Source organism: Salmo salar, chromosome ssa02, assembly GCF_905237065.1.
Source record: "Salmo salar chromosome ssa02, Ssal_v3.1, whole genome shotgun sequence".
Lineage (NCBI taxonomy): Eukaryota > Metazoa > Chordata > Actinopteri > Salmoniformes > Salmonidae > Salmo > Salmo salar.
This window is the reverse complement of record NC_059443.1, coordinates 90483499-90555587: the sequence shown is the minus strand read 5'-3', so window position 1 is coordinate 90555587 and position 72089 is coordinate 90483499. Positions and strand designations below refer to the sequence as shown.

General features: G+C 39.9%; 1 protein-coding gene across 1 annotated transcript; it reads right to left on the bottom strand.

Moving 5' to 3' along the window:
• Positions 1-27328: 27328 nt before the first annotated feature.
• On the bottom strand, positions 27329-56644 carry LOC106561435 (zinc finger protein 271-like; the record flags this gene model as incomplete). The annotated part of the gene is made up of 2 exons (XM_045712022.1): positions 27329-27885; positions 55660-56644. Coding segments are annotated over 2 exons (1542 nt in total), but the record flags the coding sequence as incomplete, so codon positions are not given.
• Between the last annotated feature and the right edge of the window lie 15445 nt (positions 56645-72089).

Sequence of the window (72089 nt, the reverse complement as noted above, 5' to 3'; positions counted from 1 at the left end):
AGATGTTTCTACAACAGTGAATATTAACCAATGAGGTGGGTCTTTCCACATTCTACCAACACAACAGATGTTAATACTATAGTGAATTTTAACCAATGAGGTGGGTCTTTACACATTCTACCAACATAACAGATGTTTCTACTACAGTGAATATTAACCAATGAGGTGGGTCTTTACACATTCTACCAACACAACAGACGTTTCTACTACAGTGAAAATTAACCAATGAGGTGGGTCTTTACACATTCTACCAACCCAACAGATGTTTCTACTACAGTGAATATTAACCAATGAGGTGGGTCTTTCCACATTCTACCAACACAACAGATGTTTCTACTACAGTGAATATTAACCAATGAGGTGGGTCTTTACACATTCTAACAACCCAACAGATGTTAATACTACAGTGAATATTTTCACCAATGAGGTGGGTCTTTCCACATTCTACCAACCCAACAGAGGTTTCTACTACAGTGAATATTAACCAATGAGGTGGGTCTTTCCACAATCTACCAACCCAACAGATGTTAATACTACAGTGAATATTAACCAATGAGGTGGGTCTTTCCACATTCTACAAACCCAAAAGATGTTTCTACAACAGTGAATGTTAACCAATGAGGTGGGTCTTTCCACATTCTACCAACACAACAGATGTTTCTACTACAGTGAATATTAACCAATGAGGTGGGTCTTTACACATTCTACCAACCCAACAGATGTTAATACTACAGTGAATATTTTCACCAATGAGGTGGGTCTTTCCACATTCTACCAACCCAACAGAGGTTTCTACTACAGTGAATATTAACCAATGAGGTGGGTCTTTCCACAATCTACCAACCCAACAGATGTTAATACTACAGTGAATATTAACCAATGAGGTGGGTCTTTCCACATTCTACCAACCCAAAAGATGTTTCTACAACAGTGAATGTTAACCAATGAGGTGGGTCTTTCCACATTCTACCAACACAACAGATGTTAATACTATAGTGAATTTTAACCAATGAGGTGGGTCTTTACACATTCTACCAACACAACAGATGTTTCAACTACAGTGAATATTAACCAATGAGGTGGGTCTTTCCACATTCTACCAACCCAACAGATGTTTCTACTACAGTGAATATTAACCAATGAGGTGGGTCTTTCCACATTCTACCAACCCAACAGATGTTTCTGCTACAGTGAATATTAACCAATGAGGTGGGTCTTTCCACATTCTACCAACACAACAGATGTTTCTACTACAGTGAATGTTAACCAATGAGGTGGGTCTTTCCACATTCTACCAACCCAACAGATGTTTCTACTACAGTGAATAATAACCAATGAGGTGGGTCTTTCCACATTCTACCAACCCAAAAGATGTTTCTACAACAGTGAATATTAACCAATGAGGTGGGTCTTTCCACATTCTACCAACACAACAGATGTTAATACTATAGTGAATTTTAACCAATGAGGTGGGTCTTTACACATTCTACCAACACAACAGATGTTTCAACTACAGTGAATATTAACCAATGAGGTGGGTCTTTCCACATTCTACCAACCCAACAGAGGTTTCTACTACAGTGAATATTAACCAATGAGGTGGGTCTTTCCACATTCTACCAACCCAACAGATGTTTCTACTACAGTGAATATTAACCAATGAGGTGGGTCTTTCCACATTCTACAAACCCAACAGATGTTTCTACTACAGTGAATATTAACCAATGAGGTGGGTCTTTCCACATTCTACCAACCCAACAGATGTTTCTACTACAGTGAATATTAACCAATGAGGTGGGTCTTTCCACATTCTACCAACCCAACAGATGTTTCTACTACAGTGAATATTAACCAATGAGGTGGGTCTTTCCACATTCTACCAACACAACAGATGTTAATACTACAGTGAATATTAACCAATGAGGTGGGTCTTTCCACATTCTACCAACACAACAGATGGTAATACTACAGTGAATATTAACCAATGAGGTGGGTCTTTCCATATTCTACCAACACAACAGATGTTTCTACTACAGTGAATATTAACCAATGAGGTGGGTCTTTACACATCCTACCAACACAACAGATGGTTCTACTACAGTGAATATTAACCAATGAGGTGGGTCTTTCCACATTCTACCAACACAACAGATGTTAATACTACAGTGAATATTAACCAATGAGGTGGGTCTTAACACATTCTACCAACCCAACAGATGTTTCTACTACAGTGAATGTTAACCAATGAGGTGGGTCTTTACACATTCTACCAACACAACAGATGTTTCTACTACAGTGAATATTAACCAATGAGGTGGGTCTTTACACATTCTACCAACACAACAGATGTTAATACTACAGTGAATATTAACCAATGAGGTGGGTCTTTACACATTCTACCAACCCAACAGATGGTAATATTACAGTGAATATTAACCAATGAGGTGGGTCTTTCCACATTCTACCAACACAACAGACGTTTCTACTACAGTGAAAATTAACCAATGAGGTGGGTCTTTACACATTCTACCAACCCAACAGATGTTTCTACTACAGTGAATATTAACCAATGAGGTGGGTCTTTCCACATTCTACCAACCCAACAGATGTTTCTACTACAGTGAATATTAACCAATGAGGTGGGTCTTTACACATTCTACCAACACAACAGATGTTAATACTACAGTGAATATTTTCACCAATGAGGTGGGTCTTTCCACATTCTACCAACCCAACAGAGGTTTCTACTACAGTGAATATTAACCAATGAGGTGGGTCTTTCCACATTCTACCAACCCAACAGATGTTTCTGCTACAGTGAATATTAACCAATGAGGTGGGTCTTTCCACATTCTACAAACCCAACAGATGTTTCTACTACAGTGAATATTAACCAATGAGGTGGGTTTTTACACATCCTACCAACCCAACAGATGGTTCTACTACAGTGAATATTAACCAATGAGGTGGGTCTTTCCACATTCTACCAACACAACAGATGTTAATACTACAGTGAATATTAACCAATGAGGTGGGTCTTAACACATTCTACCAACCCAACAGATGTTTCTACTACAGTGAATGTTAACAAATGAGGTGGGTCTTTACACATTCTACCAACATAACAGATGTTTCTACTACAGTGAATATTAACCAATGAGGTGGGTCTTTACACATTCTACCAACACAACAGATGTTAATACTACAGTGAATATTAACCAATGAGGTGGGTCTTTCCACATTCTACCAACCCAACAGATGTTTCTACTACAGTGAATATTAACCAATGAGGTGGGTCTTTCCACATTCTACCAACACAACAGATGTTAATACTACAGTGAATATTAACCAATGAGGTGGGTCTTTACACATTCTACCAACACAACAGATGTTTCTACTAAAGTGAATATTAACCAATGAGGTGGGTCTTTCCACATTCTACCAACACAACAGATGTTTCTACTACAGTGAATATTAACCAATGAGGTGGGTCTTTCCACATTCTACCAACCCAACAGATGTTTCTACTACAGTGAATATTAACCAATGAGGTGGGTCTTTCCACATTCTACCAACACAACAGATGTTTTTTACTACAGTGAATATTAACCAATGAGGTGGGTCTTTCCACATTCTACCAACCCAACAGATGTTTCTACTACAGTGAATATTAACCAATGAGGTGGGTCTTTCCACATTCTACCAACCCAACAGATGTTTCTACTACAGTGAATATTAACCAATGAGGTGGGTCTTTCCACATTCTACCAACACAACAGATGTTTCTACTACAGTGAATATTAACCAATGAGGTGGGTCTTTACACATTCTACCAACACAACAGATGTTTCTACTACAGTGAATATTAACCAATGAGGTGGGTCTTTACACATCCTACCAACACAACAGATGGTTCTACTACAGTGAATATTAACCAATGAGGTGGGTCTTTCCACATTCTACCAACACAACAGATGTTAATACTACAGTGAATATTAACCAATGAGGTGGGTCTTAACACATTCTACCAACCCAACAGATGTTTCTACTACAGTGAATGTTAACCAATGAGGTGGGTCTTTACACATTCTACCAACATAACAGATGTTTCTACTACAGTGAATATTAACCAATGAGGTGGGTCTTTACACATTCTACCAACACAACAGATGTTAATACTACAGTGAATATTAACCAATGAGGTGGGTCTTTACACATTCTACCAACCCAACAGATGGTAATATTACAGTGAATATTAACCAATGAGGTGGGTCTTTCCACATTCTACCAACACAACAGACGTTTCTACTACAGTGAAAATTAACCAATGAGGTGGGTCTTTACACATTCTACCAACACAACAGATGTTTCTACTACAGTGAATATTAACCAATGAGGTGGGTCTTTCCACATTCTACCAACACAACAGATGTTTCTACTACAGTGAATATTAACCAATGAGGTGGGTCTTTACACATTCTACCAACCCAACAGATGTTAATACTACAGTGAATATTTTCACCAATGAGGTGGGTCTTTCCACATTCTACCAACCCAACAGAGGTTTCTACTACAGTGAATATTAACCAATGAGGTGGGTCTTTCCACATTCTACCAACCCAACAGATGTTTCTGCTACAGTGAATATTAACCAATGAGGTGGGTCTTTCCACATTCTACAAACACAACAGATGTTTCTACTACAGTGAAAATTAACCAATGAGGTGGGTCTTTCCACATTCTACCAACCCAACAGATGTTTCTACTACAGTGAATATTAACCAATGAGGTGGGTCTTTCCACATTCTACCAACACAACAGATGTTTCTACTACAGTGAATATTAACCAATGAGGTGGGTCTTTCCACATTCTACCAACACAACAGATGGTAATACTACAGTGAATATTAACCAATGAGGTGGGTCTTTCCATATCCTACCAACACAACAGATGTTTCTACTATAGTGAATATTAACCAATGAGGTGGGTTTTTACACATCCTACCAACCCAACAGATGTTTCTACTACAGTGAATATTAACCAATGAGGTGGGTCTTTCCACATTCTACCAACACAACAGATGTTAATACTACAGTGAATATTAACCAATGAGGTGGGTCTTAACACATTCTACCAACCCAACAGATGTTTCTACTACAGTGAATGTTAACAAATGAGGTGGGTCTTTACACATTCTACCAACATAACAGATGTTTCTACTACAGTGAATATTAACCAATGAGGTGGGTCTTTACACATTCTACCAACACAACAGATGTTAATACTACAGTGAATATTAACCAATGAGGTGGGTCTTTCCACATTCTACCAACCCAACAGATGTTTCTACTACAGTGAATATTAACCAATGAGGTGGGTCTTTCCACATTCTACCAACACAACAGATGTTAATACTACAGTGAATATTAACCAATGAGGTGGGTCTTTACACAATCTACCAACACAACAGATGTTTCTACTACAGTGAATATTAACCAATGAGGTGGGTCTTTCCACATTCTACCAACACAACAGATGTTTCTACTACAGTGAATATTAACCAATGAGGTGGGTCTTTCCACATTCTACCAACCCAACAGATGTTTCTACTACAGTGAATATTAACCAATGAGGTGGGTCTTTCCACATTCTACCAACACAACAGATGTTTCTACTACAGTGAATATTAACCAATGAGGTGGGTCTTTCCACATTCTACCAACCCAACAGATGTTTCTACTACAGTGAATATTAACCAATGAGGTGGGTCTTTCCACATTCTACCAACCCAACAGATGTTTCTACTACAGTGAATATTAACCAATGAGGTGGGTCTTTCCACATTCTACCAACACAACAGATGTTAATACTACAGTGAATATTAACCAATGAGGTGGGTCTTTACACATTCTACCAACACAAAAGATGTTTCTACAACAGTGAATATTAACCAATGAGGTGGGTCTTTCCACATTCTACCAACACAACAGATGTTAATACTACAGTGAATTTTAAGCAATGAGGTGGGTCTTTACACATTCTACCAACACAACAGATGTTTCAACTACAGTGAATATTAACCAATGAGGTGGGTCTTTCCACATTCTACCAACACAACAGATGTTTCAACTACAGTGAATATTAACCAATGAGGTGGGTCTTTCCACATTCTACCAACCCAACAGATGTTTCTACTACAGTGAATATTAACCAATGAGGTGGGTCTTTCCACATTCTACCAACACAACAGATGGTAATACTACAGTGAATATTAACCAATGAGGTGGGTCTTTCCATATCCTACCAACACAACAGATGTTTCTACTACAGTGAATATTAACCAATGAGGTGGGTCTTTACACATTCTACCAACACAACAGATGTTTCTACTACAGTGAAAATTAACCAATGAGGTGGGTCTTTCCACATTCTACCAACACAACAGATGTTTCTACTACAGTGAATATTAACCAATGAGGTGGGTCTTTCCACATTCTACCAACACAACAGATGTTTATACTACAGTGAATATTAACCAATGAGGTGGGTCTTTCCACATTCTACCAACCCAACAGATGTTTCTACTACAGTGAATATTAACCAATGAGGTGGGTCTTTCCACATTCTACCAACACAACAGATGGTAATACTACAGTGAATATTAACCAATGAGGTGGGTCTTTCCATATCCTACCAACACAACAGATGTTTCTACTATAGTGAATATTAACCAATGAGGTGGGTTTTTACACATTCTACCAACACAACAGATGTTTCTACTACAGTGAATATTAACCAATGAGGTGGGTCTTTCCACATTCTACCAACACAACAGATGTTAATACTACAGTGAATATTAACCAATGAGGTGGGTCTTAACACATTCTACCAACACAACAGATGTTTCTACTACAGTGAATATTAACCAATGAGGTGGGTCTTTACACATTCTACCATCACAACAGATGTTTCTACTACAGTGAATATTAACCAATGAGGTGGGTCTTTACACATTCTACCAACACAACAGATGTTAATACTACAGTGAATATTAACCAATGAGGTGGGTCTTTCCACATTCTACCAACCCAACAGATGTTTCTACTACAGTGAATATTAACCAATGAGGTGGGTCTTTCCACATTCTACCAACACAACAGATGTTAATACTACAGTGAATATTAACCAATGAGGTGGGTCTTTACACAATCTACCAACACAACAGATGTTTCTACTACAGTGAATATTAACCAATGAGGTGGGTCTTTCCACATTCTACCAACACAACAGATGTTTCTACTACAGTGAATATTAACCAATGAGGTGGGTCTTTCCACATTCTACCAACCCAACAGATGTTTCTACTACAGTGAATATTAACCAATGAGGTGGGTCTTTCCACATTCTACCAACACAACAGATGTTTCTACTACAGTGAATATTAACCAATGAGGTGGGTCTTTCCACATTCTACCAACCCAACAGATGTTTCTACTACAGTGAATATTAACCAATGAGGTGGGTCTTTCCACATTCTACCAACCCAACAGATGTTTCTACTACAGTGAATATTAACCAATGAGGTGGGTCTTTCCACATTCTACCAACACAACAGATGTTAATACTACAGTGAATATTAACCAATGAGGTGGGTCTTTCCACATTCTACCAACCCAAAAGATGTTTCTACAACAGTGAATATTAACCAATGAGGTGGGTCTTTCCACATTCTACCAACACAACAGATGTTAATACTACAGTGAATTTTAAGCAATGAGGTGGGTCTTTACACATTCTACCAACCCAACAGATGTTTCTACTACAGTGAATATTAACCAATGAGGTGGGTCTTTCCACATTCTACCAACACAACAGATGTTTCAACTACAGTGAATATTAACCAATGAGGTGGGTCTTTCCACATTCTACCAACCCAACAGATGTTTCTACTACAGTGAATATTAACCAATGAGGTGGGTCTTTCCACATTCTACCAACACAACAGATGGTAATACTACAGTGAATATTAACCAATGAGGTGGGTCTTTCCATATTCTACCAACACAACAGATGTTTCTACTACAGTGAATATTAACCAATGAGGTGGGTCTTTACACATTCTACCAACACAACAGATGTTTCTACTACAGTGAAAAATTAACCAATGAGGTGGGTCTTTCCACATTCTACCAACACAACAGATGTTTCTACTACAGTGAATATTAACCAATGAGGTGGGTCTTTCCACATTCTACCAACCCAACAGATGTTTCTACTACAGTGAATATTAACCAATGAGGTGGGTCTTTCCACATTCTACCAACACAACAGATGTTAATACTACAGTGAATATTAACCAATGAGGTGGGTCTTTACACAATCTACCAACACAACAGATGTTTCTACTACAGTGAATATTAACCAATGAGGTGGGTCTTTCCACATTCTACCAACACAACAGATGTTAATACTACAGTGAATATTAACCAATGAGGTGGGTCTTTACACAATCTACCAACACAACAGATGTTTCTACTACAGTGAATATTAACCAATGAGGTGGGTCTTTCCACATTCTACCAACACAACAGATGTTTCTACTACAGTGAATATTAACCAATGAGGTGGGTCTTTCCACATTCTACCAACCCAACAGATGTTTCTACTACAGTGAATATTAACCAATGAGGTGGGTCTTTCCACATTCTACCAACCCAACAGATGTTTCTACTACAGTGAATATTAACCAATGAGGTGGGTCTTTCCACATTCTACCAACCCAACAGATGTTTCTACTACAGTGAATATTAACCAATGAGGTGGGTCTTTACACATTCTACCAACACAACAGATGTTAATACTACAGTGAATATTAACCAATGAGGTGGGTCTTTACACATTCTACCAACCCAACAGATGGTAATATTACAGTGAATATTAACCAATGAGGTGGGTCTTTCCACATTCTACAAACACAACAGATGTTTCTACTACAGTGAATATTAACCAATGAGGTGGGTCTTTACACATTCTACCAACACAACAGATGTTTCTACTACAGTGAATATTAACCAATGAGGTGGGTCTTTACACATTCTACCAACACAACAGATGTTAATACTACAGTGAATATTAACCAATGAGGTGGGTCTTTCCAAATTCTACCAACCCAACAGATGTTTCTACTACAGTGAATATTAACCAATGAGGTGGGTCTTTCCACATTCTACCAACACAACAGATGTTAATACTACAGTGAAAATTAACCAATGAGGTGGGTCTTTCCACATTCTACCAACACAACAGATGTTTCTACTACAGTGAATATTAACCAATGAGGTGGGTCTTTCCACATTCTACCAACCCAACAGATGTTAATACTACAGTGAATATTAACCAATGAGGTGGGTCTTTCCACATTCTACCAACCCAACAGATGTTTCTACTACAGTGAATATTAACCAATGAGGTGGGTCTTTCCACATTCTACCAACACAACAGATGTTTATACTACAGTGAATATTAACCAATGAGGTGGGTCTTTACACATTCTACCAACACAACAGATGTTAATACTACAGTGAATATTAACCAATGAGGTGGGTCTTTACACATTCTACCAACACAACAGATGTTAATACTACAGTGAATATTAACCAATGAGGTGGGTCTTTCCACATTCTACCAACACAACAGATGTTTCTACTACAGTGAATATTAACCAATGAGGTGGGTCTTTCCACATTCTACCAACACAACAGATGTTAATACTACAGTGAATTTTAAGCAATGAGGTGGGTCTTTACACATTCTACCAACACAACAGATGTTTCTACTACAGTGAATATTAACCAATGAGGTGGGTCTTTCCACATTCTACCAACACAACAGATGTTTCAACTACAGTGAATATTAACCAATGAGGTGGGTCTTTCCACATTCTACCAACCCAACAGATGTTTCTACTACAGTGAATATTAACCAATGAGGTGGGTCTTTCCACATTCTACCAACACAACAGATGTTAATACTACAGTGAATATTAACCAATGAGGTGGGTCTTTCCATATCCTACCAACACAACAGATGTTTCTACTACAGTGAATATTAACCAATGAGGTGGGTCTTTACACATTCTACCAACCCAACAGATGTTTCTACTACAGTGAAAATTAACCAATGAGGTGGGTCTTTCCACATTCTACCAACACAACAGATGTTTCTACTACAGTGAATATTAACCAATGAGGTGGGTCTTTCCACATTCTACCAACACAACAGATGTTTCTACTACAGTGAATATTAACCAATGAGGTGGGTCTTTCCACATTCTACCAACACAACAGATGTTAATACTACAGTGAATATTAACCAATGAGGTGGGTCTTTACACATTCTACCAACACAACAGATGTTTCTACTACAGTGAATATTAACCAATGAGGTGGGTCTTTCCACATTCTACCAACACAACAGATGTTAATACTACAGTGAATATTAACCAATGAGGTGGGTCTTTACACATTCTACCAACACAACAGATGTTTCTACTACAGTGAATATTAACCAATGAGGTGGGTCTTTCCACATTCTACCAACCCAACAGATGTTTCTACTACAGTGAATATTAACCAATGAGGTGGGTCTTTACACATTCTACCAACCCAACAGATGTTTCTACTACAGTGAATATTAACCAATGAGGTGGGTCTTTCCACATTCTACCAACACAACAGATGTTTCTACTACAGTGAATATTAACCAATGAGGTGGGTCTTTCCACATTCTACCAACACAACAGATGTTTCTACTACAGTGAATATTAACCAATGAGGTGGGTCTTTACACATTCTACCAACACAACAGATGTTAATACTACAGTGAATATTAACCAATGAGGTGGGTCTTTACACATTCTACCAACCCAACAGATGGTAATATTACAGTGAATATTAACCAATGAGGTGGGTCTTTCCACATTCTACAAACACAACAGATGTTTCTACTACAGTGAATATTAACCAATGAGGTGGGTCTTTACACATTCTACCATCACAACAGATGTTTCTACTACAGTGAATATTAACCAATGAGGTGGGTCTTTACACATTCTACCAACACAACAGATGTTAATACTACAGTGAATATTAACCAATGAGGTGGGTCTTTCCAAATTCTACCAACACAACAGATGTTTCTACTACAGTGAATATTAACCAATGAGGTGGGTCTTTCCACATTCTACCAACACAACAGATGTTAATACTACAGTGAAAATTAACCAATGAGGTGGGTCTTTACACATTCTACCAACACAACAGATGTTTCTACTACAGTGAATATTAACCAATGAGGTGGGTCTTTCCACATTCTACCAACACAACAGATGTTTATACTACAGTGAATATTAACCAATGAGGTGGGTCTTTCCACATTCTACCAACCCAACAGATGTTTCTACTACAGTGAATATTAACCAATGAGGTGGGTCTTTCCACATTCTACCAACACAACAGATGTTAATACTACAGTGAATTTTAAGCAATGAGGTGGGTCTTTACACATTCTACCAACCCAACAGATGTTCTACTACAGTGAATATTAACCAATGAGGTGGGTCTTTACACATTCTACCAACACAACAGATGTTAATACTACAGTGAATATTAACCAATGAGGTGGGTCTTTCCACATTCTACCAACACAACAGATGTTTCTACTACAGTGAATATTAACCAATGAGGTGGGTCTTTCCACATTCTACCAACACAACAGATGTTAATACTACAGTGAATATTAACCAATGAGGTGGGTCTTTACACATTCTACCAACACAACAGATGTTTCTACTACAGTGAATATTAACCAATGAGGTGGGTCTTTCCACATTCTACCAACACAACAGATGTTTCTACTACAGTGAATATTAACCAATGAGGTGGGTCTTTACACATTCTACCAACCCAACAGATGTTTCTACTACAGTGAATATTAACCAATGAGGTGGGTCTTTCCACATTCTACCAACACAACAGATGTTTCTACTACAGTGAATATTAACCAATGAGGTGGGTCTTTCCACATTCTACCAACACAACAGATGTTTCTACTACAGTGAATATTAACCAATGAGGTGGGTCTTTCCACATTCTACCAACACAACAGATGTTTCTACTACAGTGAATATTAACCAATGAGGTGGGTCTTTACACATTCTACCAACACAACAGATGTTAATACTACAGTGAATATTAACCAATGAGGTGGGTCTTTCCATATTCTACCAACACAACAGATGTTTCTACTACAGTGAATATTAACCAATGAGGTGGGTCTTTACACATTCTACCAACACAACAGATGTTTCTACTACAGTGAATATTAACCAATGAGGTGGGTCTTTCCACATTCTACCAACACAACAGATGTTTCTACTACAGTGAATATTAACCAATGAGGTGGGTCTTTCCACATTCTACCAACACAACAGATGTTTCTACTACAGTGAATATTAACCAATGAGGTGGGTCTTTCCACATTCTACCAACACAACAGATGTTAATACTACAGTGAATATTAACCAATGAGGTGGGTCTTTACACATTCTACCAACACAACAGATGTTTCTACTACAGTGAATATTAACCAATGAGGTGGGTCTTTCCACATTCTACCAACACAACAGATGTTAATACTACAGTGAATATTAACCAATGAGGTGGGTCTTTACACATTCTACCAACCCAACAGATGTTTCTACTACAGTGAATATTAACCAATGAGGTGGGTCTTTCCACATTCTACCAACCCAACAGATGTTTCTACTACAGTGAATATTAACCAATGAGGTGGGTCTTTCCACATTCTACCAACACAACAGATGTTTCTACTACAGTGAATATTAACCAATGAGGTGGGTCTTTCCACATTCTACCAACACAACAGATGTTTCTACTACAGTGAATATTAACCAATGAGGTGGGTCTTTCCACATTCTACCAACACAACAGATGTTTCTACTACAGTGAATATTAACCAATGAGGTGGGTCTTTACACATTCTACCAACACAACAGATGTTAATACTACAGTGAATATTAACCAATGAGGTGGGTCTTTACACATTCTACCAACACAACAGATGTTTACTACTACAGTGAATATTAACCAATGAGGTGGGTCTTTCCACATTCTACCAACACAACAGATGTTTCTACTACAGTGAATATTAACCAATGAGGTGGGTCTTTACACATTCTACCATCACAACAGATGTTTCTACTACAGTGAATATTAACCAATGAGGTGGGTCTTTACACATTCTACCAACACAACAGATGTTAATACTACAGTGAATATTAACCAATGAGGTGGGTCTTTCCACATTCTACCAACACAACAGATGTTTCTACTACAGTGAATATTAACCAATGAGGTGGGTCTTTCCACATTCTACCAACACAACAGATGTTTATACTACAGTGAATATTAACCAATGAGGTGGGTCTTTCCACATTCTACCAACACAACAGATGTTTCTACTACAGTGAATATTAACCAATGAGGTGGGTCTTTCCACATTCTACCAACACAACAGATGTTAATACTACAGTGAATATTAACCAATGAGGTGGGTCTTTCCACATTCTACCAACACAACAGATGTTTCTACTACAGTGAATATTAACCAATGAGGTGGGTCTTTCCACATTCTACCAACACAACAGATGTTAATACTACAGTGAATATTAACCAATGAGGTGGGTCTTTACACATTCTACCAACACAACAGATGTTAATACTACAGTGAATATTAACCAATGAGGTGGGTCTTTACACATTCTACCAACACAACAGATGTTTCTACTACAGTGAATATTAACCAATGAGGTGGGTCTTTCCACATTCTACCAACACAACAGATGTTTCTACTACAGTGAATATTAACCAATGAGGTGGGTCTTTCCACATTCTACCAACACAACAGATGTTTAATACTACAGTGAATATTAACCAATGAGGTGGGTCTTTACACATTCTACCAACACAACAGATGTTTCTACTACAGTGAATATTAACCAATGAGGTGGGTCTTTCCACATTCTACCAACACAACAGATGTTTCTACTACAGTGAATATTAACCAATGAGGTGGGTCTTTCCACATTCTACCAACACAACAGATGTTTCTACTACAGTGAATATTAACCAATGAGGTGGGTCTTTCCACATTCTACCAACACAACAGATGTTTCTACTACAGTGAATATTAACCAATGAGGTGGGTCTTTCCACATTCTACCAACACAACAGATGTTTCTACTACAGTGAATATTAACCAATGAGGTGGGTCTTTCCACATTCTACCAACACAACAGATGTTTCTACTACAGTGAATATTAACCAATGAGGTGGGTCTTTACACATTCTACCAACACAACAGATGTTTCTACTACAGTGAATATTAACCAATGAGGTGGGTCTTTACACATTCTACCAACACAACAGATGTTAATACTACAGTGAATATTAACCAATGAGGTGGGTCTTTCCACATTCTACCAACACAACAGATGTTTCTACTACAGTGAATATTAACCAATGAGGTGGGTCTTTCCACATTCTACCAACACAACAGATGTTTCTACTACAGTGAATATTAACCAATGAGGTGGGTCTTTCCACATTCTACCAACACAACAGATGTTTACTACTACAGTGAATATTAACCAATGAGGTGGGTCTTTACACATTCTACCAACACAACAGATGTTTCTACTACAGTGAATATTAACCAATGAGGTGGGTCTTTCCACATTCTACCAACACAACAGATGTTTCTACTACAGTGAATATTAACCAATGAGGTGGGTCTTTCCACATTCTACCAACACAACAGATGTTTCTACTACAGTGAATATTAACCAATGAGGTGGGTCTTTCCACATTCTACCAACACAACAGATGTTTCTACTACAGTGAATATTAACCAATGAGGTGGGTCTTTCCACATTCTACCAACCCAACAGATGTTTCTACTACAGTGAATATTAACCAATGAGGTGGGTCTTTACACATTCTACCAACACAACAGATGTTTCTACTACAGTGAATATTAACCAATGAGGTGGGTCTTTACACATTCTACCAACCCAACAGATGGTAATATTACAGTGAATATTAACCAATGAGGTGGGTCTTTCCACATTCTACCAACACAACAGATGTTTCTACTACAGTGAATATTAACCAATGAGGTGGGTCTTTACACATTCTACCAACACAACAGATGTTTCTACTACAGTGAATATTAACCAATGAGGTGGGTCTTTACACATTCTACCAACACAACAGATGTTAATACTACAGTGAATATTAACCAATGAGGTGGGTCTTTCCACATTCTACCAACACAACAGATGTTAATACTACAGTGAATATTAACCAATGAGGTGGGTCTTTCCACATTCTACCAACACAACAGATGTTTCTACTACAGTGAATATTAACCAATGAGGTGGGTCTTTACACATTCTACCAACACAACAGATGTTTCTACTACAGTGAATATTAACCAATGAGGTGGGTCTTTACACATTCTACCAACACAACAGATGTTTCTACTACAGTGAATATTAACCAATGAGGTGGGTCTTTCCACATTCTACCAACACAACAGATGTTTCTACTACAGTGAATATTAACCAATGAGGTGGGTCTTTACACATTCTACCAACCCAACAGATGTTTCTACTACAGTGAATATTAACCAATGAGGTGGGTCTTTCCACATTCTACCAACACAACAGATGTTTCTACTACAGTGAATATTAACCAATGAGGTGGGTCTTTCCACATTCTACCAACACAACAGATGTTTCTACTACAGTGAATATTAACCAATGAGGTGGGTCTTTCCACATTCTACCAACACAACAGATGTTAATACTACAGTGAATATTAACCAATGAGGTGGGTCTTTCCACATTCTACCAACACAACAGATGTTTCTACTACAGTGAATATTAACCAATGAGGTGGGTCTTTCCACATTCTACCAACACAACAGATGTTACTACTACAGTGAATATTAACCAATGAGGTGGGTCTTTCCACATTCTACCAACCCAACAGATGTTTCTACTACAGTGAATATTAACCAATGAGGTGGGTCTTTCCACATTCTACCAACCCAACAGATGTTTCTACTACAGTGAATATTAACCAATGAGGTGGGTCTTTACACATTCTACCAACACAACAGATGTTTCTACTACAGTGAATATTAACCAATGAGGTGGGTCTTTACACATTCTACCAACACAACAGATGTTAATACTACAGTGAATATTAACCAATGAGGTGGGTCTTTACACATTCTACCAACACAACAGATGTTTCTACTACAGTGAATATTAACCAATGAGGTGGGTCTTTCCACATTCTACCAACACAACAGATGTTACTACTACAGTGAATATTAACCAATGAGGTGGGTCTTTACACATTCTACCAACACAACAGATGTTTCTACTACAGTGAATATTAACCAATGAGGTGGGTCTTTCCACATTCTACCAACACAACAGATGTTTCTACTACAGTGAATATTAACCAATGAGGTGGGTCTTTCCACATTCTACCAACACAACAGATGTTTCTACTACAGTGAATATTAACCAATGAGGTGGGTCTTTCCACATTCTACCAACACAACAGATGTTTCTACTACAGTGAATATTAACCAATGAGGTGGGTCTTTCCACATTCTACCAACACAACAGATGTTTCTACTACAGTGAATATTAACCAATGAGGTGGGTCTTTCCACATTCTACCAACACAACAGATGTTTCTACTACAGTGAATATTAACCAATGAGGTGGGTCTTTACACATTCTACCAACACAACAGATGTTTCTACTACAGTGAATATTAACCAATGAGGTGGGTCTTTACACATTCTACCAACACAACAGATGTTCTACTACAGTGAATATTAACCAATGAGGTGGGTCTTTCCACATTCTACCAACACAACAGATGTTTCTACTACAGTGAATATTAACCAATGAGGTGGGTCTTTCCACATTCTACCAACACAACAGATGTTTCTACTACAGTGAATATTAACCAATGAGGTGGGTCTTTCCACATTCTACCAACACAACAGATGTTAATACTACAGTGAATATTAACCAATGAGGTGGGTCTTTACACATTCTACCAACACAACAGATGTTTCTACTACAGTGAATATTAACCAATGAGGTGGGTCTTTCCACATTCTACCAACCCAACAGATGTTTCTACTACAGTGAATATTAACCAATGAGGTGGGTCTTTCCACATTCTACCAACACAACAGATGTTTCTACTACAGTGAATATTAACCAATGAGGTGGGTCTTTCCACATTCTACCAACACAACAGATGTTTCTACTACAGTGAATATTAACCAATGAGGTGGGTCTTTCCACATTCTACCAACACAACAGATGTTTCTACTACAGTGAATATTAACCAATGAGGTGGGTCTTTACACATTCTACCAACACAACAGATGTTACTACTACAGTGAATATTAACCAATGAGGTGGGTCTTTACACATTCTACCAACACAACAGATGTTAATACTACAGTGAATATTAACCAATGAGGTGGGTCTTTCCACATTCTACCAACACAACAGATGTTTCTACTACAGTGAATATTAACCAATGAGGTGGGTCTTTACACATTCTACCAACACAACAGATGTTTCTACTACAGTGAATATTAACCAATGAGGTGGGTCTTTCCACATTCTACCAACACAACAGATGTTTACTACTACAGTGAATATTAACCAATGAGGTGGGTCTTTCCACATTCTACCAACACAACAGATGTTAATACTACAGTGAAAATTAACCAATGAGGTGGGTCTTTCCACATTCTACCAACACAACAGATGTTTCTACTACAGTGAATATTAACCAATGAGGTGGGTCTTTCCACATTCTACCAACACAACAGATGTTAATACTACAGTGAATATTAACCAATGAGGTGGGTCTTTCCACATTCTACCAACACAACAGATGTTTCTACTACAGTGAATATTAACCAATGAGGTGGGTCTTTCCACATTCTACCAACACAACAGATGTTTCTACTACAGTGAATATTAACCAATGAGGTGGGTCTTTCCACATTCTACCAACACAACAGATGTTTACTACTACAGTGAATATTAACCAATGAGGTGGGTCTTTACACATTCTACCAACACAACAGATGTTTCTACTACAGTGAATATTAACCAATGAGGTGGGTCTTTCCACATTCTACCAACACAACAGATGTTTATACTACAGTGAATATTAACCAATGAGGTGGGTCTTTCCACATTCTACCAACACAACAGATGTTAATACTACAGTGAATATTAACCAATGAGGTGGGTCTTTCCATATTCTACCAACACAACAGATGTTTCTACTACAGTGAATATTAACCAATGAGGTGGGTCTTTACACATTCTACCAACACAACAGATGTTTCTACTACAGTGAATATTAACCAATGAGGTGGGTCTTTCCACATTCTACCAACACAACAGATGTTAATACTACAGTGAATATTAACCAATGAGGTGGGTCTTTACACATTCTACCAACACAACAGATGTTTCTACTACAGTGAATATTAACCAATGAGGTGGGTCTTTACACATTCTACCAACACAACAGATGTTTCTACTACAGTGAATATTAACCAATGAGGTGGGTCTTTACACATTCTACCAACACAACAGATGTTAATACTACAGTGAATATTAACCAATGAGGTGGGTCTTTCCACATTCTACCAACACAACAGATGTTTCTACTACAGTGAATATTAACCAATGAGGTGGGTCTTTCCACATTCTACCAACACAACAGATGTTAATACTACAGTGAATATTAACCAATGAGGTGGGTCTTTACACATTCTACCAACACAACAGATGTTTCTACTACAGTGAATATTAACCAATGAGGTGGGTCTTTCCACATTCTACCAACACAACAGATGTTTCTACTACAGTGAATATTAACCAATGAGGTGGGTCTTTCCACATTCTACCAACACAACAGATGTTTCTACTACAGTGAATATTAACCAATGAGGTGGGTCTTTCCACATTCTACCAACACAACAGATGTTTCTACTACAGTGAATATTAACCAATGAGGTGGGTCTTTCCACATTCTACCAACACAACAGATGTTAATACTACAGTGAATATTAACCAATGAGGTGGGTCTTTCCACATTCTACCAACACAACAGATGTTTCTACTACAGTGAATATTAACCAATGAGGTGGGTCTTTCCACATTCTACCAACACAACAGATGTTAATACTACAGTGAATATTAACCAATGAGGTGGGTCTTTACACATTCTACCAACACAACAGATGTTTCTACTACAGTGAATATTAACCAATGAGGTGGGTCTTTCCACATTCTACCAACACAACAGATGTTTCTACTACAGTGAATATTAACCAATGAGGTGGGTCTTTCCACATTCTACCAACACAACAGATGTTTCTACTACAGTGAATATTAACCAATGAGGTGGGTCTTTCCACATTCTACCAACACAACAGATGTTTCTACTACAGTGAATATTAACCAATGAGGTGGGTCTTTCCACATTCTACCAACACAACAGATGTTTCTACTACAGTGAATATTAACCAATGAGGTGGGTCTTTACACATTCTACCAACACAACAGATGTTTCTACTACAGTGAATATTAACCAATGAGGTGGGTCTTTCCACATTCTACCAACACAACAGATGTTTCTACTACAGTGAATATTAACCAATGAGGTGGGTCTTTCCACATTCTACCAACACAACAGATGTTTCTACTACAGTGAATATTAACCAATGAGGTGGGTCTTTCCACATTCTACCAACACAACAGATGTTAATACTACAGTGAATATTAACCAATGAGGTGGGTCTTTACACATTCTACCAACACAACAGATGTTTATACTACAGTGAATATTAACCAATGAGGTGGGTCTTTCCACATTCTACCAACACAACAGATGTTTACTACTACAGTGAATATTAACCAATGAGGTGGGTCTTTACACATTCTACCAACCCAACAGATGTTTCTACTACAGTGAATATTAACCAATGAGGTGGGTCTTTCCACATTCTACCAACACAACAGATGTTTCTACTACAGTGAATATTAACCAATGAGGTGGGTCTTTCCACATTCTACCAACACAACAGATGTTTCTACTACAGTGAATATTAACCAATGAGGTGGGTCTTTCCACATTCTACCAACACAACAGATGTTTCTACTACAGTGAATATTAACCAATGAGGTGGGTCTTTCCACATTCTACCAACACAACAGATGTTTCTACTACAGTGAATATTAACCAATGAGGTGGGTCTTTCCACATTCTACCAACACAACAGATGTTCTACTACAGTGAATATTAACCAATGAGGTGGGTCTTTACACATTCTACCAACACAACAGATGTTTCTACTACAGTGAATATTAACCAATGAGGTGGGTCTTTACACATTCTACCAACACAACAGATGTTTCTACTACAGTGAATATTAACCAATGAGGTGGGTCTTTACACATTCTACCAACACAACAGATGTTACTACTACAGTGAATATTAACCAATGAGGTGGGTCTTTCCACATTCTACCAACACAACAGATGTTTCTACTACAGTGAATATTAACCAATGAGGTGGGTCTTTCCACATTCTACCAACACAACAGATGTTTACTACTACAGTGAATATTAACCAATGAGGTGGGTCTTTACACATTCTACCAACACAACAGATGTTTCTACTACAGTGAATATTAACCAATGAGGTGGGTCTTTCCACATTCTACCAACACAACAGATGTTTATACTACAGTGAATATTAACCAATGAGGTGGGTCTTTCCACATTCTACCAACACAACAGATGTTTCTACTACAGTGAATATTAACCAATGAGGTGGGTCTTTCCACATTCTACCAACACAACAGATGTTTATACTACAGTGAATATTAACCAATGAGGTGGGTCTTTCCACATTCTACCAACACAACAGATGTTTCTACTACAGTGAATATTAACCAATGAGGTGGGTCTTTCCACATTCTACCAACACAACAGATGTTTCTACTACAGTGAATATTAACCAATGAGGTGGGTCTTTACACATTCTACCAACACAACAGATGTTACTACTACAGTGAATATTAACCAATGAGGTGGGTCTTTCCACATTCTACCAACACAACAGATGTTTCTACTACAGTGAATATTAACCAATGAGGTGGGTCTTTCCACATTCTACCAACACAACAGATGTTTCTACTACAGTGAATATTAACCAATGAGGTGGGTCTTTCCACATTCTACCAACACAACAGATGTTACTACTACAGTGAATATTAACCAATGAGGTGGGTCTTTCCACATTCTACCAACACAACAGATGTTTCTACTACAGTGAATATTAACCAATGAGGTGGGTCTTTCCACATTCTACCAACACAACAGATGTTTCTACTACAGTGAATATTAACCAATGAGGTGGGTCTTTCCACATTCTACCAACACAACAGATGTTTCTACTACAGTGAATATTAACCAATGAGGTGGGTCTTTCCACATTCTACCAACACAACAGATGTTTCTACTACAGTGAATATTAACCAATGAGGTGGGTCTTTACACATTCTACCAACACAACAGATGTTTCTACTACAGTGAATATTAACCAATGAGGTGGGTCTTTCCACATTCTACCAACACAACAGATGTTACTACTACAGTGAATATTAACCAATGAGGTGGGTCTTTCCACATTCTACCAACACAACAGATGTTCTACTACAGTGAATATTAACCAATGAGGTGGGTCTTTCCACATTCTACCAACACAACAGATGTTTCTACTACAGTGAATATTAACCAATGAGGTGGGTCTTTACACATTCTACCAACACAACAGATGTTTCTACTACAGTGAATATTAACCAATGAGGTGGGTCTTTACACATTCTACCAACACAACAGATGTTACTACTACAGTGAATATTAACCAATGAGGTGGGTCTTTCCACATTCTACCAACACAACAGATGTTTATACTACAGTGAATATTAACCAATGAGGTGGGTCTTTCCACATTCTACCAACACAACAGATGTTCTACTACAGTGAATATTAACCAATGAGGTGGGTCTTTACACATTCTACCAACACAACAGATGTTTCTACTACAGTGAATATTAACCAATGAGGTGGGTCTTTACACATTCTACCAACACAACAGATGTTCTACTACAGTGAATATTAACCAATGAGGTGGGTCTTTCCACATTCTACCAACACAACAGATGTTACTACTACAGTGAATATTAACCAATGAGGTGGGTCTTTACACATTCTACCAACACAACAGATGTTTCTACTACAGTGAATATTAACCAATGAGGTGGGTCTTTCCACATTCTACCAACACAACAGATGTTTCTACTACAGTGAATATTAACCAATGAGGTGGGTCTTTACACATTCTACCAACCCAACAGATGTTAATACTACAGTGAATATTAACCAATGAGGTGGGTCTTTCCACATTCTACCAACACAACAGATGTTTCTACTACAGTGAATATTAACCAATGAGGTGGGTCTTTCCACATTCTACCAACACAACAGATGTTAATACTACAGTGAATATTAACCAATGAGGTGGGTCTTTCCACATTCTACCAACCCAACAGATGTTTCTACTACAGTGAATATTAACCAATGAGGTGGGTCTTTCCACATTCTACCAACACAACAGATGTTTCTACTACAGTGAATATTAACCAATGAGGTGGGTCTTTCCACATTCTACCAACACATTAGATGTTTCTACTACAGTGAATATTAACCAATGAGGTGGGTCTTTCCACATTCTACCAACACAACAGATGTTTCTACTACAGTGAATATTAACCAATGAGGTGGGTCTTTCCACATTCTACCAACACAACAGATGTTTCTACTACAGTGAATATTAACCAATGAGGTGGGTCTTTCCACATTCTACCAACCCAACAGATGTTTCTACTACAGTGAATATTAACCAATGAGGTGGGTCTTTCCACATTCTACCAACACATTAGATGTTTCTACTACAGTGAATATTAACCAATGAGGTGGGTCTTAACTAAAGATGTTTCTACTACAGTGAATATTAACCAATGAGGTGGGTCTTTCCACATTCTACCAACACAACAGATGTTTCTACTATGAAGCAACGCTTTCAGGTTAATAAAAGTTTAATTCCCAAATAGCCTCTACAGGTTTGGTCATTATCAGATATTGGAGCGTTGAAAGATGATGCACAACAACGGTTTCTTCCAGGAAACCATGACTCCAATAACCACCGCGGTCAAAATAACTGTAAAGTACTTCACTATCGAAACAACTACTGCTATAATCAAGCTGTGGGATCTGACCTCATTGATCTGTCAGTAAGCTATGTCTACATGGGTATTGGGATCTGACCTCATTGATCTGTCAGTAAGCTATGTTTTCATGGGTATTGGGATCTGACTTCATTGATCTGTCAGTAAGCTATGTTTGCAAGGGTATTGGGATCTGACCTCATTGATCTGTCAGTAAGCTATGTTTACATGGGTATTGGGATCTGACTTCATTGATCTGTCAGTAAGCTATTTTTACATGGGTATTGGGATCTGACCTCTTTGATCTGTCAGTAAGCTCTGTTTACATGGGTATTGGGATCTGACCTCATTGATCTGTCAGTAAGCTATGTTTACATGGGTTTTGGGATCTGACCTCATTGATCTGTCAGTAAGCTATGTTTACATGGGATCTGACCTCATTGATCTGTCAGTAAGCTATGTCTACATGGGTATTGGGATCTGACCTCATTGATCTGTCAGTAAGCTATGTCTACATGGGTATTGGGATCTGACCTCATTGATCTGTCAGTAAGCTATGTCTACATGGGTATTGGGATCTGACCTCATTGATCTGTCAGTAAGCTATGTCTACATGGGTATTGGGATCTGACCTCATTGATCTGTCAGTAAGCTATGTCTACATGGGTATTGGGATCTAACCTCATTGATCTGTCAGTAAGCTATGTCTACATGGGTATTGGGATCTGACCTCATTGATCTGTCAGTAAGCTATGTCTACATGGGTATTGGGATCTAACCTCATTGATCTGTCAGTAAGCTATGTTTACATGGGTATTGGGATCTCAGCTATAGTATAATCCAGCAAAGCAGTCCTACCAGCTAGCAGTGTAATGAACCTTGTCTGATAGCCAATCAACCGTGTCCTAATTAACTACAATGACCATAATCCATAATGCCTACTTGTCTTGTCTGTTTATTTTACACTTGCTATGTAAATGAGACAGAAGAATGTATGATGGTCAATGCTATCTGGGATCCTTGGGACATCTCTTCCCTAAACCCTAACCTTAACCCCTAACCTTAACCATTTTAAATCTCAACTTCAATGGGCTAGGGACGTCCCAAGGATGTATCTCTACCTGAAAATACATGATCTAAGTGATTGATAGTTGGTATTCAGCAGTCATAAAGCCTTATTTACTTTAATAAACAACTAAAATAGTGATTTTGTCAGACAGCAGCACTACACTTTATTGACTGACTGATCCATTCATCCTTCCATCCCTCCTCAGCCTTCCTCTCCTCTGAAGACCCAGTGAGGGTGGAGCTCAGTCAGAGAGCTGTTGAGGGACTGGTTAGGAAGAACACTTCTACAGACAGAGAGGTGAGAGGTCACACATGGTTTAGATGGTAAATATTTATGTCCCCTTAGCGGTTCATCATATCAGCAAAAGGGAATATGTTCCATCTATGTTCATTTACATTAGTGCAATTTGTCCACTGATATTGGTGTAATTTCTCACCCCTTTTGGCTGTATGAAAGTTAATTTCCCCTCAGACACACACATTTGTTCTTTGATATTATGAAGGTCATTTGTGTCAAATGTACCTTTCCCCACTCATTCACCCCATCTCTTTACATTGCTGATGCATATTTGGTGGCCTGGCTGCATCCAGACGATGTCAAAGGCCCATCCTGGTAGATCTGAACCTAATGCAGCTTGGAGTGATCAGATGACAGAAGTCACATTTAGGTGCCAGGTGTAACTGAGGCCATAGATGCTCCATATCCATTACTTTGAGTGTTTCATATAATATGACTAAATGTGTTTCTTTCTGTGTTACAGGGACAGTCAAGAAATGGAACAACAAGGCCACAGAACATGACATAAGCAGAGCTGTTTGATAATTTTGTTTGTCTTTTAATAGTTGAATCCTTTGACGTATTGTTGATTTAAAAAAAAAAAGGGATACTAAATGTACATATCATACATTTTGACAGTGGAAGATGTACTGAATTTATACTGTTTTTCATACTAAGATATGTGTTGCTTTTGTACATATCTGTTGATTGGTTTCCCAAGAGTCTGTTGATTGGTCAGTCATTGGGATCATTTGTTTTACAGGTTGTTCAAATCAAATCAAGCTTTATTTATACAGCACATTTCAGACATGGATGCAACACAATGGCTCCACAGGAACAAACAAATATTTAGTACACAACAAACCGAATAATAACTGAAAGACTAATGAGCATTCTGATGAAATGCCATTGATTAAAATACTAAGAATTGGATGCAACATCTAACCCAAAACATAAGCTTGTTTTACTCCATAGTTTGTTGCTAAGATCCACAGCAAATATCGCTAAAATAGAAGAGGGGAACAAACAAAGAGTCACTGACAACAACCACAACTAAACAGGTGGGGTTTTAGGAGGGTTCTGAAAGACACTATGGGGGTGTCCACTGAAAGTTGACTAGTAACAACAACTGGGACATAAAAGACACCCACCATGAGACCCACTAAATCTGCCCAAGAAGAGGCAAACAAAAGAAAAACCCACACCAAACTTAAAGACAGGAAGCAAACCAAAAAGGTGGAACAACTAAAGGTGTTGACTCTCCACATGTATCAAGACAACTGGAGCACTGGGCCAGACACTCTTAAATAGAACCTGGACCAGCTCAGGTGAAACACCTTCCCACTAACGAGATGGACAAGCCAGCACAGGTGTAACACATACTGACTAACGAGGTGACACCTAGAATGATTCACCTTCACCAATATAAACATGGGGTCTACTGGCTGTCAACAATTAAAAATAAGAAAAAACCCATATTTCTAAATAATAATATACAATAGGATTATTTTTTTTCTCCTTTTTCTTTCTATAGAATCCTAAAACTCACTAGTTTCTAGAACACTCGTCTTCCTAAAACTCACGACATTCTAGAACTCTCCTCTTTCGCTTCTAGAACTCTCGTCTCTTTGGAACGAGCCCAAACAAAACTCATCTCCAATACGGAAAAACGTGCAGTCAAAATAAATAAAGATCCATAGCAACGCACTAGCTAAACGCAAAACACAAATCTTATATCCATTTGGGGGGAAATCAGGTTGAATCTGCTCTTGAAACTAACACAACAAAACAAAAAACACTTGGAAATTGAGATATATTTTACCTCACTGGTTAGAGGACAACCTGCAGAAGACAGTCAGCTACATTTTGGAGTGATGCATTTAAATTTAGGGGTCCCTAAACAAAGGAACACAACACTTATTTGTCATAACTCATCGATATCATGTTGTAATCAATTGTACCGAGAGGAGGGAGATGAGGTTGCACGTCCTGTTAAAACTAACAGCTCAAAAAAACACACAGAATCTGGGAATAATGTGTACATCACTGGTTAGAGGACAATTTGTAGAAAACAGCCAGATACATTTTGATTCAAGTGCGTCACCAACGTGGTAAGTGTAACACAACTCTTTTTTTGTTAGTCACTTTTTATTAAATCTCATAAATAGTACTCTTCCATTTCAGAGCCTGGATTTTCCCCGTGAGGCTAATATCCATATCATGCTGAAATCAATAGAACAGGGGACAAACGTTTAGGGTTCTACATTGTAACATCATTAAAATACTCCTACTACAATGTTAAAACATACTACATTGTGACATTATATCATTGATATCATGAAATAACTCCTTCATGTATTTTCTGATGTTTGATCAGATGTCTTTTATCGGAGAATCTCTTGTCACACTGATCACAGCTATGATTTCTCTCCTGTGTGTATTCTCTGGTGTAGAGTCAGAGAGCCAGATGTAGTAAAACTCTTCCCACATTGACCACAACTATAAGGTTTCTCTCCTGTGTGTGTTCTCAGGTGTAGAGTCAGAGAGCCAGATGTAGTAAAACTCTTCCCACATTGATCACAGCTATAAGGTTTCTCTCCTGTGTGTGTTCTCTGGTGTAATATCAGGTTGTCTGGCCGAGTAAAACTCTTCCCACATTGATTACAGCTATAAGGTTTCTCTCCTGTGTGTACTCGCTGGTGTCTAGTCAGATGGCAAGATGAAATATAAGTCTTCCCACATTGATCACAACTATAAGGTTTCTCTCCAGTGTGTGTTCTCTGGTGTACAGTCAGGTCACGAGATGTAATAAAACTTTTCACACATTGATTACAACTAAAAGATTTCTCTCCTGTGTGTATCCTCTGGTGTGATAACAGGTTGCTTGACTGAGTAAAACTCTTCCCACATTCAGTACAGCTGTATGGTTTCTCTCCTGTATGTGTTCTCTGGTGTATAATCAGATAGCTAAATGTAGTAAAACTCTTCCCACATTGATCACAGCTGTAAGGTTTCTCTCCAGTGTGAATTCTCAGGTGTACTTTTAGTGCTTTTAATCTTAAGTAACTCTTCCCACAATCAAAACAGTGGTGAGATTTCTCTCCTGTGTGTGTTCGCTGGTGTATTTTAAGATCTGATGAAGATTTGCAATGTTTTCCACAGTCAGAGCAACAGATAGATTTCTTCCCTGTGGGTCTCTGCTGGTGTTTCTTGAGGTGATAGGATCTGGACAGACTCTTCTCTGACTCGTTAGCATCATGATGTTGAGGCTCCCCAGAGGATCCATGATAGTCACGTCTCTCTCCTGTGTGAACAAGTCAGACAGATAGTTAAAGGCTCACAACAGCAGAAATCCACTGAAAAGGGTGATGCCAACAGCATAGCCATGATACTGTACAACAATTGACGTATGTAATGAATGTTAAAATTACTTGACAATTGTCTTAAGACAGTCAAGTGAGCAACAATAGTCATATTTAGTCTTGTTTTCACATTAGTAGTAACTAGAAATAAGTAAAAGGTGTTGAACTCCTAAGCAGTGTGCCAGGCCACTTTTGTTCTCAAATATAGGCACCTTTCTGCGTTTGCTAAAATTGCGACAAGGGCGATGCGCACACAATTTGATTGCAGAAACACCTCCCTGCTAATGCAGAAACCGCTAGTTATGGATGTAGTATGTCTGCCTGGAGCAAAAATGGTGAGCAAGTGGCCTAAGCTGTGCCATTAGAGATCTGGGTTCGAGTCCAAGCTCTGTTGCAGCCGGCCGCGACCGGGAGGCCCATGGGGCGACGCACAATTGGCCCACCGTCGTCCGGGTTAGGGGAGGGTTTGGCCGGCAGGGATATCCTTGTCTCATCGCGCACTAGCGACTCATGTGGCGGGCCGGGCGCAGTGCACACTGACCAGGTCGCCAGGTGTACGGTGTTTCCTCCGACACATTGGTGCTGCTGGCTTCCGGGTTGGATGGACATTGTGTCAAGAAGCAGCGCGGCTAGGTTGGGTTGTGTTTCAGAGGACGCATGGCTCTCGACCTTCGCCTCTCCAGAGTCCGTATGGGAGTTGCAGCGATGAGACAAGACTGTAAGTACCAATTGGGGAGAAAAAAATATATATATTTAAAAAATGGTGAGCAAAGATTAGTTTTCACAATGTATTCTGAATATTACAGCACTAGATCAGGAGTGCTACTCAAGGAAACTCACATTAAGCTCTGTGTCTATTCACTACTTCACCACCGTGGGGGAAACTCAGGGGAGTTCTCATAGGCTGACAGCAAATAAAGCCTCCATTTACAGGTTGATTATGATTATCATCATTTGACACTACTTTGGATTATAATTGTAAGGCTCGTTTGAATGTCCTGATTTAATATAATGTTTGTGTTATTGTCGAAAATGTACTACTTTATATTTAAAAACGACTTCAACCAGTAAAATGATCATTGGCTAGTTTTCCATCAGCCTGACATCAGCCTGACAATGAGATTTTGTCCACTAAGTGTATGCCAAAATGGTCTATAATCTCACCTAACAATAACATAGACCTACTGTAGGACCCATAACTTCACCTAACAACAACATAGACCTAGGACTATAAATCATTTAATATTTTAGGTGAAACAAGGAGACTAAAATGTCTTTGTCATGACAATTCATAACCTGATCACCAGATAATTTTGTGAATAATCCCACTAGGCTATTCTGTAATGTGTTGTCATTCTAAATGTCCTGAATAAAGGAAAATAGCTCTGTGTGTTGTACAATAGCCTATCCACCAAGGAACAGTTCTCTACACATTATGAGCTAAGTATCTCTGTGTCCAAACAGACTAACGAGACCCTACTGTAAATCAAGTAGACAATAACACATTATAAATATCGATTTGTTTGGGATGTTGGATCCAACGTGGAGCACGGCATAACTGTCTTTACCGGTGTAATGAATGAAGAACTACATTTGACTGGCATGCAGAAAATTATTTCCTGGATCAGCTGATGATAGTTGAACATGTGACTGTAACTAAACAGCTACAGTATTTAGTATTATGTGTAATTATTGAAGAACCGCGTTAATGACAGTATCCATTTGGGTGTTGTCAATAAAGTTAAGGTGACTCTCGGTTAGAACCATTGGATTTAGCAAACTCTGAAATGATTTAGGATTTCTGTGCCCATGAAAACTGTTTTTCCAGCGTAATATAAGGAGACAGTAAATGTTACGTAGGTAGAGAGCATTTCAGAGATCTGAATACAAAAAACTGTCCCACAGCAAGATCCAGTATTTAAGTTGAAGTTCATCATATGACAACCTTAACGTTATGACTATAACTACTGTTCCCTGAAGGAGGGAAACTAGGTACAACATACTATTAAATCCACACGTTATGACTATAACTACTGTTCCCTGAAGGAGGGAAACTAGGTACAACATACTATTAAATCCACACCTCGCTGGAAGCCCCGCCTTCCACAGGTGATGAGCGTGAGACTCGGATATATTCCTTAAATGATTTAATCCTTAAATTTAATACCTCACTTCACCGACCCAGGAAGTGGCGGAGCCAAACAGGTGTTGTAACTCGTTCATAACTGGCACGCAGATCGGTAGAAATGGTAAGATAAATTGGCGCTTCAAACGGAAATGGAAAAAGTTTGCTGATTTTACCGGAAACTTCAGGAGCATAACGTCAGAATTAACGAAGGCCAGCAGCAGGTGGGGAATAGGTTATTTTCTTCTGGTTATATTGACCTCTGGCTTCCTCAAGTCATTTGTGTGTGTTAATTATTTAATCGAACGCTTGAAGCATCAGTTCAAGTTCTGCACATACAGTTGATTTTATTAAACACATGGGGTGTGTCCATATGGAAAAATACACGTCATAACATTTCAAACAATCAATTGGTAGAAAGAAAATACTATTTTTTTTTTTAAATCTGCCCTAGAACATACAACATACATGCATTCAGACCCCTTCCCTTTTTACACATTTGGTTATTATAAAAATGTTTTTTTATTTTTTATTATCAATTTTCAGACAATACCTCATAAAGACATCACAATACCCCATAAAAGTGAGAAAAAAAGTTTAGAAATGCTTGTGTATGTATATATATATATATATATATATATATATATATATATATATATATATATAGGTCATGCCAGTAGGCTACAGTAGGTTGTATCTCTCTAGGTCATGCCAGTAAGCTACAGTAGGTTGTATCTCTCTAGGTCATGCCAGTAGGTTACAGTAGGTTGTATCTCTCTAGGTCATGCCAGTAGGTTACAGTAGGTTGTATCTCTCTAGGTCATGCCAGTAGGTTACAGTAGGTTGTATCTCTCTAGGTCATGCCAGTAGGCTACAGTAGGTTGTATCTCTCTAGGTCATGCCAGTAGACTACAGTAGGTTGTATCTCTCTAGGTCATGCCAGTAGGTTACAGTAGGTTGTAACTCTCTAGGTCATGCCAGTAGGTTACAGTAGGTTGTATCTCTCTAGGTCATGCCAGTAGGCTACAGTAGGTTGTATCTCTCTAGGTCATGCCAGTAAGCTACAGTAGTTTGTATCTCTCTAGGTCATGCCAGTAAGCTACAGTAGGTTGTATCTCTCTAGGTCATGCCAGTAGGTTACAGTAGGTTGTAACTCTCTAGGTCATGCCAGTAGGCTACAGTAGGTTTTATCTCTCTAGGTCATGCCAGTAAGCTACAGTAGGTTGTATCTCTCTAGGTCATGCCAGTAGGTTACAGTAGGTTGTATCTCTCTAGGTCATGCCAGTAGGTTACAGTAGGTTGTATCTCTCTAGGTCATGCCAGTAGGTTACAGTAGGTTGTATCTCTCTAGGTCATGCCAGTAGGTTACAGTAGGTTGTATCTCTCTAGGTCATGCCAGTAGGCTACAGTAGGTTGTATCTCTCTAGGTCATGCCAGTAGACTACAGTAGGTTGTATCTCTCTAGGTCATGCCAGTAGGTTACAGTAGGTTGTAACTCTCTAGGTCATGCCAGTAGGTTACAGTAGGTTGTATCTCTCTAGGTCATGCCAGTAGGCTACAGTAGGTTGTATCTCTCTAGGTCATGCCAGTAAGCTACAGTAGTTTGTATCTCTCTAGGTCATGCCAGTAAGCTACAGTAGGTTGTATCTCTCTAGGTCATGCCAGTAGGTTACAGTAGGTTGTAACTCTCTAGGTCATGCCAGTAGGCTACAGTAGGTTTTATCTCTCTAGGTCATGCCAGTAAGCTACAGTAGGTTGTATCTCTCTAGGTCATGCCAGTAGGTTACAGTAGGTTGTATCTCTCTAGGTCATGCCAGTAGGTTACAGTAGGTTGTAACTCTCTAGGTCATGCCAGTAGGCTACAGTAGGTTGTAACTCTCTAGGTCATGCCAGTAGGCTACAGTAGGTTTTATCTCTCTAGGTCATGCCAGTAGGTTACAGTAGGTTGTAACTATCTAGGTCATGCCAGTAGACTACAGTAGGTTGTATCTCTCTAGGTCATGCCAGTAGGTTACAGTAGGTTGTATCTCTCTAGGTCATGCCAGTAGGTTACAGTAGGTTGTATCTCTCTAGGTCATGCCAGTAGGTTACAGTAGGTTGTATCTCTCTAGGTCATGCCAGTAGGTTACAGTAGGTTGTATCTCTCTAGGTCATGCCAGTAGGTTACAGTAGGTTGTAACTCTCTAGGTCATGCCAGTAGGCTACAGTAGGTTGTATCTCTCTAGGTCATGCCAGTAGGTTACAGTAGGTTGTAACTCTCTAGGTCATGCAAGTAGGTTACAGTAGGTTGTATCTCTCTAGGTCATGCCAGTAGGCTACAGTAGGTTGTATCTCTCTAGGTCATGCCAGTAGGTTACAGTAGGTTGTATCTCTCTAGGTCATGCCAGTAGGTTACAGTAGGTTGTATCTCTCTAGGTCATGCCAGTAGGTTACAGTAGGTTGTATCTCTCTAGGTCATGCCAGTAGGTTACAGTAGGTTGTATCTCTCTAGGTCATGCCAGTAGGTTACAGTAGGTTGTATCTCTCTAGGTCATGCCAGTAGGTTACAGTAGGTTGTAACTCTCTAGGTCATGCCAGTAGGCTACAGTAGGTTGTATCTCTCTAGGTCATGCCAGTAGGTTACAGTAGGTTGTAACTCTCTAGGTCATGCCAGTAGGTTACAGTAGGTTGTATCTCTCTAGGTCATGCCAGTAGGCTACAGTAGGTTGTATCTCTCTAGGTCATGCCAGTAGGTTACAGTAGGTTGTATCTCTGGGTCATGCCAGTAGGTTACAGTAGGTTGTAACTCTCTAGATCATGCCAGTAGGTTACAGTAGGTTGTACCTCTCTAGGTCATGCCAGTAGGTTACAGTAGGTTGTATCTCTCTTGGTCATGCCAGTAGGTTACAGTAGGTTGTAACTCTCTAGGTCATGCCAGTAGGTTACAAATCTCTAGGTCATGCCAGTAGGTTACAGTAGGTTGTAACTCTCTAGGTCATGCCAGTAGGTTACAGTAGGTTGTATCTCTCTAGGTCATGCCAATAGGTTACAGTAGGTTGTATCTCTCTAGGTCATGCCAGTAGGTTACGTAGGTTGTATCTCTCTAGGTCATGCCAGTAGGTTACAGTAGGTTGTATCTCTCTAGGTCATGCCAGTAGGTTACAGTAGGTTGTAACTCTCTAGGTCATGCCAGTAGGTTACAGTAGGTTGTAACTCTCTAGGTCATGCCAGTAGGTTACAGTAGGTTGTATCTCTCTAGGTCATGCCAGTAGGCTACAGTAGGTTGTATCTCTCTAGGTCATGCCAGTAGGTTACAGTAGGTTGTATCTCTGGGTCATGCCAGTAGGTTACAGTAGGTTGTAACTCTCTAGATCATGCCAGTAGGTTACAGTAGGTTGTACCTCTCTAGGTCATGCCAGTAGGTTACAGTAGGTTGTATCTCTCTTGGTCATGCCAGTAGGTTACAGTAGGTTGTAACTCTCTAGGTCATGCCAGTAGGTTACAACTCTCTAGGTCATGCCAGTAGGTTACAGTAGGTTGTAACTCTCTAGGTCATGCCAGTAGGTTACAGTAGGTTTTATCTCTCTAGGTCATGCCAGTAGGTTACAGTAGGTTGTATCTCTCTAGGTCATGCCAGTAGGTTACAGTAGGTTGTATCTCTCTAGGTCATGCCAGTAGGTTACAGTAGGTTGTATCTCTCTAGGTCATGCCAGTAGGTTACAGTAGGTTGTAACTCTCTAGGTCATGCCAGTAGGTTACAGTAGGTTGTAACTCTCTAGGTCATGCCAGTAGGTTACAGTTGGTTGTATCCAAGTGGAAACAATTATCAACCCAATGTGGAAAGTGTTGAATTTGGTCAACAACAAAATGAATGGCTTATTTGCTACGTGAGGTTTACTTGATCTAACAGAAGTTTCGTAATGATTAAGTTGTTATGTGGACACGTGACATACCGACAACTTTGATAAAAACACTATTGGAGTTGTCTCCAGATCGCTATGCATATTCATGCTAGTAGCTTAGCATCTCTCTCCATTGAATACAGGCGGTTGACGACAACAACCCTCATAGAATATAAACAATAGATTACAAAAATAAGATGTATCCACCAATCCAAAGACAGGATAGGCGGGAGATAGACAACCCACAGTGCAGCTTTGTGGACAACGACTCCCCTTGTTAGGGCAGAGAGACATCTTGTCAGTATATCCATAATCTTTGGTGTAGCCAACCCAACTCTCACATGGCTCTATTGGGGGGAACGGTGTGTAGTAAAACATCACTACATTAAAATCACTACATGCCGTGGCCCCCCAGTCTGCGGTCAGCAGATAGACCCTTCTCAAATATATATGTTAAGTCACTTTTTGTAAACGGAACGGAGAAAACACGTCGTCTGATTCTAGACATATCAGTCATCATCCCAGGGCCCTCCGTTGAAGAGGTATTGACGAGCCAACTCCGAATATCCAAAGTTAAAAACTAATTGAAGGCGGTACTTACTGGTGTTACTCAGATCTCCTGTCTCCTCCTCTTCATCTTTCAATGTGACAGTAATCTCTCCTTCCTTCTTCACTCCAAAAACTGCATCCTCCTCTTTCTCTTCCTCCTCTTCTTTTACTGTAACATCTTCCTCCTCTTTCACTCTGAACGCGTCTTCCTCTTCTGTCACTGAAACGTCTTTCTCTTCTTCTTTCACTGTAACAGCCTCACCCTCTACTTCTTGTTTTACTGTAACATCCTCCTCTTCCTTCTCCTCTTTCACGACAATGTTCAGCCCCAGAGCTTCTTTCTCCGTCCAGCAGACCTCCTTTTCTTTAACAGGAAGGGAGTAGTTTAGGGAGCTCATGTTCGGGGATGTTAGCTAGCTAGCTATCATTAGCGACCAGGCTAATGCTAACTTAACCAGCCAGCTACTATAGCTGACTAATAAAAAATAACGTAATATTAAATTAAATAGGTTAACAAGTAGATACGACAGAAGTGTGCCTAAAACACAGTAGCTAATATAGACCGAAAGCGTCTAAATAGCTTGAATCTTTCGGCTATGTTGGCTAGCAAGCTACCGAGGTGGTTGACGAGCTGTTTATGAAGAACCGTCCACTAGATTATACGTCACGCTGCAGCATCGCCTGAAAGACGCACATCGCCGTCTGCTGACTGGAGGGAAACGCAGTTGAGGATCAGATTTTATTTTCAGACAAAGATTATTTTACATGGATTTAATTAAATGATACTGTTATATTGAGACATACAAAGACCTGAATGTGTTGGTTGATTAGTGCGAATTTGTTTTTTTACTACAGAACATTTAAGGCAGTTTCATTAAGTCAAACTAAATCTAAATAAGTAGCCAGCTGCTGTAGGTCTATACTGCTCCTACATGGTGTAACAATACATCATGTAGATGTATATAATGAACAGACTAGGTCTATACTGCTCCTACATGGTGTAACAATACATCATGTAGATGTGTATAATGAACAGACTAGGTCTATACTGCTCCTACATGGTGTAACAATACATCATGTAGATGTATATAATGAACAGACTAGGTCTATACTGCTCCTACATGGTGTAACAATACATCATGTAGATGTGTATAATGAACAGACTAGGTCTATACTGCTCCTACATGGTGTAACAATACATCATGTAGATGTATATAATGAACAGACTAGGTCTATACTGCTCCTACATGGTGTAACAATACATCATGTAGATGTATATAATGAACAGACTAGGTCTATACTGCTCCTACATGGTGTAACAATACATCATGTAGATGTATACCGCCGTTAAAAAGTTTGGGGTCACTTACAAATGTCCTTGTTTTTGAAAGAAAAGCACATTTTTGTAGACAGTGTGCTGGCTTTCTTGTTCTTTAACAAAGCTTTTGTAAACAGTGTTTTTGCAATGCAGCAATTCAACCATGAAGGCCTGATTCCCTCAGTCTCTGAACAGTTGATGTTGAGATGTGTCTGTTACTTGAACTCTGTGAAGCATTTATTTGGACTGCAATCTGAGGTGCAGTTAACTCTAATGAACATATCTTCTGCAGCAGAGGTAACTCTGGGTCTTCCTTTCCGGTGGCAATCCTCATGAGAGCAACCCATACCTTGTCACAACACAACTGATTGGCTCAAACGCATTAAAACCTCTATGGGCAAGGTGGGACACTGTACCCGCACCCTACCATACCCCTGTCTGTACGTTATCCCTTGAATCTATCCTACCACCCCCAGAAATCTGCTCCTTTTATTCTCTGTTCCCAACGCACTAGACGACCAGTTCTGATAGCCTTTAGCCAAACCCTCATCCTACTCCTCTGTTCCTCGAGTGATGTAGAGGTTAACCCAGGCCCTGTGTCCCCACGCGCTCTCATTTGTTGACTTCTGTAACTGTAAAAGCCTTGGTTTCATGCATGTTAACATCAGAGCCTCCTCCCTCAGTTTGTTTTACTCACTGCTTTAGCACACTCCGCCAACCTTGATGTCTTTGCCGTGTCTGAATCCTGGCTTTGGTAGGCCACCAAAAATTCTGAAATTTCCATCCCCAACTACAACATTTTCCGTCAAGATAGAACTGCCAAAGGGGGAAGAGTCGCAATCTACTGCAGAGATGGCCTGCAAAGTTCTATCATACTTTCCAGGTCTAAGCCCAAACAGTTCGAGCTTCTAATTTAAAAAAAAGTATCTCTCCAGAAATAAGTCTCTCACTATTGCCGCCTGTTACAGACCCCCCCTCCCCACCCTCAGCTCCCAGCTGAGCCCTGGACCCGATATATGAATTGATTGCCCCCCATCTATCTTCAGAGTTCATTCTGTTAGGTGACCTAAACTGGGATATGCTTAACACCCCGGCCGTCCTACAATCCAAGCTAGATGCCCTCAATCTCACACAAAATATCAAGGAACCCACCAGGTACAACCCTAAATCTGTAAACATGGGCACCCTCACTGATATTATCCTGACCAACTTGCCCTCCAAATACACCTCTGCTGTTTTCATTCAGGATCTCAGCGATCACTGCCCCATTGCCTGCATCCATTATGGGTCCGCGATCAAACTACCACCCCTCATCACTGTCAAACGCTCCCTAAAACACTTCTGCAAGCAGGCCTTTCTAATCGACCTGGCCTGGGTCTCCTGGAAGGATATTGACCTCATCCCGTCAGTAGAGGATGCCTGGTTGTTCTGTAATTATAATTTCCTCACCACCTTAAATAAGCATGCCCCTTTCAAAAAATGTAGAACTAAGAACAGATAAAGCCCTTGGTTCACTCCAGACCTGACTGCCCTCGAACCAGCACAAAAATATCCTGTGGCGTACTGCACTAACAGCTCCCCACCCCCCCAAGCCTCCCCAGCTTCTCCTTCACCCAAATCCAGATAGCTGATGTTCTGAAAGAGTTGCAAAACCTGGACCCGTACAAATCAGCTGGGCTTGACAATCTGGACCCTCTCTTTCTAAAATTATCCGCCGCCATTGTGGCAACCCATTTACCAGTCTGTTCAACCTCTCTTTCATATCATCCAAGATTCCTAAAGATTAGAACGCTTCCGCGGTCATCCCCCTTTTCAAAGGGGGTGACACTCTAGACCCAAACTGTAACAGACCTATATCCATCCTGCCCTGCCTTTTCTAAAGTATTCGAAAGTCAAGTTAACAAACAGGTCACTGACCATTTTTTGAATCCCACCGTACCTTCTCCGCTGTGCAATCTGGTTTCCGAGCTGGTCACGGGTGCACCTCAGCCACGCTCAAGGTACTAAACGTATCATAACCGCCATCAATAAAAGACAGTACTGTGCAGCCGTCTTCATCAACCTGGCCATGGCTTTCGACTCTGTCAATCAACATATTCTTATTGGAAGACTCAATAGCCTTGGTTTCTCAAATGACTGACTCGCCTGGTTCACCAACTACTTCTCAGACAGAGAAACTGATCGCTGCCCGCACCCGCCCGTCCAGCATCACTACTCTGGACGGTTCTGACTTAGAATATGTGGACAACTATAAATACCTAGGTATCTGGTTAGACTGAACTCTCCTTCCAGACTAATATTAAGCATTTCCAATCCAAAATTAAATCTAGAATCGGCTTCCTATTTCGCAACAAAGCCTCCTTCACTCACGCTGCCAAACACCCTCGTAAAACTGACTATCCTACCAATCCTTGACTTCGGCGATGTCATTTTCAAAATAGCCTGCAACACTCTACTCATCAAACTGGATGCAGTCTATCACAGTGCCATCCGTTTTGTCACCAAAGCCCCATATACCACCCACCACTGCGACCTGTATGCTCTCGTCGGCTGGCCCTCGCTACATATTCGTTGCCAAACCCACTGGCTCCAGGTCATCTATAAGTCTTTGCTAGGCCGCCTTCACTCAGCTCACTGGTCACCATAGCAACACCCACACACAGCACGCGCTCCAGGAGGTATATCTCACTGGTCATCCCCAAAGCCAACACCTACATTGGCCGCCTTTCCTTCCAGTTCTCTGCTGCCAATGACTGGAACGAATTGCAAAATCGCTGAAGTTGGAGACTTATATCTCCCTCATTAACTTTAAGCATCAGCTATCTGAGCAGCTTACTAATCGCTGCAGCTGTACACAGCCCATCTGTAAATAGCCCATCCAACTGCCTACCTCATCCCCATGTTTTTATTTACTTTTCTTGCTCACACCAGTATTTCTAACTATGTGTTTCTAACTATGTGTCGCACTGCTTTGCTTTATCTTGGCCAGGTCGCAGTTGTAAATGAGAACTTTTTCTCAACTGGCCACCTGGTTAAATAAAGGTGAATAATAGTCACATGTTCAACTATCATCAGCTGATCCAGGAAATCATTTTCTGAATGCCAGTCAAATGACAAACATCACGACATTTGTGAGGTACAGTAGGTCTATGTTATTGTTAGGTGAAGTTATGGGCCAATTTGGCAAACACTTAGTGTACAACCCCTCATTGTCAGGCTGATGGAAAAGCTAGCCAAAGAGCATTTTACTGTTTGAAGTGTTTTTTAAGTATAAAGCGGTTGATTTGCGATGATGACACAACCATTATATTAAATAGAACATTAAAACAAGCCTTACAATTATAATCCAAAGTAGTGTGAAATGTACTCATAAGCAACCTGTAAATGGAGGTTACTCACCATTCACATTCAGAATACATTGTGAAAAACTCAAATATTTGCTCACCATTTTTGCTCCAGGCAGATATAGTACATCCATAACTAGTGGTTTCCTCATTACCAGATATACTACATCCACAACTAGTGGTTTCCTCATTACCAGATATACTACATCCATAACTAGTGGTTTCCTCATTACCAGATATACTACATCCGTAACTTGTGGTTTCCTCATTACCAGATATACTACATCCGTAACTTGTGGTTTCCTCATTACCAGATATACTACATCCATAACTAGTGGTTTCCTCATTACCAGATATACTACATCCATAACTAGTGGTTTCCTCATTACCAGATATACTACATCCATAACTATCGGTTTCCTTATTAGCAGGGAGGTGTTTCTGCAATCAAATTGCATGTGCATCGCCCTCGTGCCGCAATTTTATTAAACACATAAAGGGGCCTATATTGGAGACCAAATGTCGTCTGGCACACTGCTTAGGATTTCAGCAACTTTAACTTATTTCTAGCCTACAGTCATCGATTTCACTACTAATGTGAAAACAAGACGAAATATGACTATTCTTGCTCATTTTAAGACATTTGTCCAACAATTTTAACATGACATTACAGACGTCAATTGTTGTACAACAACATCATGGCTCCGCTGTTGGCATCACCTTTTACAGTGGATTTCTACTGTTGTGGGCCTTTAACCATCTGTCTGACTTTGTTGTTCACACAGGAGAGAGACGTGACTATCGTGGATCCTCTGGGGAGCCTCAACAACCTCATGATGCTGAAGAGGCAGAGAAGAGTCTCTCCAGATCAGAACACCTCAATAAACACCTGCAGAGATCCACAGGGAAGAGAACTCACTGCTGCTCTGACGGTGGGAAGAGATTCACCTCATCAGGCATTAAAATTCATCAGAAAATCCACACAGGAGAGAAATCTTATAGCTGTGATCAATGTGGGAAGAGTTTTACTACATCTGGCCATCTGACACTACACCAGAGAATACACACAGGAGAGAAACCTTATTGCTGTGATCAATGTGGGAAGCGTTTTTGTCAATCTGGACAGCTGACAGTGCACCAGAGAACACACACAGGAGAGAAATCTTATTGCTGTGGTCAATGTGGGAAGAGTTTTGCTGCATCTGGCTCTCTGACTCTACACCAGAGAATACACACAGGAGAGACCCCTTATAGCTGTGGTCAATGTGGGAAGAGTTTTGGTCGATCTGTCTCTTTGACTCTACACCAGAGAACACACACAGGAGAGAAATCTTATAGCTGTGATCAGTGTGACAAGAGATTCACCGATAAAAGACATCTGATCAAACATCAGAAAATACATGAAGGAGTTATTTCATGATATCAATGATATAATGTCACAATGTAGAATGTTTTAACATTGTAGTAGGAGTATTTTAAGTGTCACAATGTAGAACCCTAAACGTTTGCCCCTGTTCTATTGATTTCAACATGATATATTAGCCTCAGGGGGGTAAATCCAGGCTCTGAAATGGAAGAGTACTATTTATGAGATTTAATAAAAAGTGACTAACAAAAAGAGAGTTGTGTTACACTTACCACGTTGGTGACGCACTTGAATCAAAATGTATCTGGCTGTTTTCTACAAATTGTCCTCTAACCAGTGATGTACACATTATTCCCAGATTCCGTGTGATTTTTGAGCTGTTAGTTTTAACAGGATGTGGAACCTCATCTCCCTCCTCTCGGTACAATTGATTACAACATGATATCGATGAGTTATGACAAATAAGTGTTCCTTTGTTTAGGGACCCCTAAATGTAAATGCATCATTCCAAAATGTAGCTGACTGTCTCCTGCAGGTTGTCCTCTAACCAGTGAGGTAAAATATATCTCCCATTTCCATGTGTTTTTTTAGTTGTGTTAGTTTCAACATCACGTACAAGCTGATTTTCCCCCCTGATCGATATCAGTGATTTATTGCTACTTGTCAAAACAACAGCGTTTCTGGTGCTTGTGCAGTTTATAAGCTGCTTGTTTTTAAAAATACAAGTAATACGATTATTGTGGCAGATGTTTGTGTATATAGCACAATCTATGATTAGATTTGGACATGTTAAAACTGTGTTTTGACATTGGGGCTATCCCACCTAGCAAAATGTCATTGAAAAGATGTTGAAAATAAGACTATGCAATCAAATATGTCATATTTACGTTTCATATAACATTTAGTAATGATAACTATTTATGCAACCAACTGACAATTTTTTTGGTACAATTATATTGACATTGTTCCCCTGCTTTTAGAATATCAGGGTTCATGGTGAGGACAACTTGGTTTCTGATTGTCTCAAAGTGGGCAGTCAAACAGTTTTGTGTTTTGCGTTTAGCCAGTGCGTTGCCATGGATCACAGTTTATTTTGACTGCACGTTTTTCCGTATTGGAGATGAGTTTTGTTTGGGCTCGTTCCAAGGGGACGAGAGTTCTAGAAGCTAGTGAGTTTTAGGAAGACGAGAGTTCTAGAAGCTAGTGAGTTTTAGGAAGAGGAGAGTTCCAAAAGCTAGTGAGTTTTAGGAAGACGAGAGTTCTAGAAGCTAGTGAGTTTTAGGAAGACGAGAGTTCTAGAAGCTAGTGAGTTTTAGGAAGACGAGAGTTCTAGAAGCTAGTGAGTTTTAGGAAGACGAGAGTTCTAGAAGCTAGTGAGTTTTAGGCTTCTATAGAAAGAAAAAGGACAAAAGATACTATTGTATATTATTATTTAGAAATATGTTTTTTTTTTCTTGTTTTTAATTGTTGACAGCCAGTAGACACCATGTTTATATTGGTGAAGGTGAAGCATTGTAGTTGATTATAATGTGAAATTAAGTTGTTTTCTGTTGGTGGTGAGCAAACTTGTCCAACAAAAATATAGGATATATTTGTTGTCTTGAAGGGGAAGGTGTTACAGGCTTTGGTTTTTCCATTTATGTTTTGAGGTTGGACTTTAGCACGTCTAGCTCGTTAGCTCGTTAGCACGTCTAGCTCGTTAGCACGTCTAGCTCGTTAGTCAGTATGTGTTACACCTGTGCTGGCTTGTCCATCTCGTTAGTGGGAAGGTGTTTCACCTGAGCTGGTCCAGGTTCTATTTAAGAGTGTCTGGCCCAGTGCTCCAGTTGTCTTGATACATGTGGAGAGTCAACACCTTTAGTTGCTCCACCTTTTTGGTTTGCTTCCTGTCTTTAAGTTTGGTGTGGGTTTTTCTTTAGTTTAACTATTCTTGGGCAGATTTAGTGGGTCTCATGGTGGGTGTCTTTTAGGTCCCAGTTGTTGTTACTGGTCAACTTTCAGTGGACACCCCCATAGTGTCTTTCAGAGTCCCTCTTATTAAAAAACAAGCTTATATTTTGGGTTGGATATTGCATCCAATTAATATTTTAATCAATGGCATTATTTTAGAATGTTCATTACTCTTTCAGTTGTTAATCTTCTGTTTGTTGTGTACTAAGTATTTCTGTTTATTTTCATTTTTTTTCTGTGAAACCATTGTGTTGCATCCATGTCTGAAATGTGCTGTATAAATAAAGCTTGATTTGATTTCAACAAATTAACCCAATGACTGACCAATCAACAGACTCCTGGTCCCTCTTAGTATGAAAACAGTATCAATCCCACTTTTCCAGCCTGCTGAAGGCGTGGTGGAGTGGTAAACACCACCCCCGGCTCTACCAGGGGCTTGAGGTGGTCTCCCACAGCTCTGCTTATGTCATGGTCTGTGGCCTTGCTGTTCCATTTCTTGACTGCCCCTGCAACACAGAAATGAACACTTAGTAATATATAAAACACTCAAAGTAATGGATATGGAGCATCTATGGCCTCAGTTATACCTGGCACTAAAATGTGACTTTTGTCATCTGATCACTCAAAGCTGCATTAGGTTCAGATCTACCAGGATGGGACTTTGACACAGTCAGGCCACTGAATATGCATAAGCAATGTAAAGAGATGGGGTGAATGAGTGTGGAAAAGTACATTTGACACAAATGACCTTCATAATGTCAAAGAACAAATGTGTGTCTTAGGGGAAATTAACTTTCATACAGCCAAAAGGGGTGAGAAATTACACCAATATCAGTGGACAATTTGCACTAATGTAAATAAACATGGATGGAACATATTCCCTTTTGCTGACGTGATGAACCACTAAGGGGACATAAATATTTACCATCTAAACCATGTGTGACCTCTCACCTCTCTGGCTGTAGAAGTGTTCTTCCTAACCAGTCCCTCAACAGCTCTCTGACTGAGCTCCACCCTCACTGGGTCTTCAGAGGAGAGGAAGGCTGAGGAGGGATGGAAGGATGAATGGATCAGTCAGTCAATAATGTGTAGAACTGCTGTCTGACAAAATCACTATTTTAGTAGTTCATTAAAGCAAATAAGGCTTTATGACTGCTGAATACCAACTATCAATCACCTAGATTATGTATTTTCAGGTAGAGATACATCCTTGGGACGTCCCTAGCCCATTGAAGTTGACATTTAAAATGGTTAAGGTAGGGGTTAAGGTTAGGGTTTAGGGTAGGGATGTCCCAAGGATCCCAGATAGCATTGACCATTGTGCATTCTTCTGTCTCTTTTACATAGCAGGTGATGGGTTCTGACTTCTGAACTTGAAAATATGAAATATCCTTATTATGTGAAATTGAATGAAACAATAATGTATGTTGATGCTAATATGATGTACAATATTCCATGATGTTTCTATATGATAACAATAGAGTAATATATTTAATATGATGTACAATATTCCATGATGTTTCTATATGATAACAATAGAGTAATATATTTAATATGATGTACAATATTCCATGATGTTTCTATATGATAACAATACAGCAATATATTTAATATGATGTACAATATTCCATGATGTTTCTATATGATAACAATAGAGTAATATATTTAATATGATGTACAATATTCCATGATGTTTCTATATGATAACAATAGAGTAATATATTTAATATGATGTACAATATTCCATGATGTTTCTATCTGATAACAATACAGTAATATATTTAATATGATGTACAATATTCCATGATGTTTCTATATGATAACAATACAGTAATATATTTAATATGCCATATACTATTTTTTAACGGTTTCACTAAGTAATTTTAATTAACTTAATCATTATGATTCAACGTCAGTACACCGTCTCACCTCATACTGTATTGGAGCAGCAGCAGCTGACTGTCCAGTTCAACATCAGTTCACCGTCTCACCTCATACTGTATTGGAGCAGCAGCAGCTGACTGCCCAGTTCAACATCAGTTCACCGTCTCACCTCATACTGTATTGGAGCAGCAGCAGCTGACTGCCCGGTTCAACATCAGTTCACCGTCTCACCTCATACTGTATTGGAGCAGCAGCAGCTGACTGCCCAGTTCAACATCAGTTCACCGTCTCACCTCATACTGTATTGGAGCAGCAGCAGCTGACTGCCCGGTTCAACATCAGTTCATCGTCTCACCTCATACTGTATTGGAGCAGCAGCAGCTGACTGCCCAGTTCAACATCAGTTCACCGTCTCACCTCATACTGTATTGGAGCAGCAGCAGCTGACTGCCCAGTTCAACATCAGTTCACCGTCTCACCTCATACTGTATTGGAGCAGCAGCAGCTGACTGCCAGGTTCACCATCAGTTCACCGTCTCACCTCATACTGTATTGGAGCAGCAGCAGCTGACTGCCCAGTTCAACATCAGTTCACCGGCTCACCTCATACTGTATTGTCTCGAAATAATTTATTATAATAATATAACATACTAATAATGAATAACGAAGACAATGATGGTTTTCTGTGAATATCTTCCATAACGTTACTATAGTTAATGAACGTAAATATTAGAAAGCCGGGTTTGACCGTCGGCGTTGTATGAGCTACAGTACAGTACCGTTAGCTAGCTAGCTAACGTTATGTCCTAACTAGGCACAACTAGGTTTGGATTATTTCCTCAACTATATTCTTTCCCATATATTGTATATCGTTTCCATAAAGACAACATGGCTTTACACTCATTAACGTAAGTTTCCAATCTAGAGCAGTTCTCGCTTTTGTGATAGTTAACGAAGCTAACGTTAGCTTCGTTAACTAACTAACTAACTAACTAACTGACTAACTAACTAAGGACGGTGATCTGTCCAGACGAGATGTTACAACGAACTGAATCGTCAATGGAGGTCTTCCTCTTTATATAGCCTGCTACAGCATGCAATACTATTAACTCACAAGGGGGCATAACGTTACATGTACAATACTATCCCATTTTGGAAACGTTACATGTACAATACTCTACCATTTTGGAAACGTTACATGTACAATACTATCCCATTTAGGAAACGTTACATGGACAATACTATCCCATTTTGGAAACGTTACATGTACAATACTATCCCATTTAGGAAACGTTACATGTACAATACTATCCCATTTAGGAAACGTTACATGGACAATACTATCCCATTTTGGAAACGTTACATGGACAATACCATCCCATTTTGGAAACGTTACATGTACAATACTATCCCATTTAGGAAACGTTACATGGACAATAGTATCCAATTTTGGAAACGTTACATGTACAATACTATCCCATTTAGGAAACGTTACATGTACAATACTATCCCATTTTGGAAACGTTACATGTACAATACTATCCCATTTAGGAAACGTTACATGTCCGCCCCCTTGTGGAGGGAAATTAATATCTTAGATGGTAGCTGTAGATGGGATTCAAATGCATAATGGCATTAATAATACAGTGTCTAGACTACCTCTTTTGTATAAATGCCCTTCAGAATCCAAACACAGTATTGCCACGCAGCAAAATGTTGCGTATAATCTTTCAAGTCAGCCTGATAAAATATTGAACAATTTGTGTACAAAGATATCTTGAAATGTGATATTTGGCCTGTATGGCAGTACTGTTACTGTATGGCAGTACTGTATTGGCTAGTACTTTCTCCAATATGTTCTTCTATTTTACATTGTATGTCAATGCCATTTATCTTTCAATATTTATTTAATATGTATATATATATATATATATATATATATATATATATATATATATATATATATATATACACACACACATACATATATACATAGATATATATATATATACATACATACATACATGTTTTAATGCTTGCAAGACTATTCTTTTACACATTTACTCTTCCTTTGAAATTCTTATAGGACAGAACATGGACACAATGCAATTGGGATCAAGAAGAAGGTACAGATATGTTGTAGGACAGCTGCATTTGAAGTGTACATTTAACCTACATAGCAGATAATACAAACTGAAATCTATTAGCATGCAAATGTGTGCAAATTATCTTTTCAGATCTTCTCAGAAATGAATCAAGTCCATGGAATGGATATAGACACAAAGATAATTTACATTTACATTTAAGTCATTTAGCAGACGCTCTTATCCAGAGCGACTTACAAATTGGTGCATTCACCTTATGATATCCGGTGGAACAACCACTTTACAATAGTGCATCTAAATCTTTTAGGGGGGGGGTTAGAAGGATTACTTTATCCTATCCTAGGTATTCCTTAAAGAGGTGGGGTTTCAGGTGTCTCCGGAAGGTGGTGATTGACTCCGCTGTCCTGGCGTCGTGAGGGAGCTTATTCCACCATTGGGGTGCCAGAGCAGCGAACAGTTTTGACTGGGCTGAGCGGGAACTGTGCTTCCTCAGAGGTAGGGGGGCCAGCAGGCCAGAGGTGGATGAACGCAGTGCCCTTGTTTGGGTGTAGGGCCTGATCAGAGCCTGAAGGTATGGAGGTGCCGTTCCCTTCACAGCTCCGTAGGCAATCACCATGGTCTTGTAGCGGATGCGAGCTTCAACTGGAAGCCAGTGGAGAGAGCGGAGGAGCGGGGTGACGTGAGAGAACTTGGGAAGGTTGAACACCAGACGGGCTGCGGCGTTCTGGATGAGTTGTAGGGGTTTAATGGCACAGGCAAGGAGCCCAGCCAACAGCGAGTTGCAGTAATCCAGACGGGAGATGACAAGTGCCTGGATTAGGACCTGCACCGCTTCCTGTGTGAGGCAGGGTCGTACTCTGCGAATGTTGTAGAGCATGAACCTACAGGATCGGGTCACCGCTAAATAATAAATAATATAATTCAAGGACTATCAGAGGTAGAGAGGCGAGGCAGGGGTGAGGACATCATCCTGCTATTTTGACAGTCCCTGAAGGACAATACAGAAGAGGGATTTGCTCTTATTCCTTCCCTTTCTCTAATGTATTTTGTAATAAAATTATCAAGTGTAGTAAGATCATTGCTTTACTTTACTAGGACTGGAGACCACAGCAGCGATTCTGCTCTTTCCCAACCTCTTCAATGAGGTCCCGAGTGGCCTTTATGTCCGTGACAAGGTATGCCTATGCACCAATCATCTGTTTCTTCATAAACATAGGTGTGCATGCTTATATAAAACTACAGCTGAACATTTGTTCTGTTCTTTGTTAATTGTTTGTGTATTAATCTTTTCTTACTTTTGTTGACACAGATTTCACCGCTCTTCACTCCTTTACTGCACATCGGTGGAAATGCTTTTCACCATGAGAGTGAAATCCCGCTGGCCTTTGATGGGGAGAACATCCAGGCCCTCGAGGACGTCCCCATGGGACTTGGTGCTCTGCTACGGCTGTATTTTCTTACTTTAGCTAAATTTCCCCAAAATGTCAGAAAAACAGTTATGTTCTTAAGTGACTGTGTTCTGGGGATCAGAGAAGTTGGGGTGAAGTTACCAGGGCCGGTCATAAAGATGGAAAACTTCCTAACATAACTAAGTGGATACGATATACACACTAAAGCTGAAAAATCTGTATTTAGCATCAAGTCTACAATATTGTTAGTTGACCTGTGATTCATTTTTTATTGTACATCATTATTTATTTTTTTAAATGTCATGAAAAGCACTATACAAAGTAAATGTATTATTTATTATGGTCTGACATGTCTGCAGAAATGTTGCAATTTGGTAATGTGTTTTGTTTGGTAAATTGTTTTGTAAATATTAATTCACATTTGTGGTGCCACTAAATAAACAATGAATTATTTAAATCAATATTGTCAATATTGTTATTAATAAAATATGTTTTTATAACGGAGGAAGCGTGGACAGGGAGTTTAAAAAATGAACCCCAAAAGGTTATTTGAGGAACAAATCAAAATCAAATCAAATCAAATTTATTTATATAGCCCTTCGTACATCAGCTGAAATCTCAAAGTGCTGTACAGAAACCCAGCCTAAAACCCCAAACAGCAAGCAATGCATGTGAAAGAAGCACGGTGGCTAGGAAAAACTCCCTAGGAAAAACTCCCTAGAAAGGCCAAAAAACTAGGAAGAAACCTAGAGAGGAACCAGGCTATGAGGGGTGGCCAGTCCTCTTCTGGCTGTGCCCGGGTGGATATTATAACAGAACATGGTCAAGATGTTAAAATGTTCATTAATGACCAGCATGGTCAAATAATAATAATCATAGTAGTTGTCGAGGGTGCAACAAGCACGTCCGGTGAACAGGTCAGGGTTCCATAGCCGCAGGCAGAACAGTTGAAACTGGAGCAGCAGCACGGCTGTAGTCTTGTCTCATCGCTGCAACTCCCTTACGGATTCGGGAGAGGCGAAAGTCGAGAGCCATGCGTCCTCCGAAACACAACCCAACCCAACAAAGCCATGCTTCTTGACACAATGCACATCCAACCCGGAAGCCAGCCGCACCAATGTGTCAGAGGACACCATACACCTGGTGACCTGGTCAGGTGCGCCGCCCAATGGGCCTCCCGGTCGTGGCCAGCTGCGACAGAGCCTGGGCACGAACCCAGAATCTCTGGTGGCACAGCCAGCACTGCGATGCCTTAGACCACTGCGCCACCTGGGAGGCTATATATATATATATATATATATATATATATATATATATATATAGCCTAGAAACCTGGTTAAACTGTCATTATGACACCATGGATGAATTCTAGAATATACTATATAGCCTAGAAACCTGGTTAAACTATCATTATGACATCATGGATGGCCAGTCTTTGTATTTATAGTCTAATGAATTCAGGGGGTAGTCCTGAGCTGAACTCAAACCTGGGTCCAGCGACTGTCAAGCCAACACCTTATAACTGTTACGCCAAGATGTCTGAACTTCTTGACGAGGTCGTTAGGTGTTGAGTTACGGTTGCTACAATAGCTTTCTTTATTAATTTGAGTGGTTACATTTCTCCTTCCCCAATCCCTCAGCTGTTTACCAAACCAAGCCTCTGGGCAGCCATTTTGTTGCTGTTTAAAAAACCCACACAACCCAGCAATCTGTAGTTCAAACAATAACAAATCTGTCATTCCACCACTGTTTTGGTAATAAGATGATGACGATGAAGTTGGAGAAATTTAACTACTTTCAAATTAATAGACAGACCTATGAATGCAAGGACTGACCATCCATGATATCAACATTATAGTTTTAACCATGTTGAAGCTATACAGTGTTGATTTACATTGTTTCTAAACATTGGAGTAAAAAACGCTTATTTGGGGTTCTGATGGGGTATTACAGTTGAACTAAGCTCATGAGGCATGTGTTATATTCTTCAATAATCAATGGCTATAAATAAATCATTTAAAAAGTCTAAATATGGATGTAGCTATTTCATATTTCCCCTTTAACACCACACATCAGTTCAACAACTGCAGAGTTTGTGCCTCTGTTTTTAACATTTACATTTACATTTAAGTCATTTAGCAGACGCTCTTATCCAGAGCGACTTACAAATTGGTGCATTCACCTTATGATATCCAGTGGATTAACCTCTATGGGCTAGGTGGGACGCTTGCCACCTACTCAACAGCCAGTGTAATCCCGTGGCGCGTTATTCAAATTCCTCAAATGCAAAAACTTCAATTTTTCAAACATATGACTATTTTACACCATTTTAAAGACAAGACTCTCATTAATCTAACCACACTGTCCGATTTCAAAAAGGCTTTACAACGAAAGCAAAACATTAGATTATGTCAGCAGAGTACCCAGCCAGAAATAATCAGACACCCATTTTTCAAGCTAGCATATAATGTCACATAAACCCAAACCACAGCTAAATGTAGCACTAACCTTTGATGATCTTCATCAGATGACAACCCTAGGACATTATGTTATACAATACATGCATGTTTTGTTCAATCAAGTTCATATTTATATCAAAAACCAGCTTTTTACATTAGCATGTGTCGTGTCTTTGGCTATGCCGGATTAAGTGATATGACATGCTAACCTATAAAATTATTTCTCTGTAATTAATATTACCTGATTAAGCTATTTAAGAGAGTACTTACTAGTGTGAACAGGTCAGGGTTCCATAGCCATGATAAGGGGTTCTTTAAAGAACTTATAGGGGTTCCCACAAAATGTTCTTCAAATAACTTTTAGGGGTTCCCCAACCGTTTCAATTTGAAGAACCCCTAAAGGATACTCCAGGAACCTTGACTTTTTAGAGTGTATACTGATAAAAGTCACCTTGTCCGAGAGACATTTACATAGTTACCTTGGCTCACTCTAACTCTATGGAAAAAGGTTTATTCAATAAATCCAGCAACTCCTCTCATACTGGGAAGACCCCCCCCAGACCTTAAGGGCAGTTTTATTTCAAATGTAGTACCCGGATGGAGAAAGTCCAAGAAGCGTTTTATAGTTACATCCAACTGCCCAGACTTTGTAGACTGTTTAATAATGCTTAAACCTCATCTTTATCAAATTATCCATTAAAGATACCAACTCAAAACCTACGTTCGTCTACATATGGGTTGTTTAAATTGTACCTAATTCTTTTCCCAGTATTACTTAATCAAATCTCTAGTAATCGATTATACACACATACAATTCATCATATTTTCATATATTCACAGAATCCATATAAAATGTAAGAAATTCTCAGGTAGTCACAACAACCATTCCATTTGCTTTTTCAAGGACTCTCCATAGCTACGAAGCAGCTCTCCATACATACTCCCAGCAGAACAAAAAATAAACTTTTGTTTCCCGGACAATGACCATGGGATCCTCAACGGTTCTCTAACCTCCCAGAGACCACGGCAAAATCAAGCCTCCCAGGAACTATAGACCTTCCGCTGCTTTCTAAATTATCATACATATATCTCAATACCACCCCGTGATCTTCTATGATGGGCAGTGAAGGAACCCCAAGATAACGTTATATCAAAGCTTATTATCCACATGTCAATCATCTGATTAAGCATATTTCTATATGAGGAACTATAGATCTATCTCTATGAGGAACTATAGATCTATCTCTATGAGGAACTATAGATCTATCTCTATGAGGAACTATAGATCTATCTCTATGAGGAACTATAGATCTATCTCTATGAGGAACTATAGATATATCTCTATGAGGAACTATAGATCTATCTCTGTGAGGAACTATAGATCTATCTCTGTGAGGAACTATAGATCTATCTCTATGAGGAACTATAGATCTATCTCTATGAGGAACTATAGATCTATCTCTATGAGGAACTATAGATCTATCTCTATGAGGAACTATAGATCTATCTCCATGAGGAACTATAGATCTATCTCTATGAGGAACTATAGATCTCTGTGAGGAACTATAGATCTCTGTGAGGAACTATAGATCTCTGTGAGGAACGACAGATCTCTGTTACTATCCAAACTTCAGATTAAGACACAGTCACACAACTCTCATATCACAGTCACACAACTCTCATATCACAGTCACACAATGCTATTCCCAAACATACCTAATCAATTAGTTGTTTTTCAACAATATTTTAACCTGCAGGAATATTTTCTAATATCTATCTCATAGTTCCTAGGATAATGAAACAAATACATTTACATCTTTCAATACTTCTAAAATGGAGTCCAGGTTTAAAACAATTACAGGTCCACCTTACTATCTTATACTATATCATAAATGGTCTTAACTAGTAAACACAGATTCTAGTTTTCATCCAGTTTGCACAGATAGCTGACTCAGCCTCAGATTCTGACTGGGCCCTGTTTACACCTCCACACAGGAATACACACTCAGAGCCTACGAGGATTTTCTAAAAACTCCACTTTGCGTGGTATCCACTCGGCTCGCTGCCTCAGATCAAATGTGGGACCATCTGCTCCGTTCCCGAAGTGTGGTCTCCCTGAGATCCCAAGTTAGAGGGATCCCTTGTGCACCATTTACCCAGGCCATCAGGAGCGGTCACCAAGAGAAGATTCACATCCCCATCGCCAAATGTGGTTGTTCATTTCTTTAATATCAATTGAGACAAATTTATCACACAAGTCAGAGTTATTCTAAAACCAAATCTTTATTCACTTAATAATAAGGGAGCAGGTCAATACAACACACATATAAAGTGAATCAATTGAGTGTTCTACGATAATAATGGCTGGTCGACAAATCACCCCCAGATGATTCTTTGAGAGCCACGATACAAAAGTACAAAGGTCTTTTACAGCCAAGATACACCCCTTTCAACCTACATGACGAACAATAGATGTATAGAACGGGTCACAAGGTTAAGATTTGTATGAAAGATACTTCTAATTCTCAGCAGACAGTATCTGCTGTAAAAACAGTACTCTTTGTGTAGAGACCAGGGTCTGGCCCTGGGGTCATCTCTCCCTGGTACCATATAGAACAGAAACATTAACTCATGCTCTGTAATGCAGTCTCTTTAGGATTTATCACCCAAAAGACATTGTAAATCTCCTGTCAGTGTTTTCTCCCAGAGGCCCATCCTTAGTAGACCACAGACACAATAGTTCTAAGAACCCTCTATTCTGTTAATAAAACCACCATTTGATGCAATAAAAGTATTATAACAATGTTGCAGTTTTGCTCTGTGTCCACTGAAAGTTGACTAGTAACAACAACTGGGACCTAAAAGACACCCACCATGAGACCCACTAAATCTGCCCAAGAAGAGACAAACAAAAGAAAAACCCACACCAAACTTAAAGACAGGAAGCAAACCAAAAAGGTGGCGCAACTAAAGGTGTTGACTCTCCACACGTATCAAGACAACTGGAGCACTGGACCAGACACTCTTACATAGAACCTGGACCAGCTCAGGTGAAACACCTTCCCACTAACGAGATGGACAAGCCAGCACAGATGTAACACATACTGACTAACGAGGTGACACCAATCAGTGCGTCCTACGTGCTAACGAGCTAGACGTGCTAACGAGCTAGACGTGCTAACGAGCTAGAAGTGCTAAAATCCAAACCTCAAAATATAAGATGGAAAAACCAAAGACTGTAACACCTTAAGAGAATGCTCACCACCAACAGAAAACTTTTATTTCTCATTATAATCAACTACAATGCTTCACCTTCACCAATATAAACATGGTGTCTACTGGCTGTCAACAATTAAAAACAAGAAGAAAAAAAAATTCCCCCCCTACTAGGTTCTAGAACTCTGGTCCACTTAGCCCAAACAAAACAAAACGGAAAAACGTGCAGTCAAGATAAGATCCATGACAACTCACAGGCTAAACGCAAAACACAAAACAGCCCACCTTGAGAAAATCAGAAACCAAGATGTCCTCACCATGGACACTTACCATGGACTGCAATATCCATAGTAACTTTCCACACCTCACTGCAGAGCTTCTCTCTCTTTTCAGGGTTCACTAGATAGGCATGTTGTCATGCTCTAGTACATCACTAGATAGTCCCCAATGTCATGCTCTAGTACATTTGGTATGGCACATGGGAGAATTAACCCTGATATTCTAAAAGCAGGGCAACAATGTCGATATAATTGTACCAAAAATGGTCAGTTGGTTGAGTAAATAATAATCATTACTAAATGTTATATGAATTGAAATGTAAATATGAAATATTTGATTGCATAGTCTTCTTTTCAACGTCTTTTCAATGACATTTTGCTAGGTGGGATATCCCCAATGTCACAGTTTTAACATGTCCAAATCTAAACATAAAATGTGCTATATACACAAACATCTGCCACAATAATCATATTACTTGTATTTTTTAAAACAAGCTCCTTATAAACTGCAGAAGCACCAGAAACGCTGTTGTTTTGACAAGTAGCAATAAATCACTGATATCGATTAGGGGGGAAATCAGGTTGTACGTGATGTTGAAACAAACACAACTAAAAAAACACATGGAAATGGGAGATATATTTTACCTCACTGGTTAGAGGACAACCTGCAGAAGACAGTCAGCTACATTTTGGAGTGATGCATTTAAATTTAGGGGTCCCTAAACAAAGGAACACAACACTTATTTGTCATAACTCATCGATATCAAGTTGAAATCAATTGTACCGAGAGGAGGGAGATGAGTTTGCACGTCCTGTTAAAACTAACAGCTCAAAAACCACACGGAATCTGGGAATAATGTGTACATCACTGGTTAGAGGACAACTTGTAGAAAACAGCTAGCTACATTTTGATTCAAGTGAGTCACCAACGTGGTAAGTGTAACACAACTCTCTTTTTGTTAAATATCACTGTTGAAACTAACACAACTAAAAAAAACACATGGAAATGGGAGATATATTTCACCTCACTGGTTAAAGGACAACCTGCAGAAGACAATCAGCTACAATTTGGAGTAATGCATTTAAATGTAGGGGTCATTAAACAAAGGAACACAACACTTATTTGTCATCACTATTGATATCATGTTGAAATCATTTGTGTGACAGAAGGGAGATGAGGTTGCACGTGCTGTTAAAACTAACAGCTCGAAAACCACACGGAATCTGGGAATAATGTGTACATCCTTGGTTAGAGGACAACTTGTAGAAAACAGCTAGCTACATTTTGATTCAAGTGGGTCACCAACATGGTAAGTGTAACAAAACACTTTTTTGTTAGTCACTTTTTATTAAATCTCATAAATAGTACTCTTCCATTTCAGAGCCTGGATTTACCCCCCTGAGGCTAATATCCATATCATGTTGAAATCAATAGAACAGGGGCAAACGTTTAGGGTTCTACATTGTGACACTATTAAAATACTCCTACTACAATGTTAAAACATTCTACATTGTGACATTATATCATTGATATCATGAAATAACTCCTTCATGTATTTTCTGATGTTTGATCAGATGTCTTTTATCGGTGAATCTCTTGTCACACTGATCACAGCTATAAGGTTTCTCTCCTGTGTGTGTTCTCTGGTGTAGAGTCAGAGAGCCAGAGTGACCAAAACTCTTCCCACATTGACCACAGCTATAAGGTTTCTCTCCTGTGTGTGTTCTCTGGTGTACAGTCAGAGAGCCAGATGTTATAAAACTCTTCCCACATTGATCACAGCGATAAGGTTTCTCTCCTGTGTGTATTCTCTGGTGTAGAGTCAGAGAGCCAGATGCAGCAAAACTCTTCCCACATTGACCACAGCTATAAGGTTTCTCTCCTGTGTGTATTCTCTGGTGTAGAGTCAGAGAGCCAGATGTAGTAAAACTCTTCCCACATTGATCACAGCTATAAGATTTCTCTCCTGTGTGTGTTCTCTGGTGTGATACCAGATAGACAGATCGACCAAAACTCTTCCCACATTGACCACAGCTATAAGATTTCTCTCCAGTGTGTGTTCTCTGGTGTAGTGTCAGATGGTAAGATGTAGTAAAACTCTTCCCACATTGATGACAGCTATAAGGTTTCTCTCCTGTGTGTGTTCTCTGGTGCACTGTCAGCTGTCCAGATTGACAAAAATGCTTCCCACATTGATCACAGAAAAAAGGTTTCTCTCCTGTGTGTATTCTCTGGTGTAGTGTCAGATGGCCAGATGTAGTAAAACTCTTCCCACATTGATCACAGATATAAGATTTCTCTCCTGTGTGTGTTCTCTGGTGAACTGTCAGCTCTACAGATTGACCAAAACGCTTCCCACATTGATCACAGTTATAAGATTTCTCTCCTGTGTGTATTCTCTGGTGCACTGTCAGCTTGCCAGATTGACCAAAACTAATCCCACATTGATCACAGCTATAAGGTTTCTCTCCTGTGTGTATTTTCTGATGAATTTTAATGCCTGATGAGGTGAATCTCTTCCCACAGTCAGAGCAGCAGTGAGTTCTCTTCCCTGTGGATCTCTGCAGGTGTTTATTGAGGTGTTCTGATCTGGAGAGACTCTTCTCTGCCTCTTCAGCATCATGAGGTTGTTGAGGCTCCCCTGAGGATCCACGATAGTCACGTCTCTCTCCTGTGTGAACAACAAAGTCAGATAGATGACTAAAGGCCCACAACAGTAGAAATCCACTGTAAAAGGTGATGCCAACAGCGTACCCATTATGTTGTTGTACAACAATTGACGTCTGTAATGTCATGTTAAAATTGTTGGACAAATGTCTTAAAATGAGCAAGAATAGTCATATTTTGTCTTGTTTTCACATTAGTAGTGAAATCGATGATTGTAGGCTAGAAATAAGTTCAAGTTGCTGAAATCCTAAGCAGTGTGCCAGACGACGTTTGGTCTCCAATATAGGCCCCTTTCTGTGTTTGCTAAAATTGCGGCATGAGGGCGATGCACACGCAATTTGATTGCAGAAACACCTCCCTGCTAATAAGGAAACCGATAGTTATGGATGTAGTATATCTGGTAATGAGGAAACCACTAGTTATGGATGTAGTATATCTGCTAATGAGGAAACCACTAGTTATGGATGTAGTATATCTGCTAATGAGGAAACCACTAGTTATGGATGTAGTATATCTGCTAATGAGGAAACCACTAGCTATGGATGTAGTATATCTGGTAATGAGGAAACCACTAGTTATGGATGTAGTATATCTGGTAATGAGGAAACCACTAGTTATGGATGTAGTATATCTGGTAATGAGGAAACCACTAGTTATGGATGTAGTATATCTGGTAATGAGGAAACCACTAGTTATGGATGTAGTATATCTGCTAATGAGGAAACCACTAGTTATGGATGTAGTTTATCTGGTAATGAGGAAACCACTAGTTATGGATGTAGTATATCTGCTAATGAGGAAACCACTAGTTATGGATGTAGTATATCTGGTAATGAGGAAACCACTAGTTATGGATGTAGTATATCTGGTAATGAGGAAACCACTAGTTATGGATGTAGTATATCTGGTAATGAGGAAACCACTAGTTATGGATGTAGTATATCTGGTAATGAGGAAACCACTAGTTATGGATGTAGTATATCTGGTAATGAGGAAACCACTAGTTATGGATGTAGTATATCTGGTAATGAGGAAACCACTAGTTATGGATGTAGTATATCTGTTAATGAGGAAACCACTAGTTATGGATGTAGTTTATCTGGTAATGAGGAAACCACTAGTTATGGATGTAGTATATCTGCCTGGAGCAAAAATGGTGAGCAAAGATTTGAGTTTTTCACAATGTATTCTGAATGTGAATGGGGGAAACTCAGGGGAGTAACCTCCATTTACAGGTTGAATATGAGTGCATTTCATACTACTTTGGATTATAATTGTAAGGCTCGTTTTAATGTTCTATTTAATATAATGGTTGTGTCATCATCGCAAATCAACCGCTTTATACTTAAAAAACACTTCAAACAGTAAAATGCTCTTTGGCTAGCTTTTCCATCAGCCTGACAATGAGGGGTTGTACACTAAGTGTTTGCCAAATTGGCCCATAACTTCACCTAACAATAACATAGACCTACTGTAGTACCCAAACCTCACATATGACGTGATGTTTGTCATTTGACTGGCATTCAGAAAATGATTTCCTGGATCAGCTGATGATAGTTGAACATGTGACTATTATTCACCTTTATTTAACCAGGTGGCCAGTTGAGAAAAAGTTCTCATTTACAACTGCGACCTGGCCAAGATAAAGCAAAGCAGTGCGACACATAGTTAGAAACACATAGTTATAAATACTGGTGTGAGCAAGAAAAGTAAATAAAAACATGGGGATGAGGTAGGCAGTTGGATGGGCTATTTACAGATGGGCTGTGTACAGCTGCAGCGATTAGTAAGCTGCTCAGATAGCTGATGCTTAAAGTTAATGAGGGAGATATACGTCTCCAACTTCAGCGATTTTGCAATTCGTTCCAGTCATTGGCAGCAGAGAACTGGAAGGAAAGGCGGTCAATGTAGGTGTTGGCTTTGGGGATGACCAGTGAGATATACCTCCTGGAGCGCGTGCTGTGTGTGGGTGTTGCTATGGTGACCAGTGAGCTGAGTGAAGGCGGCCTAGCAAAGATTTATAGATGACCTGGAGCCAGTGGGTTTGGCAACGAATATGTAGCGAGGGCCAGCCGACGAGAGCATACAGGTCGCAGTGGTGGGTGGTATATGGGGCTTTGGTGACAAAACGGATGGCACTGTGATAGACTGCATCCAGTTTGATGAGTAGAGTGTTGCAGGCTATTTTGAAAATGACATCGCCGAAGTCAAGGATCGGTAGGATAGTCAGTTTTACGAGGGTGTTTGGCAGCGTGAGTGAAGGAGGCTTTGTTGCGAAATAGGAAGCCGATTCTAGATTTAATTTTGGATTGGAAATGCTTAATATTAGTCTGGAAGGAGAGTTCAGTCTAACCAGATACCTAGGTATTTATAGTTGTCCACATATTCTAAGTCAGAACCGTCCAGAGTAGTGATGCTGGACGGGCGGGTGCGGGCAGCGATCGGTTGAAGAGCATACATTTAGTTTTACTAGCGTTTAAGAGCAGTTGGAGGCCACGGATGGAGTGTTGTATGGCATTGAAGCTCGTTTGGAGGTTTGTTAACACCAGTGTCCAAAGAAGGGCCAGATGTATACAGGATTGTGTCGTCTGCATAGAAGTGGATCAAGGAATCACCCGCAGCAAGAGCAACATCTTTAGTATTTTCAGAGGTTAGAGTCGGTCCGAGAATTGAACCCTGTGGTAGCTCCACAGAGGCTGCCAGAGGTCCGGACAACAGGCCCTCCGATTTGACACACTGAACTCTGTCTGAGAAGTAGTTGGTGAACCAGGCGAGTCAGTCATTTGAGAAACCAAGGCTATTGAGTCTTCCAATAAGAATATGGTGATTGACAGAGTCGAAAGCCTTGGCCAGGTTGATGAAGACGGCTGCACAGTATTGTCTTTTATTGATGGCGGTTATGATACGTTTAGTACCTTGAGCGTGGCTGAGGTGCACCCGTGACCAGCTCGGAAACCAGATTGCACAGCGGAGAAGGTACGGTGGGATTCAAAAAATGGTCAGTGACCTGTTTGTTAACTTGACTTTCGAATACTTTAGAAGGGCAGGGCAGGATGGATATAGGTCTGTTACAGTTTGGGTCTAGAGTGTCACCCCCTTTGAAAAGGGGGATGACCGCGGAAGCGTTCCAATCTTTAGGAATCTTGGATGATACGAAAGAGAGGTTGAACAGACTAGTAAATGGGTTGCCACAATGGCGGCGGATAATTTTAGAAAGAGAGGGTCCAGATTGTCAAGCCCAGCTGATTTGTACGGGTCCAGGTTTTGCAACTCTTTCAGAACATCAGCTATCTGGATTTGGGTGAAGGAGAAGCTGGGGAGGCTTGGGGGGGTGGGGAGCTGTTAGTGCAGTACGCCACAGGATATTTTTGTGCTGGTCGAGGGCAGTCAGGTCTGGAGTGAACCAAGGGCTTTATCTGTTCTTAGTTCTACATTTTTTGAAAGGGTCATGCTTATTTAAGGTGGTGAGGAAATTATAATTACAGAACAACCAGGCATCCTCTACTGATGGGATGAGGTCAATATCCTTCCAGGAGACCTGGGCCAGGTCGATTAGAAAGGCCTGCTTGCAGAAGTGTTTTAGGGAGCGTTTGACAGTGATGAGGGGTGGTAGTTTGACCGCGGACCCATAACGGATGCAGGCAATGGGGCAGTGATTGCTGAGATCCTGAATGAAAACAGCAGAGGTGTATTTGGAGGGCAAGTTGGTCAGTATAATATCAGTGAGGGTGCCCATGTTTACGGATTTAGGGTTGTACCTGGTGGGTTCCTTGATAATTTGTGTGAGATTGAGGGCATCTACCTTGGATTGTAGGACGGCCGGGGTGTTAAGCATATCCCAGTTTAGGTCACCTAACAGAATGAACTCTGAAGATAGATGGGGGGCAATCAATTCATATATGGGGTCCAGGGCACAGCTGGGAGCTGAGGGGGGGGGGTCTGTAACAGGCGGCAATAGTGAGAGACTTATTTCTGGAGAGATACATTTTTTTTAATTAGAAGCTCGAACTGTTTGGGCTTAGACCTGGAAAGTATGATAGAACTTTGCAGGCCATCTCTGCAGTAGATTGCGACTCTTCCCCCTTTGGCAGTTCTATCTTGACGGAAAATGTTGTAGTTGGGGATGGAAATTTCAGAATTTTTGGTGGCCTACCAAAGCCAGGATTCAGACACGGCAAGGACATCAAGGTTGGCGGAGTGTGCTAAAGCAGTGAGTCAAACAAACTTAGGGAGGCTTCTGATGTTAACATGCATGAAACCAAGGCTTTTAAGGTTACAGAAGTCAACAAATGAGAGCGCCTGGGGACACACAGGGCCTGGGTTAACCTCTACATCACCCGAGGAACAGAGGAGTAGGATAAGGGTACGGCTAAAGGCTATCAGAACTGGTCGTCTAGTGCGTTGGGAACAGAGAATAAAAGGAGCAGATTTCTGGGCGTGGTAGGATAGATTCAAGGCATTATGTACAGACAGGGGTATGGTAGGGTGTGGGTACAGTGGAGGTAAACCTAGGCATTGAGTTACGATAAGAGAGGTTGCATCTCTGGAGGCACCAGTTATGCTAGGTGAGGTCACCGCATGTGTGGGAGGTGGGACAAAAGAGTTCTCTGAGGCATGTTGAGTGGGACTAGGGGCTCCGCAGTAAAATAAAACAATGATAACTACCCTAAACAACAGTATACAAGGCATATTGACATTAGAGAGACATAAAGCGAGGCATAAAGCAATCACAGGTGTTGATTGGGAGAGCTAGCTAAGACAACAACGGGTAAGACAACAGTTAATCAGCTAAGACAACAACAGGTAAAATGGCGATGAATGGGCAGAGAGGGTCCGTTAACTACACACAGGGCCTGAGTTTGAGGCTGTGGCCAACAGATAAACAAAAGAAACAAAATGGAGACCCGTGATTAATGAACAGTCCAGCAGGCATCAGCAATGTAGCCAAGTGATCATAGGGTCCGGTGAACAGGAATATACGAAACAGGGAAGCCGTTAGGTAGTCGTTACTATGCTAGCCTGGAGATGCGCCTGGCTCAAGGCTAACTGGTGCTAGCTTCGGGACAAGGGCGTCACCGACGTCCTGCAAAGGCCGGTTGAGGGCACATCGGACGGAATGTAGTAGGCAGACCAGTCGTGATGGATCAGCGGGGCTCCATGTTTACAAAGGGTCCAGGCCAATTGGCAAAAGAGGTATTGTAGCTGGAGTAATTTTGTTTGCTAGCTGGGAGAAGCACGTAAGCTCGAGGCTAACTGGTGCTAGCTTTGGGACAAGGGCGTTAGCCACTATAGCCAATCCGGTGCAAAGGTCCAGAGCTTACGGCAGGAATCCGGTGATGTAGTGGCTTCTAGTCGTCTTAGTGAAGAGTCTGGGAGGCATCAGCTGTGTAGCCGAGTGATCATAGGGTCCACTGAGCAGGCCGAGAGATGGGCCTGGCTCAAGGCTAGCTTCAGGGCTGGGCCACTCGGTAGCAGCTAGCTAGCTGCGATTATCCAGTGTAATGGTCGGCTTGTCACCAAAAACACTCACAAACCTTTACAGATGCACAATCGAGAGCATCCTGTCGGGCTGTATCACCGCCTGGTATGGCAGCTGCTCCGCCCATAACCGAAAGGCTCTCCAGAGGGTAGTGAGGTCATCACAACGCATCACCATCACCAGAAACTTTAGGAGCATAACATCAGAATTTACGAAGGCAAGCAGCAGCGGGAGGAGTAGGCTAAGGAAGAGGTTTTTTTCTGATGGTTAGGCTCTTGTTTCTGAGGGGTGTCATCAATAGCCCATAATGAAATAATGACAAAGTGAAAACAAGTAAAAAACAAAAATACCTTATTTACTTAAGTATTCAGACCCTTTGCTTATGAGACTCAAAATTGCTTTCAGGTGCATCTTGTTTCCATTAATCATCCTTGAGATTTATCTACAACTTGTTCGGAGTCCACCTGTGGTAAAATCAATTGATTGGATATGATTTGGAAAGGCACACACCTGTCTATATAAGGTCCCAGAGTTGACAGTGCATGTCAGAGCAAAAACCAAGCCATGAGGTCGAAGGAATTGTCCGTAGAGCTACGAGACAGGATTGTGTCGAGGCACAGATCTGGGGATGGGTACCAAAAATAATTCTGCAGCATTGAAGGTCCCCAAGAACACAGTGGCCTCCATCATTCATAAATGGAATACTCTTCCTAGAGCTGGTCACCCGGCAAAACTGAGCAATTGGGGGAGAAGGGCCTTGGTCAGGGAGGTGACCAAAAACCTGATGGTCACTCTGACAGAGCTCCAGAGTTCCTCTGTGGAGATGGGAGAACCATCCAGAAGGACAACCATCTATGCAGCAGTCCACCAATCAGACCTTTATGGTAGAGTGGCCAGACAGAAGCCACTACTCAGTAAAAGGCATATGACAGCCCTCTTGGAGTTTGACAAAAGGCACCTTAAGACTCAAAGACCATGAGAAACAAGATTCTCTGACTTGATGAAACCAAGATTGAACTCATTGGCCTGACTGCCAAGAGTCACGTCTGGAGGAAACCTGGCACCATCCCTACGGTGAAGCATGGTGGTGGCAGCATCATGCTGTGGGGATGTTTTTCAGCAGCAGGGACTGGGAGACTAGTCCGGAAAGTATTATGTGAAATTATTTTGATGTGATATTTAAATATTGTGTGAAATTACTCTGAATTGATATGAAAGTACAGCAATTTATGCTTCAAGAAACGTATTGCAATTGAGAATCGATTCACATTTAGATGGATTATTTGACTATTTTACCTGACAGAGCCAGTCTACCTCTGAAAATAACATACAGTCCTTGGACCTTGAGGAGTAACGGGGGCAGCAATCAGCAGTAGAAACAATAACAAAGCGTACTCCCGGCCCGTTTCGGTAAAAAGCTGAGGGATGGGGCTGGAGAAATGTAACCATCCATGATATCAACATTCTAGTTTTAACCATGTTTTGAGGATATACAGTGTTTGTTTATATTTACTGACAAACATTGGAGTAAAGAAAAAGCTGATATTTTGGGTTCTGATGGGATACGACAGTTGAACCAAGCTCATGAGGCATTTATAAGGAATTTATTCAAGAAACAATGGGTACATATAATTAATGTATAAGTCCCAAAATGGATGTAACAACTGCTGATTGCCCCTTTAAGAGAACATATTGGGCTAATCTAATAGGAGATATTGAGGACTACAGTATTTCAGGCATTGTCATTGGATGCATTTGATCAATTGTTAACGTGTTGTTGATGGTCCACTCTTGATGTTCTACACGTTACAGTGTAGCTTCAGCCATTCCTACAGAACAACATTAAAGGGTAGAACCCCTTCACTGCATATTGGTTCAACGACTGCAGAGATGGTACTTACTGGTGTTAAACAGATCTCCAACCTCCTCTTCTTCCTCCAATGTGACAGTCATCTCCCCCTCCTCCTCTGCCGCCTCTTCTTTTACTGTAACATCCTCCTCCTCTTTCACTCTGAACGCGTCTTCCTCTTCTTTCACTGTAACGTCTTTCTCTTCTTCTTTCACGGTAACAGCCTCACCCTCTACTTGTTTTTGTATTGTAACATCTTTCTCTTCCTCCTCCTCTTTCACTAGAGCTTCTTTCTCCGTCCAACAGACCTCTTCTTTAGCAGGAGGAGAGTAGCTTAGTGACCTCATGGTCGGGGATGTTAGCTAGCTAGCATTAGCGACTAGCCTAGTTCTAAGCTAACTTAGCAAACCAGCTAGCTGACAAACAACGTAAATATATAATTAAATGGGCCAACAAGTACATACGACAGAAGTGTGTTTAAAACACTGCGACTAATATACACCAAACCAGTGTAAAGAGCGTGAATGTTGTAGCTATGTTTGCTAGAAAGCTACCGAGGTGTCTGACTAGCTGTTGTTGTTGAAGGAGCGTCCCGTCCACTAGATTATACGTCACACTGGCAGCATCGCCTGAACCTAAAAGACGCACATCGCCATCTGCTGACTGGAGTGGGCAACGCAGTTGAGGAACCAAACGTTTATTTTTCATTTATTTCATAAAAGTTTAATATTATATTAAGTCGTTCAAAGAGAAGCATGTGTTGATTGATTCGTTTTTAATGAGTGAGAATTTAAAACAAACTTTACACCCACTACATATTTACATTGAACCATACTGACATCGATCATTTTGACCCCAGAGGCATATCTTTTATCATAGCCAAAATGTGGTTCATTCAATTATTCCAATTTTTAATGACTTTGTCAAACAACTTGTTTTTAATATATATAAATCATGGTTTAGTGTTTCTGTATCAAAATTGACTTTTAATTCAAATCCTTTGGAGTAATTTTGACCCCAGCCAAAAGCACCTTTGATAAATAGGACGTTTATTTCAAATAAAAATCAAATCACATTTTATCATACACATGTTTAGCAGATATTAATGTGGGTGTAGCGAAATGCTTGTGTTTCTAGCTCCGACAGTGCAGTAATATCTGACAAGTAAAATCTCACAATTTCACAACATATACCCAATACACACACATCTAAGTATTTGAATCTAGGTTTCTCTGTAGACATGATCCATCCCACCAGAGGGTGGAGGGGCTCCTGTATCAGTGGTTTTGATCAGATAGACACCTGCAGACACACAGTATAGTGCCTCCCATGTACTGTCCTTAAATTTGGACTTTTCTATGCCACATATCTCATGACTGTGAACAAAACTGCCAGAGGTGGCCAAAAGGTTGCAAGTTCAAATCCCTGAGTTGACAAGGTACAAATCTGTTGTTCTGCCCCTGAACAAGGCAGTTAACCCACTGTTCATAGGTCATCATTGAAAATAAGAAGTTGTTCTTAACTGACTTGCCTAGTTAAATAAAGTGTTTAAAAAATGTTAGAAAACTCTGCCAGCAATATACATACAATCCCAAAACAGGTTTTTAGACATTTTTACAAATGTATTCATACCCTTTGCTATGAGACTCAAAATTGAGCTCAGATGCATCCTGATTCTATTAATCATCCTTGAGATGTTTCTACAACTTGATTGGAGTCCACCTGTGGTAAACTCAATTGATTGGACATGATTTAGAAAGGCACACACCTCTCTATATAAGGTCCCACAGTTCACAGTGCATGTCAGAGCAAAAACCAAGCCATGAGGTCAAAGGTATTGTCCGTAGAGCGCTGAGACAGGATTGTTTTGAGGCACAGATCTGGGGAGGGGTTCCAAAAATGTCTGCAGCATTGGAGGTCCCCTAGAACGCAGTGGCCTCCATCATTCTGAAATGGAAGAAGTTTGGAACCACCAAGACTCTTCCTAGAGCTGGCCGCCCGGCCACACTGAGTAATCGGGGGAGAAGGGCCTTGGTCAGGGAGGTGACCAAGAACCCGATGGTCACTCTGACAGAGCTCCAGAGTTCCTCTGTGGAGATGGGAGAACCTTCCAGAAGGACCATCATCTCTGCAGCACTCCACCAATCAGGCGTTTATGGTAGAGAGGCCAGACGGAAGCCACTCCTCAGTAAAAGGCACATGACAGCCCACTTGGAGTTTGCCAAAAGACACCTAAAGGACTCTCAGACCATGAGTAACAAGATTCTCTGGTCTGATGAAACCAAGATTGAACTCTTTGGCTTGAATGCCAAGTGTCACGTCTGGAGGAAAATTGGCACCATCCCTACGGTGAAGCATGGTGGTGGCAGCATCATGCTGTGGGGATGTTTTTCAGCAGCAGTGCAAATTGTCCACTGATATTGGTATAACTTCTCACCCTTTTGTCTGTATGAAAGTTAATTTCCCCTCAGACACACACATTTGTTCTTTGATATAATGAAGGTCATTTGTGTAGAATGTACTTTTCCCCACCTCTTTATTTTTTTTCAAGAGAAAAACTGCTGATGCACAACCACACAGGGGCGGAAATCCCGGGGGGGACGGGGGGGACACGACCCCCCCATCCTGGGAAAAATATGATTTGTCCCCCCCAATATATCACTGAAACATAACTATGTAATTTAAATAATATTAATAATACGCAATGAAAGCAATTGTGCTGATTATAGACACTTAATAGCGCGTTTTTAAGTTTCAAAAGATTGCGACCCCCCCCACCCTTTGCCTCACAATGGTTTGATCCACTGCCAGTTCCTTAGTTGGCAAGGTAACAGAGGGGTCGTATCCACTGTCTGAAAGGCACTCTATGAACGTAACTGACGTGAGGTTAATCTAGTCAATCGCGCACACACACTAGCTGAATATGCAGAGCTAGCGCGCAAATATTAACTATTAAGCTAGCTAGTACCTATTCCATTTATGTGGCCTCGTCAAAGATGGAATCTTTGCTATCGTCAATTTATTCCAAGATCAGCATGCAGATGATGTAAGTTAGTGCTTCAAAGTCCCTGTGATAAGGTTAGCGATAAACTGGAGTCCAAACTGAACAGAACTACACTCTCTTCTACCATTGTCTTAAACATATTTAATGGTCTCGTTGCAAAAGCTAAATTGTCGCAAGGGAACTTTTATTTATGTATTTTATTTCACCTTTATTTAACCCGGGTAGCAAAGATTATAGCAAACACCACTGAAACGGAATTGGTGCTCGCTAGCTTTGCAAATTCAGCTATTGTTGGAAGCAAGCCAATATGAAACAAACTATTAAAATTACAAAAGGTTGCAGCATATGTTGTGTAAATGGTGAACTCATACATCTGTCAACTCTTGTCATTTTAATCCGTTTCACATTTGCTAGCTACCTTTTAGATCGAAGCCCAAATAGAATGATAAAAGATAAGATGATAGAAGCCCATCTCCTACTGTAAATAACCTACACACTGTGTGTGTGTGTAGCCAGCCAGCCAGGTAGAAAAATGGCAGAAAAATAAAAGACGGACATCAGAGTATTTTTCAGTACACCAAAACACAAAGTAAGAACCCTAGTAGCCTAATATCTCAAAGACTAGTTGATAAAATGTTCATAAGAAAGAAATGAAATTCTAATGGAAATGTTTCACAATGATATCATTAGGCAGAGCAAGCAACAGATGGCACACAGACATCAGAGTTGGGGACAGATATGCAGGGACAGACTGGCAGAGACAGGGAGTCTCAGGTAAGTTTGTTGAGTCTTTGTTTGGCAACATTATGAAAGGTTCTCAATTTTGTTGACTTGCAAAATAGGAACATAATTGGAAAATGCCATGGATACCCCCACTCTCAACTTAAACTGGTGACTGAACTAAGATTTGTTAAAGGCAATGGTATTGCTGTTGTGATTAGTTGTGTAGTTTTGGGTACCGGTAGTTAGGAGTACGGCAAACACCTTATTTCTTTGGTTCCTCAATATACATTTACCATATTACAATGTAGGCTATGTGTTACAGCACTACTTTTGGTGTCCCCCTCAGGAATTGCTCTTGAGAAAATTTCATGTAATTGTCCCCTCCAAAGTTGATATCAGATTTTCGCCCCTGCAACCACATTTCTAAATGACACCTTGTCTATTCTTCTATTCTAACTCTCAACAGTAAGTTTAGACCCCGACTGATTTAAAAAAATATATATATATATTTATTACAAAGAACACAAGGAAGGGGTAACATTAAAGTATTAGAACATGAAGGACAAACAATACAGCATCAACACACTATTCAACATGTATCAGTCTTTCTGCAACAGAGCCATCCTTATGTGTGAGGGTGCGTGTGCATGATACTGATATAAAATATATGTAAGAGTGTCCTTTTCATGATCACAATCTTGTGAAACCTGAACCCACCAAGATCCCCCCACAGCTCCCCAATAGCTGTCCCTCAACCCTCCAAGATCCCCCCCACAGTTCCCCAATAGCTGTCCCTCAACCAACAACCAAGAGAATGAACTAAAGAGAAAAAAGGAAAAGACAGAAGAAAACAGCAAACAATGCAAAAATATATATATATAAATAATAAAATAATAATAATACATTTAAAACAAAGGACATCAAGGACAACTGAAATCATAACAGCAATGCCAACTGTCTATGTTTTTGTGCATGTCTGGCACTAGTACATGTATGTGTGTGTTCTTGTATGTGTTTATTTGAATGAGAGTGTGTGTATATGCATGTGTACCAACACCTGCACGGCATCAGCTTCAGGTAAACCGGCATTAGTTGTAAAAACACTGCCACTTAGTGTCATTCAAATGTACTTTTATTATGTTTTATTTTGACTTTTTTTGTTGACTTTTATCTTTTGACCATCATTCTATCTCCTATCATCTATCTACCATGAGGTAGTCACCTGGAATGCATTTCAATTAACAGGTGTGCCTTGTTAAATGTTCATTTGCGGAATTTCTTTCTTTCTTAATGCATTTGAGCCAATCAGTTGTGTTGTGACAAGGTAGGGGTGGTATACAGAAGATAGCCCTATTTGCAGAAAGACTAAGTCTATATTGTGGCAATAACAGCTCAAATAAGCAAAAAGAGATGACAGTCCATCATTACTTTAACACATGAAGGTCTGTCAATGCGTACATTTTCAAGAACTTTGAAAGATTCTTCAAGTGCAGTCGCAAAAACCATCCATCGCTATGATGAAGCTGGCTCTCATGAGGATTGCCACAGGAAAGGAAGACCCAGAGTTACCTCTGCTGCAGAAGATAAGTTCATTAGAGTTAACTGTGAAAACAACACAACTATGCCTATGAGATGGTTTGGGATGAATTGGACCGCAGAGTGAAGGAAATGCAGCCAACAAGTGCTCAGCATATGTGGGAACTCCTTCAAGACTGCTGGAAAAGCATTCCAGGTGAAGCTGGTTGAAGGAATTGATTTATTTATTTTATTTATTTCACCTTTATTTAACCAGGTAGGCAAGTTGAGAACAAGTTCTCATTTACAATTGCGACCTGGCCAAGATAAAGCAAAGCAGTTCGACAACATACAACAACACAGAGTTACACATGGAGTAAAACAAATATACAGTCAATAATACAGTAGAAAAATAAGTCTATGTACAATGTGAGCAAATGAGGTGAGTTAAGGGAGGTAAAGGCAAAAAAGTCCATGGTGGCAAAGTAAATACAATATAGCAAGTAAAACACTGGAATGGTAGATTTGTAGTAGAAGAAAGTGCAAAGTAGAAATAGAGATAATGGGGTGCAAAGGAGCAAAATAAAATAAATAAAATAAATAAATACAGTAGGGGAAGAGGTAAAGAGTGTGAAAAGCTGTCATCAAGGCAAAGGGTGGCTACTTTAAAGGATTTCAAATAAAAAATATATTTTGATTTATTCAACACTTTTTTGGTTACTACATGATTCCATATGAGTTATTTCATAGTTGTGTTGTAGACAATAGTTAAAATAGTTAAAATAAAGAAAAAACATTGAATTTGTAGGTGTGTCCAAACAATTGGCCGGTACTGAATATGCATTGTGGAGGAGAACTGATCTTAGATCTGTACAAAGGCATAACATCTACAGCAGGAACAACTGTCTGTGTTAAAAAGGCCCAGCTGGATTGAATTGAGATATTAAAAATGACATATTTGAATGTCAAATGATTTGTTCTGTTTGTCAATACAAGACAGGGTCTGTGGAGGCTTGGTCTATTAGTGGTAGATTTGGGGGAGAATTTGACATGTCAGTTGGAATAGTGATAGATTTTTGGAGGGACCCTTGTCACTACAGCCAATCAGCGAGCAGCTTCCCTTCCCCCACATCTCAGGCAGTTCTGTTACTCACAACACTTCCCCTGCTTTCCTCAACAATGGAAAAGCCCACTGAACTAAAGCCTTGCCATTTCAGATCTTTTTTAAAAGATTGAGGAATTTTTTACAATTAGGAAATAATATGTCATGTTTTACTCGTACCTCAGCCAGCATTGTGAATGGTTAGGAAATAATATTTCATGTTTTACTCGTACCTCAGCCAGCATTGTGAATGGTTAGGAAATAATATTTCATGTTTTACTCGTACCTTTACTTGTACCTCAGCCAGCATTGTGAATGGTGTCTGATGCAGTGACATACTAGACCATGGCAGTATATCAAAATGTATGATGTATTTTCGGTCGAAAAAGTCCTTCCTTCACGTTCCATTAGCCTGCTGTTGGTAGCGGGTCCTAGGGCTCTCTCCAAATTCTCCGACGTGCGCAGCCTGAAGTTTCGCCTGTACGTTCGTTCAAACATGTCAAACGTTGTAAAACATTAATCTTCAGGGCCTGTAACACCAAGAGAGCCAATAAGATTCGAGGGGGATGATTTCATTGTGTTTCAAACCGTTTACAAAGGTGGGGGTAGACATGGCCGCCGGCGTCATAATGGTGATGGCCCATCCCCTGTGACCAATTTCCAATGCGTGTCATTCACTGAGTTTCGACTGTATAAGGCTCAAACCACTGTGAAAAGACTGGCGACATCTAGTGAAAGCAATAGGAAGTGCTCACTGAACCATTGTTAACGGTGTGATTAATAGGGAAAGATGAGAAGTCGAGTCCACAATTCAGAATTCCACTTCCTGTTTCAATCGGTCTCGGGGTTTTGACTGCCATTTGAGTTATGTTATACTCACAGACACCATTCAAACAGTTTTAGAAACTTTAGGGTGTTTTCTATCCATATATAATAAGTATATGCATGCCCTAGCTTCTGAGTTTGATTAGTAGGCCGTTGAAAATGGGAACGATTTTTTTTCAAAATGCGCTGTGGCGCCCCCTATCCTAGGGTATCCTCAAGAGGTTAAACAATACATGCATGTTTTGTTCAATCAAGTTCATATTTATATCAAAAACCAGCTTTTTACATTAGCATGTGACGTTCAGAACTAGCATTCCCACCGAACACTTCCGGTGAATTTACTAAATTACTCACAATAAACGTTCACAAAAAACATAACAATTATTTTAAGAATTATATATACAAAACTCCTCTATGAACTCGCTATGTCCGATTTTAAAATAGCTTTTCGGTGAAAGCACATTTTGCAATATTCTAAGTTGATAGCCCGGCATCACAGGGCTAGCTATTTAGACACCCACCAAGTTTAGCCCTCACCAAAGTCAGATTTACTATAAGAAAAATGTTATTACCTTTGCTGTTCTTCGTCAGAATGCACTCCCAGGACTTCTACTTCAATAACAAATGTTGGTTTGGTTCAAAATAATCCATAGTTATATCCAAATAGCGGCGTTTTGTTCGTGCGTTCAAGACACTATCCAAGGGTGACGAAGGGTTACGCGCCCGACGCGTTTCGTGACAAAAAAATTAAATATTCCATTACCGTACTTTCGAAGCATGTCAACCGCTGTTTAAAATCAATTTTTATGCCATTTTTCTCGTAAAAAAGC